At 46.9% G+C, this 72,089-nt stretch overlaps 1 protein-coding gene and 1 long non-coding RNA gene across 7 annotated transcripts; both read left to right on the top strand.

The window, feature by feature from the left end:
- The first annotated feature begins 12,846 nt into the window (after positions 1 to 12,846).
- Positions 12,847 to 68,401, top strand: ADD3 (adducin 3). Of its 6 annotated transcripts, XM_040435382.1 has the most exons (17): positions 12,847 to 12,920; positions 34,361 to 34,403; positions 49,210 to 49,433; positions 53,363 to 53,501; positions 53,819 to 53,863; positions 54,498 to 54,649; positions 55,049 to 55,129; positions 55,216 to 55,365; positions 55,646 to 55,789; positions 57,411 to 57,509; positions 57,902 to 58,084; positions 58,460 to 58,720; positions 59,005 to 59,124; positions 60,117 to 60,203; positions 60,426 to 60,525; positions 64,034 to 64,117; positions 66,533 to 68,401. In XM_040435382.1, exons 3-17 carry the CDS (start codon positions 49,239 to 49,241, stop codon positions 66,808 to 66,810), a joined length of 2,118 nt encoding a protein of 705 aa, XP_040291316.1. In that variant the 5' UTR covers positions 12,847 to 12,920; positions 34,361 to 34,403; positions 49,210 to 49,238; the 3' UTR covers positions 66,811 to 68,401. The 6 variants fall into 6 exon arrangements, with proteins under 6 accessions (XP_040291316.1, XP_040291319.1, XP_040291320.1 ...); XM_040435385.1 differs by lacking the exon at positions 53,819 to 53,863; XM_040435386.1 differs by lacking the exon at positions 64,034 to 64,117.
- Positions 68,402 to 69,051: 650 nt separating this feature from the next.
- On the top strand, positions 69,052 to 70,141 carry LOC121003945. Its single transcript, XR_005779627.1, has 2 exons — positions 69,052 to 69,313; positions 69,370 to 70,141. It is a non-coding gene; the product is annotated as an uncharacterized LOC121003945 (long non-coding RNA).
- Positions 70,142 to 72,089: the final 1,948 nt, after the last annotated feature.

Here is a 72,089-nt window from a genome sequence, read left to right as displayed (position 1 = left end):
TACAGAGGACAGTATACTGTATATATACTACAGAGGACAATATACTGTATATATACTACAGAGGATAGTAAACTGTATATATACTACACAGGACAGTATACTGTATATATATATATATATATATACTACAGAGGACAACATACTGTATATATACTACAGAGGACAGTATACTGTATATATACTACAGAGGACAGTATACTGTATATATACTACAGAGGACAATATACTGTATATATACTACAGAGGACAGTATACTGTATATATATACTACAGAGGAGAGTATACCGTATATACTACAGAGGACAGTAAACTGTATATATACTACAGAGGACAGTATACTGTATATATATACTACAGAGGACAGTATACTGTATATATACTACAGAGGACTGTATACTGTATATATACTACAGAGGACAACATACTGTATATATATACTACAGAGGACAATATACTGTATATATACTACAGAGGACAGTATACTGTATATATACTACAGAGGACAGTATACTGTATATATATATCTACTACAGAGGACAGAATACTGTGTATATATACACTACAGAGGACAATATACTGTATATATACATACTACAGAGGACAGTATACTGTATATATATATATACTACAGAGGACAGAATACTGTGTATATACACTACAGAGGACAGTATACTCTATATATACATACTACAGAGGACAGTATACTGTATATATACTACAGAGGACAGTATACTGTATATATACTACAGAGGACAATATACTGTATATATACTACAGAGGACAGTATACTGTGTATATATATACTACAGAGGACAGTATACTGTATATATACTACAGAGGACAATATACTGTATATATACTACAGAGGATAGTAAACTGTATATATACTACAGAGGACAGAATACTGTGTATATATACACTACAGAGGACAGTATACTGTATATATACTACAGAGGACAATATACTGTATATATACTACAGAGGATAGTAAACTGTATATATACTACAGAGGACAGTATACTGTATATATATACTACAGAGGACAACATACTGTATATATACTACAGAGGACAGTATACTGTATACATACTACAGAGGACAGTATACTGTATATATACTACAGAGGACAGTATACTGTATATATACTACAGAGGACAATATACTGTATATATACTACAGAGGACAATATACTGTATATATACTACAGAGGACAGTATGCTGTATATATACTACAGAGGACAGTATACTGTATATATATCTACTACAGAGGACAGAATACTGTGTGTATATATACACTACAGAGGACAGTATACTGTATATATACTACAGAGGACAATATACTGTATATATACTACAGAGGATAGTAAACTGTATATATACTACACAGGACAGTATACTGTATATATATATATATATATATATACTACAGAGGACAACATACTGTATATATACTACAGAGGACAGTATACTGTATATATACTACAGAGGACAGTATACTGTATATATACTACAGAGGACAATATACTGTATATATACTACAGAGGACAGTATACTGTATATATACTACAGAGGACAATATACTGTGTATATATATACACACTACAGAGGACAGTATACTGTATATACACTACAGAGGACAGTATACTGTATATATACTACAGAGGACAGTATACTGTATATATATACACTACAGAGGACAGTATACTGTATATATACTACAGAGGACAGTATACTGTATATATACTACAGAGGACAGTATACTGTATATATACTACAGAGGACAGTATGCTGTATATATACTACAGAGGACAGTATGCTGTATATATACTACAGAGAACAATATACTGTATATATACTACAAAGGACAGTATACTGTATATATATATACTACAGAGGACAATATACTATATATATACACTACAGAGGACAGTATACTGTATATACACTACAGAGGACAGTATACTGTATATATACTACAGAGGACAGTATACTGTATATATACTACAGAGGAGAGTATACTATACTGTATATATATATATATATATACTACAGAAGACAGTATACTGTATATATACTACAGAGGACAGTATGCTGTATATATACTACAGAGGACAGTATACTGTGTATATATACTACAGAGAACAGTATACTGTATATATACTACAGAGAACAATATACTGTATATATACTACAAAGGACAGTATACTGTATATATATATACTACAGAGGACAATATACTATATATATACACTACAGAGGACAGTATACTGTATATATACTACAGAGGACAGTATACTGTATATATATTACAGAGGACAGTATACTGTATATACACTACAGAGGACAGTATACTGTATATATACTACAGAGGACAGTATACTGTATATACACCACAGAGGACAGTATACTGTATATATACTACAGAGGACAGTATACTGTATATATACTACAGAGGACAGTATACTGTATATACACTACAGAGGACAGTATACTGTGTATATATACTACAGAGAACAATATACTGTATATATACTACAGAGGACAGTATACTGTATATATATTACAGAGGACAGTATACTGTATATATATTACAGAGGACAGTATACTGTATATACACTACAGAGGACAGTATACTGTATATATACTACAGAGGACAGTATACTGTATATACATTACAGAGGACAGTATACTGTATATACACTACAGAGGACAGTATACTGTATATACACTACAGAGGACAGTATACTGTATATATACTACAGAGGACAGTATACTGTATATATACTACAGAGGACAGTATACTGTATATATACTACAGAGGACAGTATACTGTATATATATTACAGAGGACAGTATACTGTATATACACTACAGAGGACAGTATACTGTATATATACTACAGAGGACAGTATACTGTATATACACTACAGAGGACAGTATACTGTATATATACTACAGAGGACAGTATACTGTATATATACTACAGAGGACAGTATACTGTATATATACTACAGAGGACAGTATACTGTATATACACTACAGAGGACAGTATACTGTGTATATATACTACAGAGAACAATATACTGTATATATACTACAGAGGACAGTATACTGTATATACACTACAGAGGACAGTATACTGTGTATATATACTACAGAGAACAATATACTGTATATATACTACAGAGGACAGTATACTGTATATATACTACAGAGGACAGTATACTGTATATACACTACAGAGGACAGTATACTGTATATATACTACAGAGGACAGTATACTGTATATATACTACAGAGGACAGTATACTGTATATATACTACAGAGGACAATATACTGTATATATACTACAGAGGACAGTATACTGTATATATATTACAGAGGACAGTATACTGTATATACACTACAGAGGACAGTATACTGTATATATACTACAGAGGACAGTATACTGTATATACACTACAGAGGACAGTATACTGTATATACACTACAGAGGACAGTATACTGTATATACACTACAGAGGACAGTATACTGTATATATACTACAGAGGACAGTATACTGTATATATACTACAGAGGACAGTATACTGTATATATACTACAGAGGACAATATACTGTATATATACTACAGAGGACAGTATACTGTATATATATTACAGAGGACAGTATACTGTATATATACTACAGAGGACAGTATACTGTATATATACTACAGAGGACAGTATACTGTATATATACTACAGAGGACAGTATACTGTATATACACTACAGAGGACAGTATACTGTATATACACTACAGAGGACAGTATACTGTATATATACTACAGAGGACAGTATACTGTATATACACTACAGAGGACAGTATACTGTATATATACTACAGAGGACAGTATACTGTATATATACTACAGAGGACAGTATACTGTATATATACTACAGAGGACAGTATACTGTATATACACTACAGAGGACAGTATACTGTGTATATATACTACAGAGAACAATATACTGTATATACACTACAGAGGACAGTATACTGTATATACACTACAGAGGACAGTATACTGTGTATATATACTACAGAGAACAATATACTGTATATATACTACAGAGGACAGTATACTGTATATATACTACAGAGGACAGTATACTGTATATACACTACAGAGGACAGTATACTGTATATATACTACAGAGGACAGTATACTGTATATATACTACAGAGGACAGTATACTGTGTATATATACTACAGAGGACAGTATACTGTATATACACTACAGAGGACAGTATACTGTATATATACTACAGAGGACAGTATACTGTGTATATATACTACAGAGAACAATATACTGTATATATACTACAGAGGACAGTATACTGTATATACACTACAGAGGACAGTATACTGTATATATACTACAGAGGACAGTATACTGTATATATACTACAGAGGACAGTATACTGTATATACACTACAGAGGACAGTATACTGTATATCTACTACAGAGAACAATATAATGTATATATACTGCAGAGGACAATATACTGTATATATACTACAGAGGACAGTATACTGTATATACACTACAGAGGACAGTATACTGTGTATATATACTACAGAGGACAGTATACTGTATATATACTACAGAGGATAGTATACTGTATATATACTACAGAGGACAGTATACTGTGTATATATATACTACAGAGGACAGTATACTGTATATATACTACAGAGGACAGTATGCTGTATATATACTACAGAGGACAGTATACTGTATATATACTACAGAGGACAGTATACTGTGTATATACTACAGAGGACAGTATACTGTATATATACTACAGAGGACAGTATACTGTGTATATACTACAGAGGACAGTATACTGTATATACACTACAGAGGACAGTATACTGTATATATACTACAGAGGACAGTATACGGCTACAGAGGGATCTGGATAGATTAGAGGATTGGGCAGAGAAGTGGCAGATGAGGTTTAACACTGACAAATGTAAGGTTATGCACATGGGAAGGAATAATGCAAGTCAACCGTACATACTAAATGGTAAAACACTGGGTAAGGGTACTTTCACACTAGCGTGTTTTTTTTTTTTTCGCCATAGAGTTCCGTCAAAAGGGCTCAATGCCAGAAAATAACTGATCAGGCATATCCCCATGCATTCTGAATGGAGAGTAATCCGTTCAGGATGCATCAGGATGTCTTCAGTTCAGTAAAAAACATAGTCCTACCACTTTACAAATCACTAGTCAGACCACACATGGAGGACTGTGTACAGTTCTGGGCTCCTGTGAACAAGGCAGACATAGCAGAGCTGGAGAGGGTCCAGAGGAGGGCAACTAAAGTAATAACTGGAATGGGGCAACTGCAGTACCCTGAAAGATTATCAAAATTAGGGTTATTCACTTTAGAAAAAAGACGACTGAGGGGAGATCTAATTACTATGTATAAATATATCAGGGGTCAGTACAGAGATCTCTCCCATCATCTATTTATCCCCAGGACTGTGACGAGGGGACATCCTCTGCGTTTGGAGGAAAGAAGGTTTGTACACAAACATAGAAGAGGATTCTTTACGGTAAGAGCAGTGAGACTATGGAGCTCTCTGCCTGAGGAGGTGGTGATGGTGAGTACAATAAAGGAATTCAAGAGGGGCCTGGATGTATTTCTGGAGTGTAATAATATTACAGGCTATAGCTACTAGAGAGGGGTCGCTGATCCAGGGAGTTAGTCTGATGCCTGATTGGAGTCGGGAAGGAATTTATTATTCCCCTAAAGTGAGGAAAATTGGCTTCTACCTCACAGGGTTTTTTTTTTTTGCCTTACTCTGGATCAACTTGTAGGATAACAGGCCGAACTGGATGGACAAATGTCTTTTTTCGGCCTTATGTACTATGTTACTAATGGGACCGAGACACTTAAGGTCCACCTGCAGTAAGGCCACTAAAGAAAACCTCTGGGACAGAAAATAAAGGGGTTACCAAGAGAAGAGGCACTTAAAGGGGAAGCATTATCATGGTATTCCCTTCTGGTTAGGGCATGTGGATATTATGGAGGGGGGGGGGGGGGTGCACACTCAATACCCCCTTCTATTTGCCACAGCTTTCTAGAGAAGCCATGCTTGCATCTCTTCCAGGGGCTTCTAGGGCAAATATGAAGGGGGAGGGGCACTTGGATCAGAGATTAAGGAGGGCACATTAGGTGGGCACACACAAGGATGGGAGGTCCTGTGATATGCATTCAGTTTTTGCAGACAGTAAAGAACAATACAGCAGAAATGGTGCATAAAAAATACTAGAAATGCTCCACATGACTCCCACTACTGAGTATGAGTTACATATGGGATCCTATAAAGCAGTTTATTATGGAGGAAAAGGCAGCGGGATGAAGGATCACACCCTGTTTGTGGGATGAAGGATCACACCCTGTTTGTGGGATGAAGGATCACACCCTGTTTGTGACTGATGATTAAAAAAAGAAAAATCGTTTTGCTACAATGTTGCATTTCCCATTTGATCTTTTCCCATTCGAGTTCACTTTCGTTAAGAACATTTTCCCTTTAAATACAATAATCTCCAAGACAGAAACGTCTTTATTCTTCTCTAATAATTCTGTTTCTGGGCGACAAGCGACGCGGCCACCGTTACAGTTCCCCAAAAAGGGCGTTATTTCCACCTAGTTACACAATGATACCTCCAGGACGGATAGGCAGATTTGCTATTTAGAAATCTTAGAAGTAGGGGTTCTTGTCCGCTGCTATGAAACTACAACTCCCAGCATGCTGCATTCACTTCTGTGGGAGTTTGTGCAAACCAGTGTGCATGCTGGGAGTTGTAGTTTCACACCAGCTGGAGGTTGCTGATGTCTGCGGAGTGTTATGATGGCCACATATTACAGGGATATTGTGTAACAATCCCATATGTTCTGTCATACCCGCCGCTGTGCATGGGGCCTGTTTCCCCTTAGTCTTTGTCAACATGATGTTGATGAATTGCTATTTATGCATTTTTCTTGGCATAATATTAAAATCTTTTTCGGATCTGGAGCGTTTTTGCGCCTCTCTGGCCCTGGACTTTATTATATAACACTTGGATTCCCAGCAAGTTGTGAACAGTCTGCGGTGTCTTCCAGCGGCCGCTGCGGGGCTGAGCTTGGCTCTGGTTACCGCACTAGTCATTGTGTTCAGCAGGGAAAACACGGGGCGTGTGATCTGCCATGTCGCAATCGCCATTAGCTGGTTACAACGGAAAGCGCAAGCCTCCGACCAGACAGGTGACATTAGCCAACGGATCGCTTACAGGAAGTGGATGTGTCAACACTGCGATAGACAGCGGCGCTGCTCTGCGACAGCGAATTATTTATCCGGGAAAGCCGGGTGACAACCAACATGATCACTACCCAGCTCTCCCAGCCCCTGCACGGCAAATCTGTCTAGTAATGTGCTGCAATAACCAGGGCCATTCAGGATTCTAGGGAAGATGCGTAACGGCACGTATGGCCGCGATTCCCTTATTTTGAGGCTCAGCAGCACATAAAGTCTTCAGCCCCTTTCACTTTCTTACATTTCCTTCTCTCGCTCCTTGTGCTATCAGTTCCCCCATCATTCAGGCCTTAATCCCCATAATAAGAAAGCGAGAACAGAAGGTGAGAAATCTTTACTAATTTATTGATAAGGAAAAACTAAAATCCTGCATAAGTCTTCAGCCCCTTTACTCTGGACATAAGTCTTCAGCCCCTTTACTCTGGACATAACTCTTCAGCCCCTTTACTCTTGACATAAGTCTTCAGCCCCTTTACTCTGGACATAAGTCTTCAGCCCCTTTACTCGGGACGTAAGTCTTCAGCCCCTTTTCTCAGGACATAAGTCTTCAGCTCCTTTACTCTGGACATAAGTCTTCAGCCCCTTTACTCTGGACATAAGTCTTCAGCCCCTTTACTCTGGACATAAGTATTCAGCCCCTTTACTCAGGACGTAAGTCTTCAGCCCCTTTTCTCGGGACGTAAGTCTTCAGCCCCTTTACTCGGGACGTAAGTCTTCAGCCCCTTTACTCTGAACGTAAGTCTTCAGCCCCTTTACTCTGGACTTAAGTCTTCAGCCCCTTTACTCAGGACATAAGTCTTCAGCCCCTTTACTCTGGACATAAGTCTTCAGCCCTTTTACTCAGGACATAAGTCTTCAGCCCCTTTACTCAGGACGTAAGTCTTCAGCCCCTTTACTCAGGACGTAAGTCTTCAGCCCCTTTACTCAGGACGTAAGTCTTCAGCCCCTTTACTCAGGACGTAAGTCTTCAGCCCCTTTACTCAGGACGTAAGTCTTCAGCCCCTTTACTCAGGACATAAGTCTTCAGCCCCTTTACTCTGGACGTAAGTCTTCAGCCCCTTTACTCTGGACGTAAGTCTTCAGCCCCTTTACTCAGGACGTAAGTCTTCAGCCCCTTTACTCAGGACGTAAGTCTTCAGCCCCTTTACTCAGGACATAAGTCTTCAGCCCCTTTACTCTGGACGTAAGTCTTCAGCCCCTTTACTCAGGACGTAAGTCTTCAGCTCCTTTACTCTGGACATAAGTCTTCAGCCCCTTTACTCTGGACATAAGTCTTCAGCCCCTTTACTCTGGACATAAGTCTTCAGCCCCTTTACTCTGGACATAAGTATTCAGCCCCTTTACTCAGGACATAAGTCTTCAGCCCCTTTACTCAGGACATTTCGGCCGTTCTTCTCTGCAGATCCTCCTCCAGCTCTGCCAGGTTGGAGAGGGACAGTCGGTGGACAGCCATGTGTTCCATTGGGTCTCCCTGTCCCTTCAGCATCCTCCTCCATGCTTCTGCTTCACTGTATGGATGGTATTGGGCAGGTGATGAGCGGCGTCTGGTTTCTTCCATGATAAGAATTGAGAAAAAGTTCAATTTTGGTTCCATCAGACCAGAGAATCTTGTTTCCCCACAGTCTGAGAGTCCTTTAGGGGCTTTTTTTTACAACCTCTAGCTGAGTTTCAGACTTGGCTCCCTAGGGCCCACCCGTATAAGTATACTGTATAAGTCTACTGTGTTATGTGCTACATGTGCAGGGGGTGGGAGACCAGGGGCCCACATTGCTCAGGGGCCCACCGGGGGATTCACCTGTACGCCTGTGGGCCAGTCCGAGCCTGTCTAGCCGGCTCTTAATGTGTCTATTACTGAGGAGAGGCTTCTGCCATAATTGGTGGAGGCTGCAGTGATGGCTGACCTTCTCCCATCTGTACACAGGATCTTTGGAGCTCAGCCAAAGTGACCATTGGGTTCTTGGTCACCTCTCTTACCACGGCCTTTTCTCCCTGATTACTTAATTTGGTGAGGCGGCAGCTCTAGGAAGAGTCCTGGTTGCTCTTCTTCCATGAAGGAATTATGGAGGTCACTGTGCTCTTGGGAACTTTCAGTGCAGCAGAAATGTTGTTGTCCCCTTCTCCAGAGCTTTGCCTCCACACAATCCTGTCTCTGAGCTCTACAGGCAGTTCTTTCCTCCTCGTGGCTTAGTTTTTGCTCTGATATGCATTGTCAGCTGTGAGATCTAATATTATAGACAGGGCTGAGTCTTTCCAAATCCTGTCCAATCCACTGAATTTACCACAGGAGACTCCAATCATCAGGGTGTAGAACATCTCAAAGATGACCTAGAGCTGTGATGGCTAACCACCGGCGCTCCAGCCGTGGGAAGACTGCAACTCCCAAGATGCACACTTGCATAGCTGTTGAAATGAATGGAGCATGCTGGGAGTCGTAGTTTCACCGCAGCTGGAGTGCCGGAGGTTAGCCATCACTGACCTAGAGAAATGGGAGGCCCCAGAACTAAACATCAGCTGTCATAGCAAAGGGTGCTCAGGAGAAAGTTTAGTTTTTCCTTTTTAATAAATTTACAAAAATTTACTATTCTGCAAGCTTTTTGAATCCTTGTGTCATGCCCCGCCCCCGCGGTGCCCTGCTCCAGGCATAATACCGCACATCAGTTTAGGAATTCTAGAGGGGCTTTCTGTTGGTTCTGGACGTGGTACATCAGGGAGTGGTGGGAGCGCTGCCTGTTATCTGTCATGCCACATTCCCTGCATATTTCCTCCTCCAGAAGCGGCAGTGAAGAGGTTAACTGCGGGCTGCTGCCTGAATGTCACCTGAGATATTAGCATTTTTCAATGTCTCTGTATAAACCAGGACAATTTTACCCTAGAATAGGTCAAACGCGGAACCGCCAAAGCTGCGACTTTATCAACGCGAGATATTTTTTGTTTTAGCAACAAACGGCGCGATAGCGTGGCTGTGTCACATTGTGGCGGTGGCATGTAAGACCCTGGAGGATGCATGAAAATGGTGCAATAGCCTGACTGTGTCACCATGTGGCGGTGTGATGGGAGACCCTGGGGGGTTTCACCATGACGAGCCCCCTATAATAACTGTAAGTATACACAATGCATGGCCAAAAATATGTGACCCCCTCAAGACCCCACTCCAGTGAAAACCTCTGCAACATTCCCAGACTTTGTGTTTCAATTCCTTTCCATTTCCAAGACCTCTGCTTGCTGCCAGTGAACAGAAAGTCTTATTTACAACCGTCAACCTGTACAAACCTAATACCTCTTACAGCTGAGGGATTGTTACAATGGTATCCAGCGTCTGTGAGGTATCAGCAGCACACATCTTTCTCCTGTTCTGGTAGCTCGTTACACTGTATCAGTGCAGGTAAAATGTATCCGTCTGGAGCTCTCAGAGGTTTGTCTTGACTGGATACAATTGTAACAACCCCGCAGCTGTGTATTAAGTACGCAGGGTCCTGCACCCCACCCTTAGGCCTCATGCACACGACCGTTTTTCTGGTCCGCCTCCCAGCCGCCGTTTTTTTGTGGCTCGGAGGCGGACCCATTCACTTCAATGCGGCCGCAAAAGATGCGTACGGAACTCCGTGTGCTGTCCGCATCCATTACTCCGTTCCGTGGCCCCGCAAAAAAAAAAAGCATGTCCTTATCTTGTCCGTTTTGCGGACAAGAATAAGCATGTCTACAATGGGCCGCCCATTCCGTTCTGCAAATTACGAAAGGCACACGGGCGGCTTCCGTTTTTTGCGGATCCGCGGTCCGCAAAAAACAGCACGGTCGTGTGCATGAGGCCTTAGACACCTGTTACTCGTACAGCCGGTCAGTAAGTGTCCAGGGAGGGGGGGTATTTACTGTGCGGGCTCCTAAGTGAGGTGCTGAGTGATCGGTGTAAATATTTGCGCCCCTCTTCGTCCTCCCTATTCACATATATGTTACATACGCGTCCTACATACATGTGAAGGAGTGCAGCTCAGTATGGAGAGGGCAGATGTACATTGCTGTATACCAGTGCGTGTCGCCCCCTACAGGACAGGCTTTGTAATGCAAAGATGTACAGAGCGATTGCCAATAAGCGACCGTCTCTTTGCTTCTACATACGGGTAACCATTACGCTGCGCTCACATGCTGCGGATTTTTGGGAGAATTTTCCGAAAATTAAAATGAGTTCCATGAGGCGGGGAGCCACGGATTTCTGCAGCCCCGTTCAGGTGAATGGAACGGATTTTCAGTTGTGGAAAACTCTGCAACACAATCCGCAGTGTGAATGCGCCCTTACGGCACTAAACCACGGGGGGGGGGGGGGGGGGGGGGGGTCGTATGGGCCCAGCCCTGGGGTACGTCGCCCCCACAGTCTCTGTAAACCTGTTCTTATATTTCTCCCAGTTTGGGGGGGTCCTAGGATACGTCCACACAGAACGGATCTTCTGGGGATTTTCTCCACATCAAATCCGCAATTCTTCAAGGAAAAATCTGCAGAGAAATACCTGCATCGAGCCATCCATTGACGCAGAAAATGGCGCAAAATATATATATAATTTGAGAATTTTATCTCTCAGTTGAATAGAGAAAGGTGCCGATGGTAAAAATGCGTGAAAAATCTGCGCCACAGATCAACCTCCGCACAGAACAAGTTTTCCGCAAATCCAGGTAGAAAATGCGTAGCGATTGCGTTACTTGTGGACGAGCCGCTAGAGCTTGACTGGGATTTGCCCCAGTTTCCCCCCATGAAACTCCACAGCGGGAACCGACGTGCTGCAGATTTTCCGAATTTGCACCAATTTACGAGCAGAATCCCTCAGCGTGTAGAATCTACGTAGCTGGAACCGTATGACGCTGCAGATTTACCGCATGCACGTAATATGCAACATGTGCATGAGGCCTAAAGACTGCATGACGGCAGAGAGCCCCGCAGCCATAAACCGCCAGGCAAAACCGCCGCTTCTAACATTTTATATTAAACACTGATTGACTCACCTCTACCAGGTGTAAACTCAGCCCTACCGTTCTAAACAGTCTACAGCCATCTCTCTGCTGTTTGTTACAATGTATCAGCGCAGGAAAAGAATAACAGGAAGATTTTTCAAAAGAAAAAGAGCAACCAATCAGCTTCCACCTTTCATTTTTTAGAGCGCCTTTGGAAAATGAAAGGATCGCTCTGATTGGTTGCTATGGGCAACTAAGCCGGTTTTCCTTTGCACCACTTTGGGTAAGTCTCCCCCTATAGGTGTTCGGGTCTGGCAAGAAGGGGGTTAATTGGCAGCCACTGCAGTTAGGATCCATGGAAGGGGTTCGAATCTTCTCTCTGGCAGCAGAAGGGTTAAGGGATCAGCACGGGCCACCCGCAGGTCACCGCGACCTCCGTCTCTTTATCTGCCGCCTAGGCGTCTGGATATTGTAGTCCGCTGACGCTGGCTCCTGATTGGACAGCGTTTGACCAATGGCTGGTGAGCCCTTCACGTCCCGACACTCCCCGCGGTGTGACGTCAAGGGGGGCGTGCCCGGTTCAGTTAGTGTGCAGAGTGCGGCTGTGGAGAGCGGAGCTCCGGATAATCCATGGTGAGCGCAGCCCGGGGGGTGGTGCGGGGTGCGGGGCAGCGGCTCACCTCCCAGCGCTCCCCACCGAGTCCGTCGTGTCCGAGCCGGCTGTGCCGGAGGGTGACCGGGGCGCTGGGATGTGAGGGCTCGGCGTGTGCTGCAGTCCCGCTGCTGGAGGTGTGTGGGTGCAGTGCGGTACTGGGAGCGGGATGCTGCGGGTGTCTGTGGAGCAGGGGGGGCGGCTGAGGGAAGAGGGGGGCTGTAGCGTATCCATGGTAATGTTGGGGTGTCCGGGGGTCACTGGGTCAATCTGTGTGAAGAGGGAGGGGATTGTCTGCAGCCCCCCCCCCCCAACATACATGACTGAGGTGGAGGGGGCAGAGGTCAGGGTCACTGTGAGGGGAGCAGAATGAGACTGGGGTCTCTGCAGAATGTGGGGGTTCCGAGGGGAGAATCTGCAGCCCCCCAACATACATGACTGAGGTGGAGGGGGCAGAGTACAACTGGGGTGACAGGGGGAGGTCAGGGTCACTGTGAGGGGAGCAGAATGAGACTGGGGTCTCTGCAGGAAGTGGGGGTTCAGAGGGGAGAATCTGCAGCCCCCCAACATACATGACTGAGGTGGAGGGGGCAGAGTACAACTGGGGTGACAGGGGGAGGTCAGGGTCACTGTGAGGGGAGCAGAATGAGACTGGGGTCTCTGCAGGAAGTGGGGGTTCAGAGGGGAGAATCTGCAGCCCCCCAACATACAGGACTGAGGTGGAGGGGGCAGAGTACAACTGGGGTGACAGGGGGAGGTCAGGGTCACTGTGAGGGGGGCAGAATGAGACTGGGGTCTCTGCAGGAAGTGGGGGTTCAGAGGGGAGAATCTGCAGCCCCCCAACATACAGGACTGAGGTGGAGGGGGCAGAGTACAACTGGGGTGACAGGGGGAGGTCAGGGTCACTGTGAGGGGGGCAGAATGAGACTGGGGTCTCTGCAGGAAGTGGGGGTTCATAGGGGAGAATCTGCAGCCCCCCAACATACAGGACTGAGGTGGAGGGGGCAGAGTACAACTGGGGTGACAGGGGGAGGTCAGGGTCACTGTGAGGGGGGCAGAATGAGGTGGGGGTTCAGAGGGGAGAATCTGCAGCCCCCCAACATACAGGACTGAGGTGGAGGGGGCAGAGTACAACTGGGGTGACAGGGGGAGGTCAGGGTCACTGTGAGGGGGGCAGAATGAGACTGGGGTCTCTGCAGGAAGTGGGGGTTCAGAGGGGAGAATCTGCAGCCCCCCAACATACAGGACTGAGGTGGAGGGGGCAGAGTACAACTGGGGTGACAGGGGGAGGTCAGGGTCACTGTGAGGGGGGCAGAATGAGGTGGGGGTTCAGAGGGGAGAATCTGCAGTCGTCCCCCATTCTGTATGCAGGCCCCGGGAATAAGACTTGGGGGCGATCTGAGTAACGAACAGAGGAGGGATTTGGGGTCTGCGGAGTGAAGCGTGGGTTAATAGGTGTAGGAGTTAAAATATTACTGTCTGTGGGTCACGACCTCTGAAGGTGGGATATGGACTTACAGAGGGATGGTTTGTAAGGCGGGGGGGTTCAGGGAGTGGGGCGATATCCGGATCTGGCTGCAGGCCACATGTAGAGGGGTGCTGATTCCAAGTCTTGGGCCAATGGGCACGGTGCCCTCTCTGCTGCTGGGCTTCAAAAGTCTCAGGCTCTGGCCTCAGCACCACCTGACTTCTATATGGTAGGGTGATGTGGCTGCGGCAGGGGTGCCCGTCTCCTGTGGCTGCGGCAGGGGTGCCCGTCTCCTGTGGCTGCGGCAGGGGTGCCCGTCTCCTGTGGCTGCGGCAGGGGTGCCCGTCTCCTGTGGCATGTGCATGTTTTATGGTCGGACTGATGGGTGCAGAGCTGGCAGGGACCCACAGATGTCAGGGTGCTGATGCACAGTGTCCATGCTCCTGGCTTCTGTGGATTGGCAGTACTAGTCCTTTCCAGTCACATGTTTTTCCAAGACTGTCATATGTAACGTGTCATTGGCGTGGCTTTACATAACATGACCCTGGGTATGTAGGCTGGCGCTGGGCATGCTGTGTGGAGGGCAGGCAGAGGCTGGTCACACTCTGGGCTCATGTGATGTTGTCGGCTCGTACAGGTGGTTTTGTGACGACTCTCGGTTCCTGCAGAGTAACCTGGAACGTGGGGACTCTCAGGAAGGGCGGAGGACTTCCCTGCTCGCACTATTACATCTGTGGCAGTTTGTTTACGTTCCCATCTGTCACTCTGCTAAATCTACACATGTAGCAGAGCCGGTTTTCTGCTCTAACTCACTAAGGTGTTTACTGCAGCAAAGCCACCCTTCATGAGTGACCATGTAACAAATAACCGACTCGGCTCTGCTACATCTGCACCTGTCAGGTTTCTGGATTCCTCTGGTCTGTGCTGCTCCGCTTTGTGTAACGTGAGTGAAGCCTAATCTGTGGGTATCTGTTACCTTCCCTCATATGGGGCAGGTTATCTCCCAGCCCATCAGTAAGGCGACCCTCTGCTGTGCCTCAGTGACCCACCCAGGGTGATGTCATCGTTTGGACCTGTCGTCTTCAACCTTGGATGGAAACGCTCTGGGAGGGTTGAGCCTGTGAGACGAGGGCGTGTTTTTAATTATTCCATAGCCGCTGAGTAAAACGCATCAATCCCAAACTTGTTTCCGAAGTCCAGACAGAAGTGCCCGAATTTTTTTAAAAATGTTGTTCCCATATTTATGCAGAATATGGTCCTAGTTCATGGAGGTCCCAACATTTGGGTTTGTTTTCTGGCGTACCATAGACAAAAAACTGTCCGCCAGCTCGCCGCGTGGGACTGACCATGAAGGCTGCATGACCCATTGGCCGAGGCTGGGCATGTTCCTGATCCTGGTGCCCACGCTGCTGCCCCTGGTGCCTAACCTTTCTGTTGAGGTCTATGAAGGCTCTCATTTTTGGGGCCTATGACTGGGATGCCCAACCTGCGGCCCTCCAGCTGTTGTAAAACTACAACTCCCAGCATGCCTGGACAACCTACAGCTATTAGGACATGCTGGGAGTTGTAGTTTTGCAACAGCTGGAGGGCCGCAGGTTGAGCATTCCTGCTCTATGGTAACACCACCCCCCCCCCCCAACTCCCCAGATTGGACCGACCTCGCAGAACTTTTGGCCGATGGCTTTAGTATTTGGGTAACATTTCTGAGAGAACAATACTTATGGAGGGGGTCAGAGACTGGCTGTGGTTGAGCAGGGTGGAGAAGAGTTCCTTGGGTGCCCATAAGGCTGGGTTCATAATAATTGGTGTAGACCCCCCGTGGTTGGGGTGCATGATATGACTACTCAGAAGATTGTGGGTTTGGTGATATCCAAAGCATACCGCCCACGAACCCTACTGTTTCGCTGAATGAGACTTGGGGTTTTGGGGGGCCCTTGATTTGGCTAACGGAAGCAATCCCCCCAGCTGCAGCTGTATTCGATATAAGGCGAGGCTCTCATCATCATGGACAGTGAGCTGACTGCTTATGATGTTACATTCTTTTTATATCACTTATGATTTTCTTACTATTACATGATTGTTACTTTATCATTAGTTGCTCAATGGTTGTTTTTTATTTTTGGGGGGGGTTTGAGAGGCGCAGGGATAAAACAAGTGCCTCCTCTTTCCCTCCTCCGTCCAGCTGCGGCGCCTCATGCTGGCTCTTTTGTGAAGTCAATGAGGTTGAACACTTTTTGATGTCCTGTGGTTCTCTGTTCTCGGGCCCCTCCAGGTGTCAGAAACTTTTCCTCCAAATGGTTTTAGTACTCAAAATGGGGGGAAAGTAAAGTTAACGTTTAGTATCTTGTATCCAAGTGACCTAAAGATTAAAAAATAAAGGAAAAAAATATTTAATTTGTGAATAATTTTTTGACATTCAGTCCTACTTTGTAACAAGTTGCTCCTTGTGACCTGAGCAGATCTTAACGCTCAGTCATCCAGGTTATAAAGTGTACAGATGTAGCAGAGCTGAGATACAGCTCCATAGCGGCAGGCTGTAGTGTTACATAGGACTGCAGAGCGGAGTACTTACTCAGCACTGCTACATCTCTATGTACAGTGATCCCTTAGTTGGAGGTTTAATAACTTAGTTACCATTTTATAATGAAGGGGGGGGGGGGGGGGGTCCTGTTAATTTTCTGTGGCTGGTCATGGTCGCTGGTGGGTGGTGAGCCTATTGATGGCCACAGCGGGTAACCTTTTGATGTCTACCATGGCTGATAACCCATAATAGTCCTCAGATAACGAGGCAAATAAATCCTGTGGAAGCTTCTATGTTTGTCACTGATAAGTTGATTAATGAATTGCCTTTTAGAATAACATATATAGATCTGTTTGTCATTTATTAAATGGATTGTTCATCTTCTGGGGTCTTTTGGCAGGACCCCCCTCCTCGTGAAGCACACTAAAGCCTATAATACTGCTCCTATGTACAAGAATATAACTGCTATAATACTGCCCCTATGTACAAGAATATAACTACTATAATACTGCTCCTATGTACAAGAATATAACTACTATAATACTGCTCCTATGTACAAGAATATAACTACTATAATACTGCTACTATGTACAAGAATATATCTACTATAATACTGCATCCTGTGTACAAGAATATAACTACTATAATACTGCCCCCTATGTGCAAGAATATAACTACTATAATACTGCTCTTATGTACAAGAATATAACTGCTATAATACTGCTCCTATGTACAAGAATATAACTACTATAATACTGCCTTCTATGTACAAGAATATAACTACTATAATACTGCTCCTATGTACAAGAATATAACTACTATAATACTGCTCCTATGTACAAGAATATACCTACTATAATACTGCTACTATGTACAAGAATATATCTACTATAATACTGCATCCTGTGTACAAGAATATAACTACTATAATACTGCCCCCTATGTGCAAGAATATAACTACTATAATACTGCTCTTATGTACAAGAATATAACTGCTATAATACTGCTCCTATGTACAAGAATATAACTACTATAATACTGCCTCCTATGTACAAGAATATAACTACTATAATACTGCTCCTATGTACAAGAATATAACTACTATAATACTGCTCCTATGTACAAGAATATAACTACTATAATACTGCTCCTATGTACAAGTATATAACTACTATAATACTGCCTCCTATGTACAAGAATATAACTACTATAATACTGTTCCTATGTACAAGAATATAACTACTATAATACTGCTGCTATGTACAAGAATATAACTACTATAATACTGCTCCTATGTACAAGAATATAACTACTATAATACTGCCTCCTATGTACAAGAATATAACTACTATAATACTGCCTCCTATGTACAAGAATATAACTACTATAATACTGCCCCTATGTACAAGAATATAACTACTATAATACTGCCCCTATGTACAAGAATATAACTACTATAATACTGCTCCTATGTACAAGAATATAACTACTATAATACTGCTCCTATGTACAAGAATATAACTACTATAATACTGCCTCCTATGTACTAGAATATAACTACTATAATACTGCTCCTATATACAAGAATATAACTACTATAATACTGCTCCTATGTACAAGAATATAACTACTATAATACTGCTCCTATGTACAAGAATATAACTACTATAATACTGCTCCTATGTACAAGAATATAACTACTATAATACTGCCTCCTATGTACAAGAATATAACTACTATAATACTGCTCCTATGTACAAGAATATAACTACTATAATACTGCCTCCTATGTACAAGAATATAACTACTATAATACTGCTCCTATGTACAAGAATATAACTACTATAATACTGCTCCTATGTACAAGAATATAACTACTATAATACTGCTCCTATGTACAAGAATATAACTACTATAATACTGCTCCTATGTACAAGAATATAACTACTATAATACTGCTCCTATGTACAAGAATATAACTGCTATAATACTGTACTTCATTGTATTGGGAGGTTTGTACTTTATATACAGAGATCCCCTTTCAGGTTGGATCTCGTCTCCCTTGTCCGGCAGTGAAGGGGTGTGCGGTTTCTTATAATTAGGGTGCAGAGTTCATCATCGCTGGATTAGAAAAATTCTTCTTCAATTTAATAAATTTCTAATTGGGTCTGATGAGTTCACTTTCCTCTGTTCAGTGGGCCTCAAAACTTGCAATTATCCTAATTGTTATAATAATGATTGGGGGGGGGGGGGTCACATTCCACTTGATATTGAGTGCCGCTCCCACCGGTCGGCATTGTGGCGGTGAGGGTGCGCCCCGCACCCCGATGGGAGCAGTATTCCACAACGTGCCTGTCATTAGTGCCTCCAGCGTCTCACAAGCCCCGACGCTCGCCCCTGGAGCCGGTTATTTATTTTATTTTTTTTCCATTTAGGGATGTCCATAAAAAAAAGTCACCTAGAATTTTTTCCACCTGCCCCTATGGGTCATGGAAACATTCAAGTCCGTCGACCAACATGCCTTGCGGCATTCCCCTCGTCATCTTCTTGGTTCTTGAATACAATGCTAGAAAATGGTGAAGACTGACACTTGCATGTAGTGTTGGGGAGGGCTTAGTAACATGACGCTTTCCTGCCATTCAGGAGGCCTGTAGTAAATCTCACTAAGGATGGTAAAATGAACATTTCTCATAGCTCTGGGCTGTAACATTTGTAGGTCTGAGATGGGCCCTAAGGATGTCGCCCTGCGTGCGGCCCCCTCCTGTCAGCGCTGGGTGCAGTGATGAGCCCCCCGTCACCGCCGGCATCTGTCACATGCTGTCATGTAAATGTCTGAAAGAACAAAAAATTCTGGTTATTTATATACTGCACACATGCCAGTCATTCCCATCCCGAAATAGCCTCGTCCCAGTGACCTCGCAGCGCCGCCCTATAGGTGACCTGAAACATGCTGGCACTTGTAGTTCCCCAACAGCTGTAGCCACTCATTCCACTATGTAGGAAATCTGCGACGAGTTCAGTAACTTTCTAATATACTTTCTTTCAAAAAAAATCTTTAAACTCTTCACAGCTGATTGGTCCACTACAATGTGTCGCTGCAGGCAGGAGCCTTCAGCCTGGAGGGCGGGAGAGATGAGATTTGTGCTTACTGTAGTGGATTATTGACACTGATACATTGTATCAAATTCATCTGTCACGTTTTGTTTTTCAATTGGTGAAAAATTTTAATAATGTTTGTTAGAAAGTTGAGATTGCAGTGAAGTGCCGCCCTGACAGTGGGCCGCCCTGACAGTGGGCCGCCCTGACAGTGGGCCGCCCTGACAGTGGGCCGCCCTGACAGTGGGCCGCCGCGGCCTGCTACATGGTTACAGGGGCTTTCTTCCCGTGCCCATGGATGGCCGACGTGATTGGTTTCATGGAGATGTTGCAGCGGAGGATGGTTTCAGCAGCATCAGCGTTCAGGAATGTGGGAGAGCTGGGTGACGAGCTTGGTCATGTAGGGGTTAAGTAGAGCTGTTAGAAGTTATCAGGAATACTTGTGCCGCTTATCTCCATCCCACCATTTGTGTGTGAGAAAATCCAGATCTGCTGGTGTGAGGGAGCGGCTGACGGCACCATAGAGCGGCGCAGTGTGTGCACATTCTTTATGCTTTAGGTGTTTTTCGTCCTTAGAGTTTGGATGTAAATATTTTTGGTGTTTTTTGTATTATTTTTCATGTTCCACACATTCCTGTTCTGCGCTGTACTTCATGTCAATGGCTGCTGCAAGAAGAGCTTGCAATCGAATGTCTCCACCCGCTCACCGACGTTTGTACATAGGAATGATCAGATATACCAGAGCCAAAGGCACCACATGAGTAATCTGTCCTTATCACATTTGATCATCTCCCTGTAATCATGGACGCCCGGATCGCCCTGATGTGTCTATGCGGCCGGGGGCACAGGAATAAGGAAACTACAGTAATCTGCTCCAGTTTATGGCCCTGTGATCCTGGGTATATGTGCCCCAGGATCCTCCCTGCATTCCCCCAGTGCCCCCTGGATAATCTTGGTGCCAGTTGTCACCTCTGTTTGTGTCTTTACATGATCCTGGTTCTCCCCTGTGATCATGATCTTGTCTCCAGGTTCCCCTGTGTTGTCCTGTATATGATTTGCTCCCTGGTTCCCTTTTCCACCCTGGTGTCCTATATATGATTTGACCCCTGGCTCCCCTTTGTACCCGGGTGTCCTGTATATGATTTGCCCCCTAGCTTCCCTCTACACCCGGGTGTCCTGTATAGGATTTGCCCCCTGGCTCCTCTCTACACCCGGGTGTCCTGTATATGATTTGCTCCCCGATTCCCCTCTACACCCGGGTGTCCTGTATATGATTTTGTACCTGGTTACTCTCTCCACCCGGGTGTCTTGTATATGATTTGCCCCCTGATTCCCCTCTACACCCTGGTGTCCTGTATAGGATTTGCCCCCAGATTCCCCTCTACGCCCAGGTGTCCTGTATAGGATTTGCCCCCAGATTCCCCTCTACGCCCTGGTGTCCTGTATAGGATTTGCCCCCAGATTCCCCTCTACGCCCAGGTGTCCTGTATAGGATTTGCCCCCAGATTCCCCTCTACGCCCTGGTGTCCTGTATAGGATTTGCCCCCTGGTTCCCCTCTACACCCAGGTGTCCTGTATATGATTTGAGCCCTGGCTCCTCTCTACACCCTGGTGTCCTGTATATGATTTGAGCCCTGGCTCCTCTCTACACCCTGGTGTCCTGTATATGATTTGAGCCCTGGCTCCTCTCTACACCCGGGTGTCCTGTATATGATTTGCCCCCTGATTCCCCTCTACACCCAGGTGTCCTGTATATGATTTGAGCCCTGGCTCCTCTCTACACCCTGGTGTCCTGTATATGATTTGAGCCCTGGCTCCTCTCTACACCCTGGTGTCCTGTATATGATTTGAGCCCTGATTCCCCTCTACACCCGGGTGTCCTGTATATGATTTGAGCCCTGGCTCCCCTCTACACCCGGGTGTCCTGTATATGATTTGAGCCCTGGCTCCTCTCTACACCCGGGTGTCCTGTATATGATTTGCCCCCTGATTCCCCTCTACACCCGGGTGTCCTGTATATGATTTGAGCCCTGGCTCCTCTCTACACCCGGGTGTCCTGTATATGATTTGCCCCCTGATTCCCCTCTACACCCGGGTGTCCTGTATATGATTTGAGCCCTGGCTCCTCTCTACACCCAGGTGTCCTGTATATGATTTGAGCCCTGGCTCCTCTCTACACCCGGGTGTCCTGTATAGGATTTGCCCCCTGATTCCCCTCCACACCCGGGTGTCCTGTATATGATTTGAGCCCTGATTCCCCTCTACACCCTGGTGTCCTGTATATGATTTGAGCCCTGGCTCCTCTCTACACCCGGGTGTCCTGTATATGATTTGAGCCCTGGCTCCTCTCTACACCCGGGTGTCCTGTATATGATTTGAGCCCTGGCTCCCCTCTACACCCTGGTGTCCTGTATATGATTTGAGCCCTGGCTCCTCTCTACACCCTGGTGTCCTGTATATGATTTGAGCCCTGGCTCCCCTTTGCTCTGTTGACGATTTTTGACAGTTTCCACTGGTGTCTGCTTTTCCTCTCGCGGTATCTGATGGAAACATGAATCGGTTGGAGCTGTTTGTGGCCGCTCTCTTGTGAAGGCCACGTGTGCGCCTTCTGATAAGCCCTGCCAGAGCCCAGTCACACCAGCAGCTCTGTACTGGAAGGAGCTGTGGGCAGGGACACCCCATTCTGGTTGTCATTTTCCTACTTGTAGTTTTTTAGTCCTCAATTATGTGGCAGATTTAATGTGACCGTAGTTGTAAAATTCCATAGAGCTAGCGTCATTGCTGAGGCACGAGGTATTGGATACCTCAGTGGTATCACTAATTGCTGCTTATTTATCATATTGCTCTTCAGCAGACATCTTCTGGGTGAGACGGTCTTTCACTTATTTATTTCCCCTACCACGTATTTCAGAACGGTGCCTCATGCCTCCATAATATCAGTGGCCGTAGTGAATTGTAAGTCTGCAAACGAAGCAGAACCTTGCCTATGGCCCAGGTTCCCTGTGGAGTGTGGCCCGCTTGGCTGTCTGGTGATGTTTACCCAGTTGGATTCGTTGTCTGATCGTCTTCCCCCCTTTTCTTTGATCGCAGTCGGCCGCGGGTCTGTTTTATGTTTTGTCCTTGGTAACCAGAGTGCGTGCGTTCAGAGGCCGATTGTTTCCCATCAGGGAAGATACATTGTTTGTAAATAGAAACCAAGCACTGGCCCGCTCGCTCCTCCCCCGTGTGAAAGCGGGGGCTCTGAAGCACGTGGGCTTTGAGGCCTGATGAGACCTTGTCTCGCTTCAGGCGTCCATTTTTATTTTATTTTTTTACTTCTGTATATTTACATTTGTGTTTTTACCATGTGAAGGTTTATGCTGTGCCCATGACAAAAACTTTAAGTGCAAGTAAAAGCTGCAAGTGTCTCTTGCTCTGGAGAACCCAAAATGTCCATAACTTACTGATTTCAGAGACAACTGTGTAATAATTCACAGCCTTGGCCCCCGACGGCTGGGCGGGGGTGGGAGCCTTGGCCCCCGACGGCTGGGCGGGGGTGGGAGCCTTGGCCCCCCGGCGGCTGGGCGGGGGTGGGAGCCTTGGCCCCCAGGCGGCTGGGCGGGGGTGGGAGCCTTGGCCCCCAGGCGGCTGGGCGGGGGTGGGAGCCTTGGCCCCCAGGCGGCTGGGCGGGGGTGGGAGCCTTGGCCCCCAGGCGGCTGGGCGGGGGTGGGAGCCTTGGCCCCCAGGCGGCTGGGCGGGGGTGGGAGCCTTGGCCCCCAGGCGGCTGGGCGGGGGTGGGAGCCTTGGCCCCCCGGCGGCTGGGCGGGGGGTGGGAGCCTTGGCCCCCAGGCGGCTGGGCGGGGGGTGGGAGCCTTGGCCCCCAGGCGGCTGGGCGGGGGTGGGAGCCTTGGCCACAGGCGGCTGGGCGGGGGTGGGAGCCTTGGCCCCCAGGCGGCTGGGCGGGGGTGGGAGCCTTGGCCCCCAGGCGGCTGGGCGGGGGAGGGAGCCTTGGCCCCCAGGCGGCTGGGCGGGGGAGGGGTGTCTTTGCTGTGATAATATTGAGAATAGATGACAATGTTGGGCGAAGAAGAGACGAAACGTTTTTTGTTTGTTTGAACAACTCATTGACAAATCTTGCATCCTCGTTACGGTCTTGCCGGTTTTCTCGCGGTGTATGGAGCCACGCACTCGGGTGCAGTGTACGTACGCTCCAGTTGTGGGTGCGGCCCCCTGTGATCAGCGTGTGGGGTGTATGGAAGATATTTATCTGATTTCCAGCTGTGTATTTTGTGCGCCAACTTGTTTGTCTTGGGATTGAGAGCGCCGGGCGTCACGGTGGAAGTCAACAGAGCTACGTGACAGGCTCTGAGTGATCGCACTCTCCCTGCTTTTAAACATAAGGACATTACATGGAGTTTAAGTTTATTTTAGGAAGGTAGCAGTTTTACAATCATTCTGCGCTTTGAGTTTTTTTTTACTTTTGTTGCCCTGTCATCACTTTGTTGACAAGCTGAACAGTTTGTAGAATTGACCGCCAGACCACGCTGCCCCGGGATGCCGTACACCGTAAGCAGCCGACCTTCTACCTATTTGGTTTATAGGCAGATCAATTCTGTCTTATTAGAATAATCCAGAACTTGGGCCGGGGTGCAATGCCTTAAATATCAAATCGGGTTTTGTTTCCCCCCAGTAGTCGAGCAGAGCTCCCCTTTACTAGTCACAGCGGTCACAGACCCCCACTTATCTACATAGCCAACAGACCCCCTGATCACAGCAGGTGCCACATTCTCTCCTCCCTCCTCAAAAGTACCAGTAAACCCATAGCCCCCTGGTAATCATATGAAGGTTCCCCCAGTAATCACATCATAATTCCTCCCAGTAGCACAGTTCCATTCCTCAGTCCCAACAGGGATTTTCGGCCTACTGTTCCCTGTTGAGGGTCCCCTTAACCCCCTGAATCACATTCTCACGTCTCACGCAGCGCCACCTGCAGGCAGGACATTTCACACAAGTAGATGTTGCTTCTTCCACAGCAAACAACTGTACAGTCTGAATAACATTGTGACAAACCCTCAGCTGTGAGCAGTGTTGGAAAATCCAGAACATCCCCCGAGGGGCCAGGATTTTGAAGTCCTGAGGACGGCCCGTTAGACGGTTATTTAATGACTACTCCCTTTTCCCTTATTAGAGCAGCTTAGGGGGATCCTCCAGGTAACCTGAAGAGCTTGCAATCATGATGTATTTAAGGAAGGGAAGCTGGAACCAGTCTGTCCTGTTCCTGGAGTAGTGGTGACAGTCACACGTCACATCTGCCTGCGGCCCAGAACTGGTTCCCCAACTTCAAAGGCCAGAGCTTGAGAATCTGCCAGGACAAATAATGGGGGGGGGGGAGATGCAGCTGTGACCCCACGCTCAGCTCCACCACCACTAAGGGTTAATTCTAGGTCACGTCGCTCTCTCCACCTGATGTGTTTTTGCATTTAACCATTTGGTTCCTGCGTCTATTTTTTCTGTGCGAGCTGTGATTTGTCCCCCCCCCCCCCCCCCCCCCTTTTACCTGTCCAGTTGCTGCATTCATTCAGGTTTCCCCTATGGTTTTTGAAGAGATGGGGGGGAAACCCCCTTGACGCGTTTTGCTCTTTCCCTGTATTCATATATGCACCATGTCCTCCCACAATCCCATGTACTGCAGCACTGTGCATCCTGAGACCCCTGGTCTGCGAATAAAATGCTAGATCTACAGTTAAAAACTGACACTGAGGGGAAACAAGGGGGCACTGCAGAGTTGATTTCCATGCCCCCGTGATGTTGGCTATGAGTGGACGTCTCGAACAACCATTCTTCCCTCTGCCGGATTCCATTGTTTTTGCCCAAAAAGTTCAGTAAGGGGGAAAAAAAAACTAAAAACTTACAAGCGTCCAAACAAGCCCTGAAGGCAATGGAGGAAGCTTCATGCTCATGGAGGGACGTAATCCACATCTCAGCTGATCCCGGGTGCGGCCTCTCCCTTACTGGAACGTTCCGCTGTTTTCAATGTTTCCCACTTCACATTCTGCGCACGGAGTTCGTGACCCCTCGGAGCTTTCATGGGACGTGCTCGCTGAAGGTCACGTGTAAAACGAAGGTCACCGGTCATGGATTCTTTCCGTAATTTCCATCCGCAAGCCGCACCCTTCTGGTGGTCATGTAGGATTATTTGGTCGTTTAGCTTTGGTTTTTGGTTTTTATGATGTGGAGATTTTTGTGGTAAATGTAGGGTTTTTACTTAATTTGTTTGTTTTAGAAAAAACCTTTTGGAGGTTTTTTTAAGCAGTTTTATCAATCAAAAATAGTTTGGTTTTGTTCTATGTGGCGATTTATTATGTGTGAAATGGGACGAGCATACAAGGATCTGGGGGGGGGGGGGAGAAAACGTTGCGGTACATTACACAGCGTTAGTGAGATTAGTTTACAGCTCCAGTCCTCAGGGCACAGTGTGAGTCCCTGATCCTTGTATACACCAGTCCTCAGGGCACGGTATGAGTCCCTCATCCTTGTATACACCAGTCCTCGGGGCACAGTGTGAGTCCCTGATCCTTGTATACACCAGTCCTCAGGGCACGGTATGAGTCCCTCATCCTTGTATACACCAGTCCTCAGGGCACAGTGTGAGTCCCTGATCCTTGTATACACCAGTCCTCAGGGCACGGTATGAGTCCCTCATCCTTGTATACACCAGTCCTCAGGGCACGGTGTGAGTCCCTCATCCTTGTATACACCAGTCCTCGGGGCACAGTGTGAGTCCCTGATCCTTGTATACACCAGTCCTTGGTGCACGGTATGAGTCCCTCGTCCTTGTATACACCAGTCCTTGGGGCACGGTATGAGTCCCTCGTCCTTGTATACACCAGTCCTCGGGGCACAGTGTGAGTCCCTCGTCCTTGTATACACCAGTCCTCGGGGCACAGTATGAGTCCCTCGTCCTTGTATACACCAGTCCTCGGGGCACAGTGTGAGTCCCTGATCCTTGGTGCACGGTATGAGTCCCTCGTCCTTGTATACACCAGTCCTCGGGGCACAGTGTGAGTCCCTCGTCCTTGTATACACCAGTCCTCGGGGCACAGTATGAGTCCCTCGTCCTTGTATACACCAGTCCTCGGGGCACAGTGTGAGTCCCTGATCCTTGGTGCACGGTATGAGTCCCTCGTCCTTGTATACACCAGTCCTCGGTGCGCGGTTTGAGTCCCTCGTCCTTGTATACACCAGTCCTCGGGGCACAGTGTGAGTCCCTCGTCCTTGTATACACCAGTCCTCGGGGCACAGTGTGAGTCCCTCGTCCTTGTATACACCAGTCCTCGGGGCACAGTATGAGTCCCTCGTCCTTGTATACACCAGTCCTCGGGGCACAGTATGAGTCCCTCGTCCTTGTATACACCAGTCCTCGGGGCACAGTATGAGTCCCTCGTCCTTGTATACACCAGTCCTCGGGGCACGGTATGAGTCCCTCATCCTTGTATACACCAGTCCTCGGGGCACGGTATGAGTCCCTCATCCTTGTATACACCAGTCCTCGGGGCACGGTATGAGTCCCTCATCCTTGTATACACCAGTCCTCGGGGCACGGTATGAGTCCCTCATCCTTGTATACACCAGTCCTCGGGGCACGGTATGAGTCCCTCATCCTTGTATACACCAGTCCTCGGGGCACAGTATGAGTCTCTTGTCCTTGTATACACCAGTCCTCGGGGCACGGTGCGAGTCCCTCGTCCTTGTATACACCAGTCCTCGGGGCACAGTGTGAGTCCCTCATCCTTGTATACACCAGTCCTCGGGGCACAGTATGAGTCCCTCGTCCTTGAATACACCAGTCCTCGGGGCACAGTATGAGTCCCTGATCCTTGTATACACCAGTCCTCGGGGCACAGTGTGAGTCCCTGATCCTTGGTGCACGGTATGAGTCCCTCGTCCTTGTATACACCAGTCCTCGGTGCGCGGTATGAGTCCCTCGTCCTTGTATACACCAGTCCTCGGGGCACAGTGTGAGTCCCTCGTCCTTGTATACACCAGTCCTCGGGGCACAGTGTGAGTCCCTCGTCCTTGTATACACCAGTCCTCGGGGCACAGTATGAGTCCCTCGTCCTTGAATACACCAGTCCTCGGGGCACAGTATGAGTCCCTCGTCCTTGAATACACCAGTCCTCGGGGCACAGTATGAGTCCCTCATCCTTGTATAAGCCAGTCCTCGGGGCACAGTATGAGTCCCTCGTCCTTATATATACCAGTTCTCAGGGTATGATATTAATGTCTACCACGTGCACCCAACAAATCTGAACGTGTCGGCTCTGCCGAATCCCGCTTTTTCCTCGCACACTCCTCAGCCGTCATTAGTCTGTAATTCGTCTTCGCAGAAAGCCGCCTGCAGGAAGCAAATCAGGAAGAGTGGAGGAAAGGAAACCAGGTGTCCAGAGGAGCGGATCTGGCCTCCCCAACAAAATGCCCATTCTGCCCGTGCCAGCTGGCTCTCATAGCGGCCTGCTCTCTATCATCTGTCTCCTTCTAACCAAACCGGCACTCGGAAACATTGGTGTCAAAGGTCGGAGCTTCTCACGCGGAGACTTTGTGAAAAACACAACGTTTCCTCTATGGCCTGATGCTGGGGACCCAGTAACACCGCACTCCTCTGTACATGATGCACTGGGGCTAAAAGACGGCTGATCCCAATATTCATGCCACCCATGTCCCAAGCAGATAATGCAAAAAGAGAGGCGACCGATGGGTAAAAGGAGGACACACCCAAAAACTGGTCACCTGGACTGAAACTAAACTACTTTATTACACTGAGAGATTGACTGAGTATGAGGCTGTTTCTGCAGGATCAGGCATGTTGGGTGTTAATATGCCCTATCTTTTTACCTGTGGGAGATCAACCACAGAGGAGTCTGGCGGAGGCACGGAGCGGTCTCGCCGCCATTTCCCATTGTAAGCACATGGATTCTATGCCATGTGTGCAGGAGGGGAGGTAAGGGAGGCATAGCTCCTGTCGGACCGACATCTTTTGAAAGGTCATGGGCACCTAAAGAGGACTTCCAGGATCAGAAAAACATAGCTGCTGTCCTCCTTAAAAAAAAAAAAAAAACGCGCCACATTGGTCCATGGGTTGTTCCAGAAATATTGGAGCTCAGCGTCATTGAAGAGACGGGTCTGCGCTGCAGTACCACACACAACCTGCGGGCAGGTGGGGAGCTGTTTTTAGCAGAATGCAGCCATGTTTTTGTAATTCTGTATAATCCTTTTAACTCCGTGTCTATAGAGTGCTGGGGTCAACCTGCTGATTACAGCAATGATGCCACGTGAAGGACACCTCCCCTCACCATAGGACATTTGTTATAATTATTGCTACAAATTAACAATAACTTTTACAAAGACAGTTGCACTCTAGGGTTTTACTAAGCCAGATTAGCCACATCTCCTACTGTGGAGGACATGTCTGAGCCCGTGCACCGCGCCAAGGTTTCTCCAGTGACTCAGAATTTTACATCAGTAAGACCGCAGAGTGCACCTGTCTTTGTAAAAGTTATTGATATTTTGTTTTCTTTCACATCCACACGTTTGCTATCCTGTGTAGGATGTCTATTGTGGTAATTGTGGTCCGCTGCGGACATCCTCCATTGTATGCATTTTTGCTGGGGATTGCCATTAGCAGCGGACCACAAGTGCAGGATCTGCCCCCCGGTATAGATGCACCACTGCATATGGGGTTGAGCACTTCCTGCACTTCATTACCACCCCAATTTGTAGTTTATATTTATAATTATTGCTCTCTGTAAAAAGTTACAGAAATATTTTTGCAGGATTCTCTTTAGGCTCTGCTTTCTGTCTGGTTGACCACAGTTTTTTATAGAAGTTCTATCTGCTGTAGAAGAGACTGTCCCTCCAAGCCGCACAGACTTGTTGTAGGTCTTTCTTACTTATGATGTGGAGGAGACCGAGCAGAGACTTGAGGTCCTTGAGTTCAGTGAGGGAGACTTAGGTCTTGTTCTCCTTGACTTCACTAACGAGACGATGGGTGAAGGGCGTTGACCCTCGTCAGGTTTTGCTTCCGTCGACTTTCATCCTCGCTGGGAGAACACGCCTCATTTACTTCACATGAGGCTCCAGACGAGCTCCCAGTTGGACCTTCTCTAGTATCCGGCCCCAGACCGCGCAGAGAGAGGACAGGAAACTATAACTCCTTCCATCCCCTGAACTGTTAGATTGTGGAGGATGATGGAAGCGGTCCTCCGCTCATTGTTGCATCGCTCAGCAGGTTACATTTCTGTCTTTCATGGCTCTTATGGTTGGATGTGCCGGAAACTCCGATTTTTAATCTTTCAGGATACAAACAATGGAAATCTCCTCAGCGTCCAAATGACCCATTACTGGCCATCCGCTTGGCTTCTGCCTCCTCCTTCCATCAGCTGATGATGGGGCACTGCTGGTGATCAGGGTCTCTACAGAGGCTCCATGACTGGCGCACTGTCAGTTGGATGGGGTTCCAAGCAGCCATGAGTGGTGCCCATCGTGCTCTTTTATTTCTTTGAGTATCTGGAGTTCCTTCACTGGTTCAGGACCTATGGAATGGAAGACCTGAGTTAATGAGTGCCATCCATGGTGCCCTTTTTATTAGATGTCCATAGCTTGCATCTGACTTTTGGGTTGAAATTAGGAAAAGCACATCATGGGTACTACCCATTTGCTAGTTTCAGTGGTCACTTAGGACCCCACTAAGAAACGTCCCATCCAGTCCTGCAGGACATTCATAGACGGCCATGGACACTTTGGGCACCACCAGTTCATTGAGGGTCCTGATTTCTTCCTCTTTTATACGATTGTATGGGACTCTTGGATTGAGTGGAGTCCTGAGCAACCATTGCTACTAATGAATGTATGGTGTCCTTGGTTTTCACTGAGGAACATGAGCGTTGCAGGATTGGATGGGTCTCTTTGATTTAGTGGTATGTTGAGCAACCATTGATACTAATGAATGGATGGTGTCCATGGTTTTCGTTCAGGGTCTTGAGATCCTGTGTTGCAGCATTTGATGGGCCTCTTTGATTTAGTGGGTTCTGAACCACCATTTATACTGAAACATGAGTGGTGTCCATGGTGTTGAGGGTCTTGAGCCCCTGTAACGTTGGACGATTGGATGGAACTCTTGGATTTACTGGGTTCTGAGCAACCATTGATACCATTGAGCCCCTATAACATTGGATGGAGTCCTTGGGTTTATATGGGTCCAGAGTTAATGGACTGTCCTGAGCTGGGGTGGCGGTCTGTGGCCCATCCTTTGTATTAGGTCATCTATGGTCTACAAAGAGGGAACCCCCATAAAGCATCCATTTAGTATCTGGGAATTACAAGTCCTGTACCATGGGCACTGTAGTAATAATTTTTATTATGGTCCAGTGACCATCCCAGAATCCCTCGTAACACATTCCAGGATTAAATCCCAGGCCGAATTCCTGGCATAGGTTGCCCATTTAGACCTGGCATAAATAGGGTGTGAATTCTTGTGGTCTTGCTCAGAGATAAGTAGTGTAATGTAACATTCCTCTCGGGAATCCTGTGCTCTATATTTAATGGCCCCAGACCCTCTTTATTGCCTCTACAACCCCCCCGCTTGTGGTCTGCGGTGGACGCGCTGATAAACCTGGAGCTTTTCTACAATCATTGGCTCGGTGGTCCTGGGTTGTGGGCTGGTCGCACCCTGTACCGCGGGAGGCCCTGAAGCAACCCTGTGCAGAGAAGATACCGCCGCCCTGGACCGTGGGCATGCATTTGGAGAAACTGGTGGTCCCAGCCATCAAACCACCATAATTTCATATCCTAAAGCCATATAAGGCGCCGCTCATACTTTAAGATCTCTGCTTGCTGTCATTCAATAGGCACCTTAAAAGACACAGCTCTGAAGCTGGAATCACATCTGGCAGTACTGTGCACATATTTCACTACCATTTTGCAATACTGTTTTTGGCCGCAATGTTTTTTTATCTGTTTCCATGCAAAAAGTGATGTTTCCTACTTAATTACAGCAAGCAGAGATCTTAAAAATCACCAGGAATTGATGCAGGAAATATATTTGGAAAAGAGTAACAATTGCACAACGTGTCTCCTCGCATCTTGTAACATTTTGCTCCTCGCTCTGTTGGATTCTCTCCACTTGCTGACGTTGAAGGCCAGTGCTGGTCAGTATCTTACTGGGATCTAATGGTTTCTCCATCTCTCCTTCTGGAAATCGATCATCTTCTGCCAGTGAGTTTTTATTGTCCCGGGGGCCCCCGTATCCAGTACTCAGCACTTCATACCTGTGTAATAATAACACTTGTGCGGTTCCTCCGGGACCGGCTTTTAGGAAGAGGAAACTCCATTTAAAGGAAAATCTTTCCATTTTCCAGCTTTCCCGGAGTCGGGATCGATTTCACAGCCTCGTCCACAGATATTTTTTTTTTATCTTGCTGGATTTTTCTGATTTTATTGTTTTTCCGTTTTGCACAATGATGGCCGTGAAGAGGGCTTTAAAGTCTGAAAGTGATTCTGCGCCAGGTACACTGGGTGACGACGCTAATGGCGTTCTTTGCAGTTGGCGTAGAGGTGGTCACTGAGCTTTTCTCCTCCAGTACCCTCCCGTTCTCTTACAGCTTTACTTTTGTGTCAGTCTTTACTGTACTTGTGGTATTCTATTTATGAATCAGGAGGCTGAGGATGAACACTGGAAAAAGAGGCGGTTTTCATCAGTCTATGGGAACCTTGTGCATTGGCGCTGCAGGATTCCTGACATTACTGTGAGGACTACAAACCCCAGCATTGCTTTTTGTGTACATTAAGGCTCTCTTTACAAGTTGTGGGGAGGTTTTTCTGCATTTTTATGTGTTTTCTGTACTTTTGAAATGCAGGTAGATAAGCAGAAAAAATGCACATTTTACCTTGTGCAGGTGTACTCCAGTTACTACCAGAGCTGTATTCAGTTCTGTAGCATTGAAATGATAGTTAATCAGCTAAGCTATATGGCCACATAACTGGCCGCGGGTGCAGTGTGTTTGCAAGGGCAGCTATCAGAGTTGTAAATGCAGCTCTGTCTGTGACTAGAGTATAAGAGTAGTTTACTGTACAGTAGAAGTAATCTTTATGTATATTTGTGACGTTAAGATGCATCTGGTGATTTAACCCTGTTGGTAAAGTTGGAGTTGTACTTTTATAGTGGTGGTCGGGGGAGCCCTGGGGTCGCCCTCTTTTTCTGTCCGGGTTCCCTGGCTCCCCCTCGTCTGCGGTTAATCTCCCCCACTAGCGGCCATGGCTGCAGCAGTGATCTCAGCTAATCTGTAAAGCCTCGTGTAAGTCCTTAATGAGGTGGAGAAATTACACCAGATCTGCCCACGCTGAGATTTTAAGATTAATGTTTAGTAATCCGGTAATAAATTTGTCAAAACTTGTTCAGCGATGATGTGCTAATTTCCGGCGCGATGGTGGACATCTACTTTACAGATGGAAAATGATGGAATGTGGAAAATGATGTAAATATTGAAAAACATAAAAATAAAATTGGAGGTGTAAATGGGACAGCGATACAATGTATCTGTGTACCCTGAAGAGGATTCTACCCCTCCCCCCCCCCCAAAAAAAAGAGATCACTATACTCACCCTGCCCTCTATTGATAATGAGATGACTGCTGACCCTGCCTTCTAATCACCATGAGAAGACTGACTCCTCCCTCAAATGATAATTAGATGACTGACCCCTCCCTCTACTGATAGGATGACTCTACTGACCACGTCTGCTGAGAGGATTCTATGAGATCACTACACTGACCCTTCGCTATATAGTTAATGAGATGACTCTGCTGACCCAGCCTTCTAATCACCATGAGATGGCTGGCTCCTCCCTCAAATGATAATGCAATGACTGCAGACCCTGCCTTCTAATGATGAGATGACTGATGACCCCTCCCTTTCATGATTATGAGATGACTCTGCTAACCCCGCCTTCTAATAATAAAATGACTCTGCTGACTCCTCCTCCCTCTGATGGAGACGACTCTGCTGACTCCTCCTCCCTCTGGAGACGACTCTGCTGACTCCTCCTCCCTCTGATGGAGACGACTCTGCTGACTCCCCCTCCCTCTAGAGATAATGAGCTGACTTTATCCCAATCTACACAGCAAAGCTGAAAAGTAATTTTTAGGAAATGTCCTCTATTCTTTGCTCCTTTGTGAAAACTCAGAATCTTTATGTAGACAATCCCTTAAAGATACAGTAACCTGATAATATATTGTGTGTCATTTTCAGGTTATACGGACATAATCACAAAGAATAAAAACATTAAAATATTTTTTCTCTTGTAGGTGAAGAAGAGCTGAATTTTCTTCCTCCTGGGAACGTATTTGGGTACGTGGCCGGATATTATATCTATGGGGTGCGCGGAGAGGGTCGCACTGGATGATGGATGATAACGCTGCGCAGTGACGGCTCGGTGTAATGTCTTCCACATGTACGGGGTACTTTCATGTCCCGGCTCCTGGTTATGGTTTCTTCTTTGTGAGCTGATAGGACGTCTGTGTTTTTGTTTTTTGTCCAATTTACTTTCTGTAACAATTATTTCTGGTTTTCAAGATCTCAGCTTGCTGTCATTCAGTGGAAACCCTCACTGCTTACTTCCAGTGGATTCAAATATGTCTTGATCACAGAGGGGCCCGGTTTGTTACAATCCAGTTGTGAGAGCTGTGTCTAATAACGAGCCATGCACCTCTGTGACAATCACATGAATGACAGCAAGCAGAGATCTTGAATACTATGAAAAGTTTACAGAATTTTTTTTTTTTTTTTATGAATCAGATTTTTATATTTGCTGAGATCCGGTTGAGCTGCATCTTCTCCAGATCTAGTCTTCAGGGGACCGCTGATCTTCAGTCGTCTCCAGTCTTGGGCTAGGGCTGCACGGAGACAGTTGTCGCACCACAATTTTCATCATGGTAGTCAATGGTGTGGCACTGCGACACGACAGTCACAAAATATCCATGCAGTCGCCGCATGTCGCGGCGCGACTCCATTGACTATCATTACAAATATGTCGCGCAGCACATGTTGCAGTGTAATTGTAGCCTATATGTCGCGCGACTTATTGCCTTGTACTCCAGTCACATCCAAAGCAAAGAATTCTGTTTTCTGCCCCCTGCTTGTTCATTGCTCTGGTGATTAGCATTCTGGGAAGTGTAATTTTTTTTTATCCAGGCTTTGTCCAGTCATCTCATGTGGGAAACACTAATTCCCCCCCCCCCCCCCCCCCCCCCCCCCCCCCCCCCCCCCCCCCCCTCGCTCCATTATACGACCTCCGCTATGCCATTAGGGAGGTGGTTAAAGCTTGCTGACTGTTTCCAATAACATTCATGCTACCTTTTGGACTGGAAGATGCGCTGGGTGAGTTTTATAGAAAAAAAATAAAAAATCCATTTATGTCATGCAAAATCCACCTCTCCGTTGTGATAGTGTTGAGTGCCCCTTTAAATGTCGCCTCCCTGGGGGCACCTCTTTGACTTCCCTGGAAGGTCGTTTGCTCGGCTTGTGGTTTCTGGGTGCGGCGTAGTGTTTTTAAACCTCACGTCGAGCTTCCTCTTTGCCTCGGCTCTGTAGAGTTCACCCCCTCAAGACGGGGTTAATTACAGGGCTCTGCATCTGAACTTGGTTCATTGGCATTTGAGGTGGTTCTGAAATAATTGAGGAGTTTTCTGGGGTGAAGACTGTTTGCGACGGGTTCACTGTGGCCCCCGGGATCTCGCCAGATGATAGCATTCTCTATATGCTCCCACAAATCCTTGCACTGGGGCTCATCCTGAGCCTTCTGGTCCATGAAACAGAGCGGGAGAGCTTACAGTCCAGTTAAAGGGAAACCGCTCTTTGAAGTTTTGCGCAAACTTTTGCATTCCAGTTCTTCCCCATTTCAAGATCTCTGCTTGCTTGACAGTGAATTGCAAGCATTCTTGTTTCTATCCGGAGGCTGCACACCTGCGCTGGCCTGATACTTTTCACAGCTGGGGGTTTGATACAGTTGCATCCACTCTAGACAATGCTCAGCCCGGATGTTGCATTTTGATACATTTGATATGTTTCCCTGCACTGATACATTGTAACAGGTCAGAAGAGTTTGCTCTGAGGTTATAAACAACCTATGGCACGGACCGCGGCGTGGACGGAGCGACAATGGCGCTGGGTTCTCTTAGGGGTTGGAGGGATCGATAGGGACTTTATCATTGTCAGAAAGTACAGGACTTTGATGCTCTCCTGGGTGTGAATACTTATAGAACTCACAGTATGCAGAACACAGTAATGGCAGAAACTCTCTGCACCCGGGTCTGTGAATTGGGGGGGGGGGTGGAGATCAGCGGCGTTCTCCATCACCGGCACCCGCCATCCTGCCTGTTATCTGGAGGGGCTGGAGGATCTGCTCTATACATTATCACAGCTATTGTTTCCTGCCTGAATAGGAAAGTTCAGCATTCCTGCTCTGGGTGGGGGAGGTGGGATTAACCCCTTGTGTTCGCGCTCGTTCACTATAGACCTCCGTCACGTACAGTAAAGCCGACCGTATATAACTGGTAATAAAATATTCCCGCCAGATCAGTCTGTCAGAAGCATTTCGAGGTGGGCTGGAGGGCGGTGGGTCGTCATCCGTGTCTGAATATAGATACCCTCGGAGACACGTGTCAAATATAACGCAATGTAACACGTGTCGGAAAACGCCAAAGGGGTCACAGTATTGGGCGCACAGATCGTACTTGGACCCTGGGGGCCCAGTGGCTCCGGTGCCGTGTGTGAGAGGACTTTACTGTAGATTGGCCCCGTCTTTCGAGCCCACCACTTTCAGCCCTGCAGCGCTGGGGACCTATAACCTGGCTCATGTATACAATGCCAAGACGGCAGTGAAGACTGACACGTCCACGGTATGGCTGTAGAGGAGAGAAAGTAAGCCGATGTATATGCCAGTCAGAATCTGCAGAGAGCCGGGTGGCTGCCGTATTTCGGTTGGCACCTTCTGAAAGCTGGTATCTGGTGGGGGGATTGTGATGAGTGCGGCCTTCCTGACTGATAAGCCTGTGATATTCCAGGATGTCCACCCCCCGCTCCCATCATCCTCGCTGTCCCTAGTCCTGCTCCAGATAAGCTTCCATATCCTGTTCTCAGCAGATTCCCGGGGGTGAGGTCCCGCCGGAGGAGGCTCCTTCAGGATGACGCTTGGGGCCCTCAGGCCAGTGCTGATACGCAGGAGCCCCTATCATCCCGTTATCATATACTTTGTTTCAGTTTCTCACGATTTTTAAGTTGCATGCTTGCTGTCAGTGAATGGACCCAGTCAGTAAGCTTAAAGGGATTGTTACAATGTAGAAGCTGCAGCAGCTCAAATCCCTCCTCTGCTGACACACTGTAACAAGCCCATGTTTCGTTCACAAACAGCAAGCAGAGATCTTGTGGACCCATCCCCCTGATATCCTCAGAGGGGGGGGGGGGAGATAGTAAAGCAGGGCCCCCCCCCCCTCCCTTTTCTACACCCCCAGCTACTAATTAGCCAGTAATTAGCACATTTAACTCCTTCCTTGGCTGGAGGGGAAGCCTGGGGCGGCAGGAAAATGGTTAATTAACTCCGGCTGTTATCATTTCTCCATCTATCGTATTAACTAGAAACATCTGGCACCCCGAAACTGTAAAGGGAGGCCCCCCTGGCACCCAGCCAGCCGCGGAGGGCGTAGAGCCGAGGACGGGGTGCGGCCACAATGGATTAACCCCCCCAACGCTTTCCCACGTATGACTCCTCCCTCGGACCCCCCCTCCCAGGATTTGCTCACTATAGGGAAGCCATTGGCACTTTTAGTGGGTTGGAGGTGTCGCCCCCTATACATGCTATGTTTTGAGGCAGGGGAAGATGGCCGCCGATCTCCTGCGCTGCCGACCTCATACGCCAATGGCGCCGCCCTATTGGAAACGGCTGCCTTTTAGTTGTAAGATACAGATGTAGCAATCTGTGTCATTGGCCTAAGTATTGAGCATAGTTTCACTCCCTCATCGTCTGTCTGTAATGTGTCGGTCTTCACTGCATTCCTGGCTTTCTGTTCATGAAACTGGATGCTCAGGATGAGCCTATAATATATCCCGCCGGGATAGCACAGTGCAACTGAAGTGGACGAAGCAGCCGCTTGAATAAATCATTATTGGCGGTTTTATCATCCTAGTCTTTTTCCGTTGGCCGCTCCTCGCTCTCTCCGCAGTGAATCCGTCCCTTGTATGCAGGACGCTAAATGTCAGGCCCTAAATACAGGCACAGACCCCCCCCCCCCCCCTCCCCAATAATAAAGCCCCTGTGAGGCTGCCGGGGCGCAGAACATGCCGTTCCTCGGCGCGCTGACCTCGGTGATTGCTCCGCAGACCGTTGTGATGTCATTCTGGAGATTTCATCCGATCTGCTGCAAACAACCCCCCGACATCAAGAAACCAGCAGCTGCATCTGCTCCGAGGAAAGCTGGGTGGCAATCAGTTACTTAGTAAGTAACATGGACTAGTACAGCTCTGCTATACCTCTGTAAACAATGGACTAGCACAGCTCTGCTATATCCCTGTAACCAATGGACTAGCACAGCTCTGCTATACCTCTGTAAACAATGGACTAGCACAGCTCTGCTATACCTCTGTAAACAATGGACTAGTACAGCTCTGCTATATCCCTGTAACCAATGGACTAGCACAGCTCTGCTATATCCCTGTAACCAATGGACTAGCACAGCTCTGCTATATCCCTGTAACCAATGGACTAGCACAGCTCTGCTATATCCCTGTAACCAATGGTCTAGTACAGCTCTGCTATATCCCTGTAACCAATAGACTAACACAGCTCTGCTATATCCCTGTAAACAATGGACTAGCACAGCTCTGCTATATCCCTGTAACCAATGGACTAGCACAGCTCTGCTATACCTCTGTAAACAATGGACTAGCACAGCTCTGCTATATCCCTGTAACCAATAGACTAACACAGCTCTGCTATATCCCTGTAACCAATAGACTAACACAGCTCTGCTATATCCCTGTAAACAATGGACTAGCACAGCTCTGCTATATCCCTGTAACCAATGGACTAGCACAGCTCTGCTATATCCCTGTAACCAATGGACTAGCACAGCTCTGCTATACCTCTGTAAACAATGGACTAGCACAGCTCTGCTATATCCCTGTAACCAATGGACTAGCACAGCTCTGCTATATCCCTGTAACCAATGGACTAGCACAGCTCTGCTATATCCCTGTAACCAATGGACTAGCACAGCTCTGCTATATCCCTGTAACCAATGGACTAATACAGCTCTGCTATATCCCTGTAACCAATGGACTAGTACAGCTCTGCTATATCCCTGTAACCAATGGACTAGTACAGCTCTGCTATATCCCTGTAACCAATGGACTAGCACAGCTCTGCTATACCTCTGTAACCCATGGACTAGTACAGCTCTGCTATATCCCTGTAACCAATGGACTAGTACAGCTCTGCTATATCCCTGTAACCAATGGACTAGCACAGCTCTGCTATATCCCTGTAACCAATGGACTAGCACAGCTCTGCTATATCCCTGTAACCAATGGACTAACACAGCTCTGCTATATCCCTGTAACCAATGGACTAGCACAGCTCTGCTATATCCCTGTAAACAATGGACTAGCACAGCTCTGCTATATCCCTGTAACCAATGGACTAGCACAGCTCTGCTATACCTCTGTAAACAATGGACTAGCACAGCTCTGCTATATCCCTGTAACCAATGGACTAGCACAGCTCTGCTATATCCCTGTAACCAATGGACTAGCACAGCTCTGCTATATCTCTGTAACCCATGGACTAATACAGCTCTGCTATATCCCTATAACCCATGGACTGGTATGGCTCTGCCGTATTCCTGTAACCCGCGGAGCGGCACGGCTCTGCCGATCTGCTGCTCAGGAGTCTGGGAAAGCTGAGTGATTACCCCTTATGGCGGCCATATTGGTTGTCATTGGCTCACCGTATCTAAAGTGTTCAGGAGTCTGGGGAGAGTTGGGTGACTACATCAGGGGAGGCCGCAGTGCGGACCACAATGGTTGTCACCCAGCTTTCCAACAGGTGACAACCTATCTAACAGCTGGTACTGTGCCCGTTGCCACCCAGCTTTCCACAGATCCTGACCTGCATCAGTAGTAGTCCTTTATCTCTCTCCTGCCTGTGGTGACGGTCTTTACTGCAGTTCTGGTATTCTATTCCTGAGGCTTCAGATGAACGTAGCAATAAATCCCTCTCGGATCTAGTGTAGTAGATCTCAGTGGTTTATATAATAGACCCTGCAGAGATATCCCCCCCCCCCCCCCCCCAATATATCGTGCGACTGTAATAAGGCGCTGCCTGTGACGCCCCGGTTGTTGGCCGGACGCCTGGTAAATCCCCCCCTCTTGGCGACTACAGAGGGGATGTCAGCGGTGGACATGAGATGTGGCTCTGGCGCTCCGCCACGCGTTCTCCTTTGCATCGAGTGTTTTGTGCATTCCTAGCGTGCTGCATTGAACAGCGGAGACACCCAGTTATGCGGGTGAGCCCCACGTACCCCCCGTTATCTGCCATTCCTATCTGATGATGGGGTGCAGCGTGGAGGGAACATTTAAAGGGCATTTCCAACTAGAATGAGGGGAAAAAAAAGTCTGGCGTTTTTGTGTCAGTTTAAACTGTAGTCCTAGAATTCTATTCATGAACCACTAATGACAGTATCACTGGTGTGGTTGGCATGTGGCGTTGACGAAGATGAGTGGTATTCATCTCTGCTCTAGCTCCTCGATCTGATGAGGGAGAGGCCCTGTCATCGCTGCACCCGGGAGCCTGACCCCGCCATTATGGGTCCTGAGGGAACGGCTCTGATGTCTGGGGGCACCGCATCCGATACAACTGCCTGGCATCCCCCGGGAGCCCTGGGAAAAAACCTTCCCTCTGTGCCTCGCAGCTCACAGCGCTGAGATTTCCTGGGGGTCATTTTCTGTGACCACCACACATTGTGCATCCGCCATTGCTTTGTCCACGTGTCGGTCCAAACTGGAGTTCTGGCATTCTATTCATGACCCAAGCTCAGGATGCGCAGTGCTGCTGCAGCACATGGGAAAGGCTTTTATGGAGGAAGCTGACGGTCGTTCTGCTTCCACTACCCTGGCCGCCATGTCGCGGGGGCGCATCGTCACGGTGCACGGCGCTCTTTTATCTCTCGCGCCGTGTGTTGTCTTTGTCTGGTCAGTTTCCTCTTTTTCATGCTCTTGTTTTTCGTCTGGGACGTGACCTGTGACCGCTATTCTGCGAGCCAAGTGTAGTTATCATAGGGACATACTGCCACTGACTTACCCCTTCCATCATCTCTGCAGGAGTAATACTCACACCAGTTGGGGGCGCCATTACTTATGCAGGGCTATATATATATATATTAGAAATAGTACCTCGCGCTGCCCGTGTATGAAGTGCTAGTGGTTTGTGTGTTCCAGGGGACGCCCAGGCGCCCGATCGCTAGTAACCCTATATACCCCAGCAGCTAACTGTCCCCCCATAACAGTGACCTTCACAGCCTCTCCCCCCTCCACGGTGACCTCTGCTGCGACCTTCCCCCCTCGACGGTGACCTCTGCTGCGACCTTCCCCCCTCGACGGTGACCTCTGCTGCGACCCTCCCCCCCCCCCCCCCCCCCCCCATCTCGACGGTGACCTCTGCCGCGACCCAAACCTGTTTTATGTCCTGACTTCTTCTAAGCAAGTATGGCTGCAGTGTAAAGTATGGGAGAGGCACAGAGCACCACAGTGGAGTCCGTCATTCAGTCCAGGCCACTTCAGACTCAATACACAAGCTTTCCAGGCTGGAGTCATGATCATAGCTGTGCTGTAATGGAGCATAGGTGCAGTGCACAGCATGGGGGACAGGAGGGGGGTTCCTGACTACCCTGTGCCCCTGTAGACTCTGCAGATGAGCCGGAGTCACCAACTACAGATGGGAATTTCTGCTTTTGCATTAGTTTCAAGTCAAAGGCAGGTGTGTGAATTGCCACATGGGGGCAGCAGTGGTCACGGGGGGGGGACATGATCCGGAGACCTTCTCACCCGCCTGAGCCCCACCTGTCTGATAATATGATGGCGTCCTCGTCGGTGACCTCACCATCTCCATGGAGCGATCATTTCCTCCCAGGAAGATGCTTCATCCCCGGGAAAGCCATGGCCACTTACAGAGCGACCGCCTGGCGTCCGCCACGGAGTCCTGTGCAGGCTGATGCATCAGTTTCCTGCTCGAGGGGGGGGGGGGGGCCCCACATAGTCCTGTGACCCCGCCCATTGCGCCGCTCCAGTCCCGGATAGAACTCGTGCAGTTTGCCGTTTTTGCGGCCTTGACATTAGCTGTACAGGCGCCGGCTCATACCGCAGCGACGTAAGGGAAGAGATTGTTGTCCCCACAAAATCTCCAGGGGCCCATGAGCTTGTAATTTTCAGGTGGAGCCCCTCGTATAGTGCACGGCGCGAGCTTCCTGACCGCTGGATTTTATACTTCAGCTTAAGTCTGTTTTCTTAGCACCGCGCTCATAACCGTAATTATTTCCTGGCCGCGTCGTTCCAAGTGAGCAGCCGTGTCCCGGATCCCGCTCGGCTGCCAAGATAAATCCCATAATGTGGATCCCTGCAGATAAGACCACGAGGACGTAGCCCCTTCATGATTTACAGATGCCGGATTATCCGATATTCTGGATTGCTGGATGTTAGCTTATCACTGTGCACATACATTACTTATCCTGTATTATACTCCAGAGCTGCACTCACTATTCTGCTGGTGCAGTCACTGTGTATATACATTACTTATCCTGTACTGATCCTGAGTTACAATCCTGTATTATACTCCAGAGCTGCACTCACTATTCTGCTGGTGCAGTCACTGTGTACATACATTACTTATCCTGTGCTGATCCTGAGTTACATCCTGTATTATACTCCAGAGCTGCACTCACTATTCTGCTGGTGGAGTCACTGTGTACATACATTACTTATCCTGTACTGATCCTGAGTTACATACTGTATTATACTCCAGAGCTGCACTCACTATTCTGCTGGTGCAGTCACTGTGCACATACATTACATTACTTATCCTGTACTGATCCTGAGTTACATCCTGTATTATACTCCAGAGCTGCACTCACTATTCTGCTGGTGCAGTCACTGTGTACATACATTACTTATCCTGTACTGATCCTGAGTTACATCCTGTATTATACTCCAGAGCTGCACTCACTATTCTGCTGGTGGAGTCACTGTGTACATACATTACTTATCCTGTACTGATCCTGAGTTACATCCTGTATTATACTCCAGAGCTGCACTCACTATTCTGCTGGTGCAGTCACTGTGTACATACATTACTTATCCTGTACTGATCCTGAGTTACATCCTGTATTCTACTCCAGAGCTGCACTCACTATTCTGCTGGTGCAGTCACTGTGTACATACATTACTTATCCTGTACTGATCCTGAGTTACATCCTGTATTATACTCCAGAGCTGCACTCACTATTCTGCTGGTGCAGTCCCTGTGTACATACATTAGTTATCCTGTACTGATCCTGAGTTACATCCTGTATTATACCCCAGAGCTGCACTTACTATTCTGCTGGTGCAGTCACCGTGTACATACATTACTTATCCTGTACTGATCCTGAGTTACATCCTGTATTATACTCCAGAGCTGCACTCACTATTCTGCTGGTGCAGTCACTGTATATAACATTACTTATCTGTACTGATCCTGAGTTACATCCTGTACTATACTCCAGAGCTGCACTCACTATTCTGCTTGTTAATGGAGACTTGTGGATAGCCACCCCCAACAATGTAATGCTGAGGGCAGTTGGTGTTTCCTACATGACTTTACACCTCACAGAATGTGAAGCCTGCCCTGTGCCGATGCTGGCGATGAGGCCATAAGCCCCAGAGATGGAGCGTCCCTTTAAGAGCCGCCTCGCTGTGCCCTGCCCCCGGTGATGAGTTCCTTACACAGATCTTTCCTGTTATAAGACACATTTGTGATTCTCCAGCTGCTTGTAATAACGGAAAAACATTGCGACCTTCCTTGCGGTCCCCGCGATGGACGCTGTCTGACTGCCAAGTGGATTAGCAATGTCCTTTCCGTAACCCTTCCTTGTTAAGGCGCCAGCGGACGAGTCTGCGACTATAGCGTGTGGGGGAGGGGCCTAAACACCGATCCACCGTCCGCTATCTTGAAGACAAATTCTCCCATGCCCTTGACGCCTCCTGAGTGTAAAGCTGGGTGACAACTCCGACGGCCTTCATGGAGAGTGAGCAGGAAATTAGGAGTTGATTGCAGCTTTGGATGTGACTAGAGTATAAGAATTTGGCAAGTATAGACACGTAAAGGCGCTGGGGCAGTGTGAATGTTGTGTCTTTCATAAAGCAGTACAGTCAGTAAGCCAGCAGGGGGTGACATTAGGAAATGACCTTGCTGGATTCTTAGTGCAGCTTTGGATGTGATTAGAGCAGAACATATGAAAACAGTGAATCTGCAATCAACCTAATGTCCATAGGAATGATGAAAGCAGCAGATCTTCTCTGGTTGTCACCCAGCTTTCCTAGAATACGGAACGGCAACAGCCGGATGTGGGGGGAGCGGCTCTGTGAGAGATGTGCCTGGGAAAAGCTGGGTGGGAGCGGTAATGTCGGCACGTAAGGTGTTTGCTGCAAAGTGATCCAGATATATGTGATGTTCAGACCCCACCATGACTGCAGTTTAGTAGACATGGCCCCTGCCTCTTCGAGGGCAGCCTCCGTGTCACGTAGAAGGGATGATGAGCGCGCGCCGCCTCCGTCTGACTTCTCTCCCAGGTTATATAATCTTATGAGGATGATGTCAGCCTCCCAAATCCCTGTAAGAACCTGCTGGCGTTAACCACAGCCGAGCCGCGTTCACATGTCGCCACCGCGCGTTTCCAGTCCTCCGGGTTCTTGGGTTTCTTTCCAAGTTTTTGCTACAAATGTAACAAGGAATGGCCCCGCCCCCTGCAAGGCCGTTCATCAGTCACTGGGCGAGAAGTGATGGGTGTCGTGTATCCCTTTAAACATCCTCTCGGCAGTATAATGACGCGCCACGGACCGACTGACGCGTTTCAGCACCTATCTCAGACCGTCCTGAAGCGCGGGTACCCTCCCGTCTAGTTTTCATCAGATAAGAGCGGTCGTAGGAGCCTCCGTGTTTGATGAGAAATAATGCAGCTTGGCAGATACGTGACATCGCCCGACGCGTTTTACGACTATTTTTACGCACAGACTATAGGCTGGACCAGGCATTGTTGTTCTCATAATGCAGCTTTTATAACTTTGCCTCCGGGTCTGATTGCACAGTAGTAAAAAAAAAAACAAACACTGACGCGTTTTTTTTTTTCTGGACACGTTTTACCATCTGCACCCTCAAATTTCTCCTGCGTCAAATCTATGACTCGTTGCACTGCTTTTTCTTCTGGACACCCTTTAAAATGGATTCCTGCGGACTGTCGTCCCCCCCCCTTGTTTGTGGCAATCATGAAGCCCCTTTTAAGGGTTAACTAGGCCGGGCACGGCTGGGTATGACTCCGCGGCTCCTCCGGTGACTGGCACGGACGCCCATTCCTTCTTTTTCTTGCTTTCCGTCCCCACAATGAGACTCCTGTGTCTGTAGAATCTCCCGATAGAAGCCGCGCAGCGAGCGCGTGTCGTCTGTCAGGAAGGTCTCGGCAGCGCGTCGCCCCGGCTACGTGACGTCTGCCTGTCCCAGATAACTACAGCGCCTTTTTTTTTTTTATATACTCTCCCTCTCTAATTAAAAGCAGAACAAGGTGACCCCAGTGTCCCGGCACAAAGCGTTCAGAGCGCCGCAATAATACTCTTAAAGGGACAGCGCACCTAAAATGCACCTTCTCGTCATTTGCATAAGCTGTTGCTCCCTGTTATCAGCCGACTCGAGAAGTAAATCCAGAAGGATATCTCTGCCCCATAATCTTCTACATACATGCCAAGGTTTCTGCTCTTCGCACTGGGGAGGACCTAAAACATCCTGAGCACCTTAAATAGTTCATGAATGAAATTCCAGAATTACAGTAGAGACTGACGCAGGCAGTGTTAGGAACGTCTGGAAGGTCTTCTATCCGTACACAAGACTGATACCATCGCTGCTGTGCTTTTATACGGTCTGGATACTTTGCAGTTTTAAATGTTCTCTTCTGCTCTAGTCACATCCAAAGCTGAGAGGTCATGCAGTTTCTATGTCTGATTGCTGGGAAATCTAAGCATCCCCCCCCCCCCCCCCCCCCCAACCTGTGGCTCTTAAGCAAGTAACAGGGTGGCAGAACATGCTGGGAGTTGTAGTTTTGACCAGCAGAAAGGCGCACCCGAGTTAAGAGGAAACCATCAGCATGTTGAATGCAGCTTTAGAGGTTACTGGAGCAGGATGTTTGATAAAGTGGTCTCCCACAGGTTTACCAGCAGTGGGCGCCAGTGAGAAATGCATAATTTTGGAGGCGGCTTTGGGTGTGTTGGGAGCAGACAGTATGAAAGCCTCTGCAGTGTGGTCAGAAATCGGCGGATCCTGATGCAGCGATGGTGAAATCCGCTGCTGCGGGGGTAACTTTTTGCAGCGAGCCGCCATTATGCGCCACCGCTGAGGTCACCGGAGCCGACAACCTGTAATCGGACTCCGATGGGGAAGTTGTCTGGCTGTTCCTGCGAGATGATAGAATAAATACATTGTAATTGTTTTGTATCATAACTCCAGTTGCCGGGGGCAACAATGACATCTTTCAATACAAAGCTTTATTCGTCGTGTGACGCCGCTGACCCCTGGACCACTGCCCAGGCAGAGGTCCTGATAACCGTACCGCCATGTGTGTCCCATGTGATGCCCACGAGCGCAGACTTGTTTACGTCCCTGTGATGACATCACGTACTACTGTGTATCCGCGGTCCGGCCTCCGTCAAGCAGATGTTACATAGTCGCAAAGGTTGAGTGTCAGATCCTCACAAAGATCCTGCTTGCTGTCAGTGAGTGGAAACAGACTTATTGTAGGAGCTGTCAACTTCTAGCAGGAATAATAGGGGAACGGCACAACATGGTCATAGAAATTATTAGGCTGCAGGTCCTGACCTACGTTTTATAGCTGAGGGTTCGTTACAGTCGTATCCAGTCCGACCGGTCGGTGTGCGAACAGTTAATATTGAGGAGCGGAAGGCCGCTGTCATGTGCAGATGGTGTCAGAACAATGAATAGGAAATGGACTAAAAAAATAAACACCCCCCGAGAGATGGGGGCGGGGGGGCTTCAGAGGAGGGGCCGCAGCGATTCCAGCAAAAAATGTAAAGTGTGGATGTTGGGAAGGTAGTGATCTGAATGATGATGATGGACGTCAGGAGAGATGAGGTCATGTGACCAGAGCCATGCAGATAACACGATGACTGATAAAGTGACCGCAGCCTGGCTGTTGTGATGTCATCATGCCTATGCGGTGACATCACTCGGCTCAATCACTCTATAGCGAAAGGTTCTGCTACTTTCTAATATTCTTTGTGCTTCGATTCCTCATTCTAAAGATCTCTCCCCGCTGTCAGTGAATACTAATACTTCTCACAGCTGAAGGTTTGCTACAGTGGTATCTACATGCAGCATAAATCTCCTGTCCTGACGGTTTGTTCCATATTACCTGCGCTGATACATTGTAACAACATTGTCTGGAGAAGACACTTGGGATATGGCTGTTTCGCTCACAGAGGATTGTCTAGTTAGGATATCATTGTGACAAATTCTCAGCTGTGAGAACGTTAGACTAGGATGGGCATTTAGCCTCTGGAGGTAAATCGAAACACTCTCATTCACTGACAGCCAGCAGAGATTTAGAAAATGGTGAGAAATTGAAGAGCAACATATATTAGCAAGTTTCCTCATGCTGCAATGTTGGAGCTGAGTTTCGCATTTGTGATGTCACTGTGTCGGCTTGATGACATCACTATTTCCAGCCATCTTCGTATAGACCTAATACTTCTCACAGCTGAGGGTTTGTTACAGGTGTATCCAGTCTAAACGGTCCTCTGTGAGCCAAACTGCCTGGATTCCAGACTGATACATTTCACCTGCACTGATACATTGTATCCGGTCCAGAGTCCATACTGTTCAACCCAAAGATTGTCTAGACTTGGTCCGATTGTAACAAACCCTCCGCTGTGAGAAGCGTTAGGTCTGTATGAATATGGCTGTGCCCTGGTGATGTCATCATGCCTGTATGGTGACATCACTTAAGAAACTCGACTGGTGAAAAGCTCTGCTACTTGCTAACATCAATTTCTTGCCATTTTTCACCGCTTGCTGTCAGTGAATGAGGGGATTACTATTTGCATCCAAGAGTCGAATACCTATCCTGATGTAATATTCTCACAGCTGAAGGTTTGTTACAATGGCATCCACTTCAGCGGCACACATCTCTCTCCTGATGGTTTGTTACAATGTATCAGTCTGCAATCAAGGCTGTTTACCCCACAGAGGATTGTCCTAGACTGGATACAATTGTGCCAAACTCTCAGCTGTGAAAAGTATCAGGTCTGTGAGTTTTTAGCATAACGTGGGACGCTCTCATTCTCTGACAGCAAGCAGAGATCTTGGAAACGAAGAACCGAAACCCAAAGTGTATTAAAAGCTGCAGAAGTAACCCTTTATCTGCCGTAAAGGGTTAGGTAGAACTGGGATGGGGGCGATGTGGTGTTTTGGAGGGGGTGTGTGTACTTTTGCACAGGGGCTTGTGTTGCTGGACGCCTCTGGTCAGATAATCCCTCGTCTTCGTCACGTGACCCTCTCAGGTTTCAAAACAAATCTGGGCGCAGTCTGGACGCGGGAGGGATAAGGCCATCTGTCCGCTGGCATCGGCGCTGTCCGCCCGGAGCAGACGCTTGTGTCGCCGCCATGTTCAGCTGGAGTGACCTTGTGCCGCCCGTGAAAAACCCAATTATCGCCCGGGGTGTGCGACGTTCTCATTTTATTTCCCGGAATCCTGACCTCACGGTGATTAATGGTGTTCACAGCGAAGGGTTCTGGGTGCTGCCCTGTTTGTCACTTACCCCCCCCCCTCATCCATCTGCCGTTCTTTTCCAGGTGAGACCCCGCGCCACTGTGACTGAGCCATGAGTTCCGGATCCAGCCAAGGGGTGATCACCGCCCCGCCCCCTCCCAGCATGCCTCACAAAGAGCGCTACTTCGACCGCGTCGATGAAAACGACCCCAACTACCTCCGGGAGAGGAACATGTCCCCAGATCTCCGCCAGGACTTCAACATGATGGAGAAGAAGAAGAGAGTGACTCATATACTCAAGAGCCCGGTGAGTGGGCGTGTAAACTTGTGCAAAGCCATCTGCTGAAGAAAAGAATTCTGAGTTTAGTGAGGCACTGATGCAGCAGAGCCGAGTGTGTATGAGGCAGCAGCAGGGGCGAGCGCGTAGTCTGTGTGATCTGTGGCTGCAGGGGAAGTCTGTCTGCACTCCTTTATCACCAGGTGCAAAGACAAAGCCAAATAACACGTTCAGCTCTGCTACATCTTCAGTGTGTGACAGCAGATTTAGCCAGTGGATCCTGCTTTTCCAGCCTGGGCCACATATAATCCTGTTTGCTGGAAGGTTAGAGTCCGCTCCCCAGGGTCCCCTTTCCGACGGACCCCATGCTTGGCCTCCGCTCGCCCGGCTGGGGCTGCAGGGCTTTGAAATTCTTCCCGAGCTCCTCTCGGTGCCCTCCGCTTCATTACACAATCACAAGAGTGTCCAGCTCTGTGGGGCGCAGCCGGGCGAAGGAAGGGGGGGCAGGATCGCGGCTGCTCTGGTTGTTAACCCTTTATCAGGCACCTAGAGTTCCAGGGACAATGTTTGGGGGGGGGGGGGGGGGGTAGAGGCACAGCCACTGGGAATGTTGCGGCTGCATTCTTTGTCAGCTCTGCTGTATCTGTCCCGATTTAATATTGAGGTTAGTGTAAAATCCTACAATTCCCCAGTGCCGCAGTTGGAGGAGCCTGTATTGCATCGGTCTTCGAGGCCCCTCAAATACAAATATCCATCTGTATCGCACAGCAGCGAAGAGCTGAACCCCCTCCACCTGTTAGCTTCTGTAAGGCATCAGGGTGCCCCCTGCTGGAGATCCGGACAAATGCATCCTATTCATCTGTGTCCTACTGATGAGAAACGTCATAAAGCTTGACTGCTGGAGGTCCACATCCCCACAACGAGCGGCGGTGAAGTGGCTGCAAATGACCTGACTCTTACCATAGCCAGTGGGATTTGTCTAGGGTTAGGAAACATGGCTACTTGGGTCGTAAGGGATGCAAAAGAGCTCTTAGCAAGCTCTGCCTCTAATGCCACCAGATGGAAGTCAATGTTCAGCTCTTTAAATAAGCCTTGAGACACGACTCGGATACTAAATAAGCCAGCACCTCATCTGCAGACAGCTGTTTCGGGGTGATTTCCCCTCATCAGTGCAGAGCAGAGAGCACTGGCTTAACTGGGTGAGAGGCCTGTCTGGTATTGAAGCTTTGGCTTAAGGTTTTACTGTCAGGATTGAAACCACCATTCTCCACCTTCTACTGCCATGTTTCTCCTAAATTCTCTATCGGAGCCTCTGGAGATCGGGCAGGTGGAAGTAAGCTCCAGAAAATAGGTGCAGCACAAGAGAAGATCTGAGTGAGGAGAGGGAAGACATTACATACAGGAGGCTGAGGTGACCAGAGTAGAGGTCGACCGTAACGAGGAGAAGGTTTCTGGGTTGGATTTAGACTGTCCTGGAGATAATCTTTGTGTTGATGGCGGGGAATATGCCAGGATTTATGGATGATGGGGGTATTCTTTCAGGATTTTCTCCATAGATTATTTGGTGCCAAAAGAGTTTTTTCAGAGGATCGGTGCAGCACAAGAGAAGACCTGGGTGAAAACAACTAATCTCAAAAGACCAGCAAAGGAATTTTAGGCAGAACCTTAAGATGATACAGGGGGTGAGAGACTGTAGTCAGATCTAGAGAAACATCTGTCTTGTCCTGGAGGCATTTTGTTTTATGTTCATGGCAGTGATTAGACCAGGAGTTATGGTTATTATTTACATACATATGTGTGTTAAAGGGGTTCTCCGGTGCCATAATTATTTTTTTTATCTACCCTGCATCCTGGCAGGATGTTTACATGCAGAACTTCTTATTCTGCCCCCTATACCCATTTCTCATGTTGGCGGTTTCCTTCCCCTGTCTTCGGCATCACTGCATCCTGGCAGGATGTTTACATGCAGAACTTCCTGTTGGGTTTTCCAACCAATCCCAGCATTCTTTTTCTCTGTAATGTTTCTCGGGGCTGGCTGCACCTAGAAGGGGAGAGGAGTAGGGGGTGAGACGACTAGAGTGAACAGTTGCAGGCGGACAATTCCAGGTAAACTTCACAAGGCATTCTGGGATTGTTTAGGAAACCCTGAAAGAAGCTGAGGAAAATGGGAAGTTCTACATGTCAACATCCTGCCAGGATGCGGTGGGGAAGAAAAGTTTTGACATAAAGAACAGGTATATTGGGCAGAAATATAGTGGTTACGGCACTCTGGGCGGATAAGATTTCCTTATGGGACCAGAGAACCTCTTTACGTGGATAACTTCTGGCGCCTGGGAATCTGTCAGGTGGAAGCATGTTCGTGAGCATTGAGAAGACCTGGCCAAGGGCAATGGATCCCGGAAGACCAAGAAATGTTATACAGATCATGGAGGAATCGGGAATTAAGCAGAAGACCTCTGCTAGAGGTGTCCTTGTTGGAGCTAGCCCATTTCCACTCAGTCCTTGAAGGAAGCCTTGCTTCACGTCTATACAAGGATTTATAAATCTTTCAGGTTTGATACATTGATAGAGGAGTCTTCGAACATTTTGCAAATTCCTGTTAGGTGTACTTGGAGAACCTCTTTATTAAAGTGATGGACTCCAAGGAATAAGTGCAGCATGTGAGAAGAACTGGCTGAGGGAATTTGGTCTAAGCATGGGCAGGTTCTGAAGATGACATAGATTGGATCATGTCCGCGCTTTGTCCTGGAAACATTCTGTTCCTCCTTGCCGGCAGTGGGATTTCTCGATGTGGATCTTCCCTCCATATTTTAGATATTTGATTTTAGTACCCGGGAGGTTTCCAGAATCCTGTTTAGATTCGAGTCCAGAACCTTTTAAAGACTCTCAAGAGGAAGAGTGTTCCAGAGAACTGGTGCAGCACAGGAGAAGACCTGAGTGAGGAAGAAGACCAGGAAGGACCTTGTATACAGACCCTGGAGACGATGGGGGTGGAGGTGCCCATGAGTAGTAGATATTGTCTACACGCGTCCACTATGGCTGATTTTCTCCAGGCGGCTTCGTGCTGGGAGCCATGGATGGAGGCCTTACACAGACGGATGCGCTGGTGTCGGGCACTACTCCAGACTCCTCTGTGGTTGTGTAGGAGGAAATGCTGACGAGGGTTATCCTCCCACTTGAGATGACCCATTCTGATAATTAGCAGATCCTACGCCCCAGGCTGTAAATTAATTAAAAACAAAAAAGCCAATTAACGTCTGCAGTCCTTGTGAACACTTGTTCTGAGGTCTCCCATATGCGTGAGCCTGCGGCGTTCACTGATACACTGAAACGATGCAGATGAGGGCCCCTGTGGGGTCTGCCCCTGGTCTAGTGTCCATGGATCTTTAGGTTGTCTTTTTACTGGTCAGATCCTTTTGGCCTTTTAGAGACCAGGGGTGACAGATGTCTTGTGGCCGCTTATCCCCCTCTTCTCATACCCTGTCAGCTGTCTGGGTGGGAGATTAGGATGATGGGGCATTACTAAATGAGCAGCGGCCATCATTTCATACCTTTTTAAGTCTACTTTAAAGGGTTATTCCGGATAGAACGCGTTATCCCCTGTGCACAGGATCAGTGATAACTATCAGATCTGTGGGGGTCCTACCTCTGGGACCTCAGTACTCCATGAAGCCCCCTGAAACGGACATTGCAGCCGGTTGGAAATGCGTGCCACTGCTCCCTTCATTTCTAGGAGCAGCACAGTACCCACCAGTCTGATAGTTATCCCCTATCCTGTTATAACTGGAATACCCCTTTAATCCAGAGCTGCATCCTGTTCACAGTGCTGACGTTCAGCGTATTGGCAGAAAGCAGAATTGTGATTGCAGCTCTTAAGGACAATTAGACGCAACGTTACTGTGTGTACATTTTCGGGTGCCCTCTGTAATTGGCCTCTGCTTTCTTTTTTTTTTTTTCAGGCTTTTCGCGAGGACCTGGAAAGTCTCATTCAGGATCAGATGCAGAAAGGAAACACCCCGACCGGGCTGCTGGCTCTGCAGCAAATTGCCGACTACGTGATGGCCAGCTCATTCGCCGGCTTCTCCTCGTCTCCGCTCAGTAAGTGTTTGGTAACGGTGGGGATTTGGGGTCTTTTTCTAGGAACCTGCGTCCCCCATGTACCGGCCCGCCACCTCAGCGCCACGGCATCTTCCAGGGGGACACCTCTTCCCCCCTCGATTACTATGGGAGTATTCACACATAAGATGGACAAGTCGGACTCTGTAGACAGCGTAGTTCCCTCTATGTCTGGCTGAAGGGGGGCAGTTACTTATGCTCAGGAGGGGATCTGTCTGTGGGATTAACCCATCGAGGTTCAGATACAGGGTCAGGCGACTGCTCCCATTCTACTGTCTAACTCCATGTTTTATTTAAAGATCACAGACCCGTCAATGTGACGAGCACGCAGCATCCGGAAGGGGGTGAATACTTTTTTTCATGTCGCTCTGTGTCCGCTTCTGTTACAGCTACGCAACCCGCTAAATTAAAACGAAGCAGATTTAAAGGACAGAAACGTAGGATAGGCCGGGGGCGTGAATACTTTCTGAAATGGCAGAGGGCACCAAGACGCCCGACCTCGCGTGCAGGGTTTATCACGCTGAATCTGCGCCCCGTGTATACTTATGCAACTTCCCCAGTTCATGCGCAACTAATCGATCTGTTTTTGGCTCCCGTCCTGGGGCGGCACGCCCATCCATAAACGTGTCCTGAGGGCGACCGATAGGCAGGTACAAAGGTTTGGCAGCTGTAAACAAGCTGAAGGGCTCGGCAGCTCCTTGGGAACCGCGAGGAGAGCGCGACCCGTTCTGGATATAATTACTGGTGGTCTTGCCCCCTGAAGCTCCTGATTATTATGTGCTGTAACCTCCTCTTGGAAGGACACAAGTAGGCACCCCGGAGCGCCCCCAACTGGTCACGTGATTATGGGGAAGGGTACGAGGCTTGGCTTTTATCGCGTTTGCTTCAGATCAGATCTTGCGTCTTCATGCAGCAGCTTCTGTCTGTCCTGAGGGAAGGGGGGGGTTGTTCAGCCTAACCTCTCTGGTCATTTTCCAGGTCTGGGGATGGTGACTCCCGTTAACGACATTCACCCCGCCATAGAGGGCTTGCTGGTGAAGGGCGAGAAGCTGGCCCGCTCCAAGCTGGCTTCCATGTACCGGCTTGCCGACCTCTTCGGGTGGGCGCACCTGTCCAACGCCTACATCACGGTAAGCCATGATATTTGTGCCCCCCATAGTGTGGATACAGGCCATGCAGGCTTCCAGAAAATCTGCTACTTTTTTTAATAGGTAAATTTAATCTGTAATGAGAAGATCAGAACCCCCCCCTCACCCACCTGAGCTAGTCCTGCTCCAGTGCACATGATCTAGTCCTGCTCCAGTGCACATGATCAGGAGAGGCTTTCAGCTTCCGTATTTAAGCTGAAATCTTTCCATTCACTGACAGCAAACAAGGAACTTGTAAGAATTGAATCACAAACCTTTTTATAAAGTTGCAATTTGATGTTGAAAGTCAGTGCAGTGACATGTAACGGCCAGCAGGTGGCGCCGGTGTATATTATAATCCACCATTATTAATCTGTATAATTTTTATATATTTTTTTGCAGGCGAGGGTCAGCAAAGAGCAAGACCACATCCTGATCATTCCCAGAGGCCTCTCCTTCTCCGAAGCATCTGCCGCTAACCTGGTAAGACCCACTTCTTGTTTTCTTCTCGCCCCATTTAATTATTATTTTTTTTTGTTTCTTACAATATTTTCTTTACCTTTTTGCAGGTGAAGCTGAACATCGTTGGCGACGTGGTGGATCAGGGCGCAACCAACCTGCGCATCGACCCCTCCGGGTTTAGCCCTCACGCGGCCATCTACTCCACCCGTCCTGACGTGCGATGTGTGATCCATATACATACTCCCGCCACTGCTGCTGTGAGTGACGCCTGGCCAGCCATTTGCATTCACTGGCACTAGGACCCAGCGGGAATAACAAAGGGGGGGGGGGGGATACAGGGGTGGACACGGTTGATTGTGCAGTGGCAGCCATTGTCTTGCAATGTCCAATCATTGCTGCCAGTGCCAGTTGTCAATTTATTCATACGTTTCCATGAGGAATAATAGAGTGCAAGTGTCTAGTAAGACAGACATGTCAGGAGAGGGGACCTTTACTGTCACCTGCTGCCTCTTAGCCTCCTCTTCCCCTCCTGTGCAGGTCTCATCCATGAAGTGTGGCATCCTACCCATCTCCCAGGAAGCTCTGCTGCTCGGCGAAGTGGCGTACTACAATTACCAGGGGTCTCTGGACGAGCAGCAGGAGAGGATCCAACTGCAGAAGGTTCTGGGGCCCAGCGCTAAGGTAACACAATTCACTGACTATACGTAATGGGGCATTCAAGCATGTTATATGCCAACATCTATTTGCTGTCAATTAATGGGAACCTAAAACTTCTCACAGCTGAGGGTTTGTCACAATCGCATCCAGTCCAGACAATCTTCCATGAGATAAACAGACTGATACATTTCACCTGCACTGATACATTGTAGCAGACTATCGTTACAAGAGAGCGATATGTGCTGCAGATACAATTGGCTCACAGAAGATTGTCTTGACTGGATACATTGTAACAAAGGCTCAGCTGTGAGAAGTATTAGGTCCTGACAAGTTTAAAAACTAGATGTAAGTAATGTTTCCATTCACTGGTTAACCCTTTCCCAACCTCCGCTCTATATGTACGGTGGAAGTCCAGTCTTTAGGCACTGGCTTGCAAGCGCAGCGGGCGCCATAGCCGCCAGGTTTTTGCGGTTTTAAACGGAAGACACCCTGGGCTAATGTCTGCGATCAGCGATGATACCAATTGCAGACATTTAATCCTTCAGATGCCGTAGTCCATTGTGACCACTGCATCTGAAAGCAGAAAACCCGAGATCGCTGCACTTCTGGGGCTTGAACGGCTCAGTGGAGCCATTGGGTCGCACTGGAAGGCCTGGTCTCTCTGAAGAAAGCGGGGCTTCGAGAGCTGCAAGTTCTGTCGAGCTCTGCAGGCGGCAGGGCTCCACAAGTACATGGCAAATCAATGCCATGTGTGGTAGAAGCAATCTTATGGTTGCTTATTATAGTCATATAAGCAGACTTAAAAACAGGAAAAAATATATATACCGTATGTATATAAAAATCCTAATCACTCCTTTCCTCATCATTAAAAATAAATAATAAAAAATAAACATCATGGGGATCGCCGCATCCCAAAGCGCCCATACAATTAAAATATAACGGTAGAAAATCAGAATGGCCGATTTGCAATTTTTTTTTGTCACTTCACATAAAAATGGAATTAAAAGTGATCAAAAAAAGTCACACCCACCCAAAAATGTGTAAATAAAAACTACACATCGTCCTGCAAAATATGAGCCCCCACACAGCTCTATAAAAAAAAGTTATAGGAGAATATGGTATGAAAAGAAAAAAACTTTTTCCAAAGTTTATTTTTTTTATTTTTTTTCTCCAACACAAGAAAAACTATACATGTGGTATCGTTGTACTGACCCGGTCACATGTCAGTGTTACTGCATAGGGAAGGTCTTAAAAACAAAACCCATGAAACTGGTGGAATTGTGGTGTTTTTTAGTTTTTTAATTCTGGCCCATTTGGAATTTTTTTCCCAGCATCCCACTACATTGTATGCAATTTTAAATGGTTCCATTAGAAAGAAGTACATGTCCCGCCAAAAAAAAAAAAGCCCTCATACGGCTATGTGAAAGAAAAAATATGGCTCCAGGAAGGCAGGGAATAAAATTGCAGGGTGCTGAAGGGGTTAAAAGCTTGACCACAAAGGTCAATTGACGCACCGTAAACTGAAGTTGCAGAAGGTTTCATTAGATAAGGATGGTGCTTGATTTCCATAAATGCGGAAGCCTCTGTGGTGCCCGGCCTCCGCCAGTAGGTGGCGCTGCTCATTGTGTCTGGTCTCCTTGTGCAGGTGCTGGTGCTCCGGAATCATGGGGTGATGGCTCTGGGAGAAACCATGGAAGAAGCCTTCCACTACATCTTCAACGCGCAGCTAGCCTGTGAGGTTCAGGTAACGACAGATTTATCCACTCCCAGATCTACATAGGACCTTCACTTTAATTCTTAATCTAGGATCACCTCCAGAGCTGCGCTCCGAATTCAGCTGGTGTCCTGTAGGCTGCAGGGCCGCACCTCTCCGCTGTCCTGTCTGCACACGCCATGTTCTGCAGACATTTGGCCCATCAGTAGAGATCTTGTGGGGGCCACACTGTTATGGTGGGGGCCGCACGGGGGAGATCTGAGCTTATGAATTCCCGGAGGACCCCTTTAAGGCTTCACACAGTTCTGTACCTGCGGTTATTTCAGTTGTTTTTGTGTTGATGTAGCTCAGAAGATCTTATATTCTTAAGGGGGGGGGCCTTGGGTGATATACGGGGTACTCAATATTGTCCTTTTTCGCAGGTCCACGCCTTGGCCGGGTCCGGAGGCATAAACAACCTTCTGCTGTTAGACTTGGAGAAGTACAAGCCCGTCACACACTCCTTGGCCGCAGGTGGCGGGGGAGGGGTGAACATGGAAGGGCAGTACAAGTGGAAAGTCGGGGAACTGGAATTCGAATCGCTCATGAGGATGCTGGACAATCTGGTAAATAGAGCGAATGTCGGACGTATTGAATATGAATGACGGGCCCTAAGAAGCTAGCGCAAACAGCAAGGGGCCCCGACTAATTGAAGTAATTTCCATCCCTTTACATCCCTTTCCATTACTTTACAGCACATCACCATCTAGTGGTTGCTGCTGGTACTGCAGCGCTTCGGTTACATTTTGCACATTTCTGATGGTTTCTTTGATTATTTGTCTTTTTTATTTTTGTCTCCTTCACGTTTCTAGATTTAACTTTTTACAAAAGATGCAAAAAATTGTATTTTAAAGTAAAGCACCTCCTAGTGGCTATCGAGTGGTACTGCACCCTTGGCATTCGTGGCTCAAATAACGATCTTTGTCCTGTTTTCCCCGCAGGGGTACAGGACTGGGTACGCTTACCGGCAGCCGCTGACACGAGACAAGCCGCGACACAAGAGCGAAGTTGAGATCCCCGCCACGGTCACAGCCTTCTCCTTCGAAGATGATCAGGGGATGCCACGTTCTCCGCTGAATTACCTGGTTCAGAAGCAGCAGAGGGAGAAGACGCGCTGGCTGAACTCCCCAAACACGTACTTAAGAGTCCACGTCCCCGAGGAGTCCGTGAGTGGAGAGATGAGCCCAAGAACGAAGATCATGGTGAGACGGGGGGCCCCCCGCATAGAGCGAAGAGCCAATCTGTTCACATGCCACGTGATTGGCTATTACAAGTGTCACTCCACTATCCACAAACCCTGATCTCCTCCCTCTGCCTGTGTCAGTCTTCACTGGGGTACTAGCATTGTATTCCTCTACCAATAAGATAAAGATTAACCCAAGATAACTTGAGGCCTGTTTTTGGTATTGAAGGATCTCTTAGTTGAGCTTTCCTTTGTCCGTGTTGCCCCCTCTTTGACCACCCCCCGTCCCTCTTTACTTTCCAGTGGATGAAAGCCGACGAGCTCAGCAAGTCTTCAGGCGGATATCCCATCAAGATTGAAGATCCTAACCAGTTTGTCCCATTAAATACCAACCCGACAGATGTTCTAGAGAAGAGAAACAAGGTGACTGCAGGGCATGCTAGGAGTTGTAGTTCTTCCACAGCTTGGGGTATACTGACTCTCCTAAATATTATTATTTACAGCTACAGTTGCATTTTATGGACTGAACCATTAACCATAGTTATGGGGGGTTACTCGTGAACTCTAACTTTAATACAATAGTAGGGGGCAGGGCTTTTCTGCATAGGGTTATTCATACTTGGCATTCAGATAGAATGGACCTGGTGCCATCTCATGGTGGCTTAAAGGGGTTCTCCGGGAATTAAGAAAATGAAAATACTTAAATATTACTTTAGTATAAATATTTTCCCAAATACATTTCATTAACTATAATGGTTCATTTTGTCTGGGGAGCAATCATTAGGAGAAATAAAATGGCCGCCGTCCTATTAGCACACATAAAACCTGTCCTAATCGCACACGAGGACAAGTTACTTTACAACACGGAGGTAAAGAGCCGCCTCGTCCTCCTCCTCTCTACTTGTCAGGGTCTATGATCCTGAATACGGCTGATGAGATCTTCAGCTGAATCTCTGTGGGAATGGAGTCCATGAGGAGACATGAAGTACAGAGAGGACAGGTAATGTGCTGCTGCTCATTATCTATACCCTCTCTATCCTCTCTGTACTTCGTCTCCTCATGGACTCCATTCCTACAGAGATTAAGCTGAAGATCTCATCAGCCGAATTCAGGATCATAGTCCCTGACAAGTAAGAGAGGAAGATGGCGCAGCTCTTTAACTTGTCCTCCTGTGTAATTAGGACAGGTTTTATGTGGACTAATAGGACGGCGGCCATTTTATTTCTCCTAATGATTGCTCCCCGGACAAAACTAGCCATTATAACTAATGAAAGGTATTTGGTAATAAATTTATAATGAAGTAATATTTAAGTATTTTCATTTTCTTAATTCCTGGAGAACCCCTTTAAGGATCGATTAGCAGTATTTTTGTCTAACCTTTTTTAATTATTATTATTATTTTTTTAACCTTATAGATCCGGGAGCAGAATCGGTACGATCTGAAGACGGCCGGACCGCAGTCACAAGTCTTGGCAGGAATCGTGGTGGAAAAGCCGCCTCCTGTAAGTATCTAGATCCCGTTTTACCCTCTAAGGTCAACTTCAGAAGCTGGAATGGCGCCCTCCTCCCACTTCAACGCCCTTCTCCTACTTTGGCAAAATCTGAGACGAGTCGTCATTGGGCGTTTATTCGTTGTTTGTAGACTTTTTTCGCCTGTGACTGTCTCCGTGGCAGGAGATGCTTAGAGAATTCACCCGCTGTGACGTGCTCTGTTCTCCCTGCAGATGACGCACTTTGAAGAGGACGAGAACGCGCCCCCTGCTCCTCCAAATCCGTTTAGCCAGTTACTAGAGGAGGAGAAAGGAGGAGAGAACGGCACTCAAGGTGAGGGGGTCCCAGAAAGTTCTGCAGCCGCTCTACTGCCCCCTGACACTATTATTTCCATAACCGCTGCTGTATGTTGTGCATGAATTAACCCTCGCACCTCATGTAACTCGCACCCTGGTCATACATCATATATGGGCATCACATATGGACTTTGGAGGTGACAGGAGTGTAATGCAATACAAAGGCCGAAGGGGTCGCTGTGCCCCATTATTGCTACTGATCATTAGTATAAGGCTGATTGTATTCTCCTGTCCTACAGTCATCCTCTCCCCTGAAATGTCTGATAACAGGGGGCAATAAACTGTATTCTCCTGTCCTACAGTCATCCTGTCCCCTGAAATGGCTGATAACAGGGGGCAATAGATTGTATTCTCCTGTCCTACAGTCATCCTCTCCCCTGAAATGGCTGATAACAGGGAGCAATAGACTGTATTCTCCTGTCCTACAGTCATCCTCTCCCCTGAAATGGCTGATAACAGGGGGCAATAGACTGTATTCTCCTGTCCTACAGTCATCCTCTCCCCTGAAATGGCTGATAACAGGGAGCAATAGACTGTATTCTCCTGTCCTACAGTCATCCTCTCCTCTGAAATGGCTGATAACAGGGGGCAATAGACTGTATTCTCCTGTCCTACAGTCATCCTCTCCCCTGAAATGGCTGATAACAGGGGGCAATAGACTGTATTCTCCTGTCCTACAGTCATCCTCTCCCCTGAAATGGCTGATAACAGGGGGCAATAGATTGTATTCTCCTGTCCTACAGTCATCCTCTCCCCTGAAATGGCTGATAACAGGGGTCAATAGACTGTATTCTCCTGTCCTACAGTCATCCTCTCCCCTGAAATGGCTGATAACAGGGAGCAATAGACTGTATTCTCCTGTCCTACAGTCATCCTCTCCCCTGAAATGACTGATAACAGGGAGCAATAGACTGTATTCTCCTGTCCTACAGTCATCCTCTCCCCTGAAATGGCTGATAACAGGGGCAATAGACTGTATTCTTCTGTCCTACAGTCATCCTCTCCCCTGAAATGGCTGATAACAGGGGCAATAGACTGTATTCTTCTGTCCTACAGTCATCCTCTCCCCTGAAATGGCTGATAACAGGGGCAATAGACTGTATTCTCCTGTCCTACAGTCATCCTCTCCCCTGAAATGGCTGATAACAGGGGGCAATAGATTGTATTCTCCTGTCCTACAGTCATCCTCTCCTCTGAAATGGCTGATAACAGGGAACAATAGACTGTATTCTCCTGTCCTACAGTCATCCTCTCCCCTGAAATGGCTGATAACAGGGAGCAATAGACTGTATTCTCCTGTCCTACAGTCATCCTCTCCCCTGAAATGGCTGATAACAGGGAGCAATAGACTGTATTCTCCTATCCTACAGTCATCCTCTCCCCTGAAATGGCTGATAACAGGGAGCAATAGACTGTATTCTCCTATCCTACAGTCATCCTCTCCCCTGAAATGGCTGATAACAGGGGGCAATAGACTGTATTCTCCTGTCCTACAGTCATCCTCTCCCCTGAAATAGGTGATAACAGAGGGCAATAGATTGTATTCTCCTGTCCTACAGTCATCCTCTCCCCTGAAATGGCTGATAACAGGGGGCAATAGACTGTATTCTCCTGTCCTACAGTCATCCTCTCCCCTGAAATGGCTGATAACAGGGAGTAATAGACTGTATTCTCCTGTCCTACAGTCATCCTCTCCCCCTGAAATGGCTGATAACAGGAGGCAATAGACTGTATTCTCCTGTCCTACAGTCATCCTCTCCCCTGAAATGGCTGATAACAGGGGGCAATAGACTGTATTCTCCTGTCCTACAGTCATCCTCTCCCCTGAAATGGCTGATAACAGGAGCAATAGACTGTATTCTCCTGTCCTACAGTCATCCTCTCCCCTGAAATGGCTGATAACAGGGAGCAATAGACTGTATTCTCCTGTCCTACAGTCATCCTCTCCCCTGAAATGGCTGATAACAGGTGGCAATAGACTGTATTCTCCTGTCCTACAGTCATCCTCCCCCCTGAGATGGCTGATAACAGGAGCAATAGACTGTATTCTCCTGTCCTACAGTCATCCTCTCCCCTGAAATGGCTGATAACAGGAGCAATAGACTGTATTCTCCTGTCCTACAGTCATCCTCTCCCCTGAAATGGCTGATAACAGGGAGCAATAGACTGTATTCTCCTGTCCTACAGTCATCCTCTCCCCTGAAATGGCTGATAACAGGGGGCAATAGATTGTATTCTCCTGTCCTACAGTCATCCTCTCCCCTGAAATGGCTGATAACAGGGGGCAATAGACTGTATTCTCCTGTCCTACAGTCATCCTCTCCCCTGAAATGGCTGATTACAGGGAGCAATAGACTGTATTCTCCTGTCCTACAGTCGTCCTCTCCCCTGAGATGGCTGATAACAGGGGGCAATAGATTGTATTCTCCTGTTCTACAGTCATCCTCTCCCCTGAAATGGCTGATAACAGGGGGCAATAGACTGTATTCTCCTGTCCTACAGTCATCCTCCCCCCTGAGATGGCTGATAACAGGGGGCAATAGATTGTATTCTCCTGTTCTACAGTCATCCTCTCCCCTGAAATGGCTGATAACAGGGGGCAATAGACTGTATTCTCCTGTCCTACAGTCATCCTCTCCCCTGAAATGGCTGATAACAGGGGGCAATAGACTGTATTCTCCTGTCCTACAGTCATCCTCTCCCCTGAAATGGCTGATAACAGGGGGCAATAGACTGTATTCTCCTGTCCTACAGTCATCCTCCCCCCTGAGATGGCTGATAACAGGGGGCAATAGATTGTATTCTCCTGTTCTACAGTCATCCTCTCCCCTGAAATGGCTGATAACAGGGGGCAATAGACTGTATTCTCCTGTCCTACAGTCATCCTCTCCCCTGAAATGGCTGATAACAGGGAGCAATAGACTGTATTCTCCTGTCCTACAGTCATCCTCTCCCCTGAAATGGCTGATAACAGGGGGCAATAGACTGTATTCTCCTGTCCTACAGTCATCCTCTCCCCTGAAATGGCTGATAACAGGGGGCAATAGACTGTATTCTCCTGTCCTACAGTCATCCTCTCCCCTGAAATGGCTGATAACAGGAGGCAATAGACTGTATTCTCCTGTCCTACAGTCATCCTCTCCCCTGAAATGGCTGATACCAGGGAGCAATAGACTGTATTCTCCTGTCCTACAGTCATCCTCTCCCCTGAAATGGCTGATAACAGGGGGCAATAGACTGTATTCTCCTGTCCTACAGTCATCCTCTCCCCTGAAATGGCTGATAACAGGGAGCAATAGACTGTATTCTCCTGTCCTACAGTCATCCTCTCCTCGGTGTGAACAGGGGGCAATACGTGGCATTTAGCAGCGGGCGGAGGGTCACCAGCCCCCCACAGGATGTCATTGCTCCCAGGCTGCATGGTTTCCGTCTCTAACATCGACCTCTCTTTTGCATGTCCTCTAACCTCAATGTTAACCCCACAGATGCCGAGCATGAGCTAATCTCAGAAGACGACTCTTCTGCCCCCGTAACTCAGTCCCCACCCCAGACGCCAGTAAGCTCTGCAGGTACTTACCTCGTGCACCGCGCTCTCCGATAATTTGTATAATGAGCTCTGAAAATCCAAACCAGTGCAATTTCATCCTGCCTTAAAGGGGAACTCCACAGCGGTATCAATAAAGTAAATTGAAGACCGCCAAAGGTGCTCTGAGCTTTAACCTCCATCTCCAGAAGCTGCATCATCCACTGTCCTCCTGCACCGACGCGGCAGCAGCTTCTCTAGCCGCCATCTAAACGTGCGGCATGTGTTAGTAACTCTGCTCGTGTCCTGGCTGTTCTCAATAAACTTTATTGATAATGTTCTGGATAACACCTGTCCATCCACCTGACTGGTCTAATCTAGTAAATACTTGTATCGCCATGAAATAACTATAATGGAGCAACTTTTCTGCCTTGTTTCTCTCTTATTCCTCCGGAAAATATATAAATAAATTGGCGGCTGGTGTCTCCATTTGGAGGGGTGACCTATCGCTCCCTGCCAGCGCCAGATTATAGGGACTCGCCCCTTTGACATGAGCAATGGTAATATCAAGTTGTCAAAGAATTCATAAATTTCCAGGAGGAATAACAGGAACAGCACAACCTATCGCTCCCTGCCAGCGCCAGATTATAGGGACTCGCCCCTTTGACATGAGCAATGGTAATATCAAGTTGTCAAAGAATTCATAAATTTCCAGGAGGAATAACAGGAACAGCACAACACTCGGAATAGATGCTCCAGAATTGTAATTTTGTGGGTAACGGACATGTCAGGCGAGGTCCCCTTTAAACAATTAAGCTAACACCCTGCATTGTAAAATGAACATATTACACATTTATGGAGTGTGGAGCCGGACTAAAAGCTGGCAGCCTTGGCGGGCTGTTGTGGCTTTTTTAAAGGGGTTGTCCAGGATTAGGAAAAACATGACCGCTTTAGGGCTCTTTCACACTTGCGTTGTTCTGTTCCGGCATAGAGTTCCGTCGTCGGGGCTTTATGCCGGAAAAATCCTGATCAGGATTATCCCAATGCATTCTGAATGGAGAGAAATCCGTTCAGGATGCATCAGGATGTCTTCAGTTCCGGACAGGAACGTTTTTTGGCCGGAGAAAATACCGCAGCATGCTGCGCTTTTTGCTCCGGCCAAAAATCCTGAACACTTGCCGCAAGGCCGGATCCGGAATTCATGTCCATTGAAAGGCATTAATCCGTATCCGGCCTTAAGCTAAACGTTGTTTCGGCGCATTACCGGATCCGACGTTTAGCTTTTTCTGAATGGTTACCATGGCTGCCGGGACGCTAAAGTCCTGGCAGCCATGGTAAGTGTAGTGGGGAGCGGTATACTTACCGTCCGTGCGGCTCCCGGGGCGCTTCAGAGTGACTTCAGGGCGCCCCACGCGCATGGATGACGTGATCACATGGATCACGTCATCCATGCGCATGGGGCGCCCTGACGTCATTCTGGAGCGCCCGGGGAGCTGCACGGACGGTGAGTATACCGCTCCTCCGCTACCCACTACTACTATGGCAACCAGGACTTTAATAGCGTCCTGGGTGCCATAGTAACACTGAACGCATTTTGAAGACGGATCCGTCTTCAAATGCTTTCAGTTCACTTGCGGTGTTACGGATCCGGCGGGCACTTCTGGCAAATGGAGAACACGACGGATCCGGACAACGCAAGTGTGAATGAGCCCTTATTCCAGAAACAGCTCCACACCTGTCCATGACTTGGATGGAGTATTACAGTACAATTCTTCTGCCTAGGGGGAGCTCACTGGATACCCATGTGTGTAAATTCTGCCTGCAACCATGACTAGGGGGAGCTCACTGCAGACAGCTTATTTTGAACTCAATTCAAAATAAACCTAAGTTAGCTCCCCCTAGTGGTGGCAGCTGGCAGAATATATATGCATCTGTAGGCAATGGGCTCCTCCTAGTGGTGGTTGCAGGCAGAATATATGTACATGTGTATCCTGTGAGCGCCTCCTAGTGGTGGCTGCAGGCAGAATATGTATGCATCTGTAGGCAGTGAGGTCCCCCTTGTGGTGGTTGCAGGAGAAATATGTATGCATCTGTAGGCAGTGAGGTCTCCCTAGTGATGATTGCAGGAGAAATATGTATACATGTGTATCCTGTCAGCTCCTCCTAGTGGTGGCTGCAGGCAGAATATGTATGCATCTGTCGGCAGTGAGGTCCCCCTAGTGGTGGTTGCAGGAGAAATATGTATACATCTGTAGGCAGTGAGGTCCCCCTAGTGGTGGTTGCAGGAGAAATATGTATGCATCTCTATCCAGTGAACTTCCCCTAGTGGTGGCTATAGGCAGAATATACATCTTTATGCTGTGAGCTCCCTCTTGTGTAATTGCTCAATATTAGTGTAGCTGTCCTGTATTTGGAGGTTTTTTTTGTCCCCCCCACTCACATTACATTTTCACCCTCTCAGACCCTCTTGAGGACTCTGTGTTCCAGAAGGACTCTCCCATTGTGTTAAACGGCAAAGATGGCAGCAAGCACGATGAAGAGGAGGATCTGACCATCCGTGTCAGTCAGCTGAACATGGGGGAACACTTAGAAATCACGCTGCGGAGCACCGAGAAGTTCATCGAGGGGGAGCTGACTCCCGAAGGGTCTCCTTCCAAGTCCCCCAATAAGAAGAAGAAGAAATTCCGCACCCCGTCCTTCTTGAAGAAGAATAAAAAGAAGGAGAAGCTGGAGGCATAACCCCCGGTTCATGGGAATGGGGGGGGATCCCCTTTTTGGGGGGTTTAGTACGTGAAACCTGTTTTCATGCTGCAGGGGGGGGCGCTGTTCAGATCTGAGACATTGGGGTCTCCAGGATGCAGCCATTCTCCTGCTTTTCTCTGTTTGCTGTACAAAGCCCTCGCCTCCAGCAGCCGCCATGAGCTTTTTACTCCACCCATCTGCCCGGAACGCCAGAGGAAGCTCCGCCCCTCCTTAAGCGGGACGATCACAAAACCAGCTCATGATTTTTGTGCATTTTAATTTTTTTATGCTACAAAAGACATAAAACAATTTTTTTTTTACAGATCTTCTATTATGCACACAGTAAAGATGGCGGCATGCGCCAATTATATGCACCTGGAGAATTTTAACCATTTAATTTGAGGAGGTTTTTCTTATGAATTTTTTTTTTTTAGCAGCTGGAAAAAATTTAAACTGGAATATAAAATCTCTGTGGGATTTTATTGTAGGGGCACAGGCCGGACCCCGGGGAAAATGGTTTTGGGGGGGAGGGGTCTGCGCTAAATCCCACCGATTTACCTCCTCTCTGAGGACGGATAATGCTTCGCCATGTAATACCGCAGGGTACAACCACACTGGTTTAGCTGGAATCTCCTGCGTATCCTCTATGATGCATTTCTGTAGATTTGGCTGCAGACTGGAAATTTTAGGCTTGAATATCGGGCGGGGGGGGGGAGACGTGGAATTAAACATTTTTATATTTTAAAAAAATGAAATTGAATTTTTTTTCCTTGCCAAATACATGTATTTAACTATTTGCTGCCAAAGGGCTTCTTTAAAACTAAAACTATATTGCACAAGCAGGAGGAAGCGTCCTTACTGATGTTACAAAGCAGTGGCGTTAAAAAAAAAATATATTTTTTTTTGTGTATTTTTTGGAAACCATCCAAATTTCATGTAAAAAAAATGACCACACGGGCCTTATTTTTGAAAAAAAAAGACATCCCATTTTAATTTTTGTATGAAATATACAACTTGAACCAAACACAAGAATAATATTTAAATGTATAATGTCTAATATTTAAATATATTCTCGTGAATAAATATAAAAAAAGATATTTTTATAATAATTTGCACATGCTGTCACATTTCTAGGGAATACCGCAGAATTTGAATTGGTTTTAGAAATTAGTTTAATTTTTTTTTTTTTTTTTTTTTACCGTAGGTATTTTTTTCCACAGAATAAAAAATATATAAAAAAATAATAATTAACATTTTTAAAAAATTTCTGCAAAGGTGGCGACTTGGATAGACAGCGTTTCAGTAGGTTCTTGACACTGAGATGGTCGGGTAATGAATGAGACATTTAGCTAGGATGCTGTAGAGGATAGGAGGCCGTGCAAGTGAGGAGGAGGTGGTGTTTTTTTATTTATTTTTTATTTTTAAGGGTCATTAGTTTGAATGTTGAAGAGTCGCAAAAGGCTGGTTTAAAGTGGGTGAGACTTGAACCACCCACACCCCTCATGGACATGGATCACTACAGAACCAGGTAGGTCTGGGGTATTAAACTGTAGGACGCTGGCCAAATGTAAAGGGGAAAAAAACAAAACGGGTGCAGAATTTACCAGTAGACCCAGCTTTCCTGGCCGATGCCACCCGATGGTTTATGGGTCCTGCAATAACATTACCGGACACGACAAATTTTATAGTTTCCTTCAGAAACCTAATCCTACGTTTTTTGGCTCTGTATCCATAGGCAGCTTCCCCCTCTGATAGGTGACCATTATTTTTGTTACAATTTAAATTTTTTTATTTTTTTTGAGAGCCTGTTACTTCTTGAGGTTATGCAAATTGCATGTCAAATAAATAAAAAATACCGCATAAAAATGTATACATGAATGTCGCCCTCTGGTATAGACCCCCCCCCCCTCCTCTTTAAATACCACAATTAACCATAAATTAATTTTTTAAAAATCACTTTTTTAATGAATTTAAAAAAGATATATTTGAATCCCAGACTACTGATAGTAGAACGCTTTACATATTTTTTTTAATTTTATTTTTTTTACATATAAACATAGTCATTATAAGGCCTCATGCACACGACCGTAAGTATCTTTCAGTCCGCAAAAAATACGGATGACGTCCGTGTGCATTCTGTATTTAGCGGAACGGGACAGCTGGCCCCTAATAGAACATTCCTATCCTTGTCCGTAATGCAGACATGTTCTATTTTTTTGCGGAACGGAAATACGGACATATACGGAAACTTTATGCACACGGAGTAACTTCATTTTTTTTTTTTTTTTTTGCGGAGCCATTGAAATGAATGGTTCCGTATACGGTCCGCAAAAAATACGGAAGGGACACGGAATGAAGATATGTTAGTGTGCGCGAGCCCTAAACCTAATGATATCATCTGCCTTTTTTAAAGAAAAAAATTCACTTTCATTACCATGGTGCTGCTTTTATGGGAGAATTTTAATCTTCATTTTACTCAACAGTTTATTAGAATGTTTAGGTTTGAAAAAAAATAAATTTTTTTTTTTTTTTTTTTCGTAAGTGATTTTAGTTTAGGTTTTTGGATTTTTTTTCTTCAAATATTCATATTTTTTTCTTCACTTTTTTTCAAACTTTTTTTTAATTTGTTTTTCACGTTTTTTTTCTTTTTCTTTTTTCGAATCTTCCTAATGTATAGATCACCCAAGACAGGTGTGCTTTAATGCGCAGCCGCACTGAGATGTATGAATTGTTTGTTTCAAGCGACAAATATTGCTAAAAAGTTAATTGTTCTCTTTCACTGTGTTTTCTCTCTACTCTGGATATATACTGGACAAAACTGAACGTGTGAAAAAAATCCATCTTTTTCCTAGTTGCAAAATCGATGTGACTCCTGTGTTTTCTGTCGGATGCCTTTTACATCGATTTATCTTGTGTGTGTTTTTTTTTTTTTTTTTAAGTTTTTTCATTTTTTTGTTTTACAACAGTAGGAACGAGAGTCTGTGAACGATGCTCCACATAACGTTTTCTAAATGATAAAATGTATACAGAAATGTCTATATAAAATATATCTATATGTATGCAAAGTGCAGAAATATTTTTTAAAAAATGCAGTCTCCTGCTATATGCACCTTTTACCCCTCCCCCTGCAAATGCCGCTATATACCTGCTTCAGCGTAAACAATGAGCCATTTTGAGAACCTGTCCTGTGGAAATATACCGTATATATACGCTACCCTGGAAATTGCTGATAGTTGTATTGCTAATTCATGTCCGATCACAAATAAACAGTATTTTAAGTAGATACATTTTTGTAATTTCACCTTTTTAATAAAGAGGAGTTAATCTTTAAATTTTCTGTGTTTTTTTTGTTTTTTTTTCCCGGTATTTTTAATATGACCCCAGAATGATGATGCAAGCAGACGTGACGTGAAATATATATATATATAGCGCCAACATATTCGTAGCACTGTACAATCGGAGGTTACATATATATAGAAATTACAAACTAACAGTTCAATAGGACTGAGGCCCCTGCTGGTACGAGTAGATGGGGGAGGGGGGCACAAGGGGTAAAAGGGCTTGTTCTTTACAGCCATCTGTGTGTGCGGGGGATACAGATACTGTAGGAAGAAGGGATAGAGTTCTGAGAAATAATGTAGAGCAGCGATCCTCTACCTGCGGTACTCCAGCTGTTCTAAAACCACAACCCCTAGCATGCCCTAATAGCTCTAGGATGGCCAGGCATGCTGGGAGTTGTAGTTGTGCTGCAGGTGGGGCATACCTGATGTAGAGGAACACTGAACAGAGAAGAGTTTATTAATGTGATAGACCTGCCTAAAAAGATGCACTTAAAGGCTATGAACATGTTCAGAGACATTTTACTCATTTTTGGCTAAAAATCATATTTTCAATTGACCGTTATTAAAAATATTGAGCCATTCTGTCACAAAGGGTTAACTGTTTTTTTTTTCCTAACTGTGTGACCTAGATCAGGGATGGGCAAACTGCGGCTCTCCAGCTGTTGTAAAACGACAACTCCCAGTATACCTACAGCTATCAGCCTACAGCAGGGCATGATGGGATTTGTAGTTTTACAACATCTGGAGAGCCGCAGTTTGCCCATCACTGACCTAGATGACGAAAGTGAAAGTACCAATCTCTGAACTACTAAGAGGTCACAAACACTTATTTCTGCTACATTCTTATCAGTAAGATAAGAACTGAGTTATAATGAGTGTTTGTAATGTCAGAGATAAGGAGCCCATCGGCTCCCCAACTGACTGGAAAAGAGAAAAAATCCAGAAGCTGTTACTAGAGCATCTCAGCTCTGTACAGAAAAAAGGACTCCATATGTTAAAGACCATTTGAAAAAAGGAGTACAATGAAATAATAAAATAAAAATTAAAAAGTTGTACATAGCCTTTAAGGGGGCGTTCACACAGTGGTTTATGCAAAATTTTTTTTGTGTATATATATATATATATATATATATATATATATATATATATATATATTATATATATATATATATAAAAAATTTTTTATTTTTTACAAACAAAAAACAAACAATAGGAGGGGACAATAATTTGTGAAAGTACACGACATCTCATTGTCTACATATATATATTAAAACTCTAAAACGTACAGACCATAAGACGACCAGAGAACAAAAGAGGAAAACGCATAAAGATACAATACACAGAACTAAAACACAATAATCTCGGGTACATAAACAAAAAATACTGGACGATTCCAACTATATATATATATATATATATAAAAAATTTTTTATCTAGTCCGCACTTACTACATAAGTGACTGACGACCTTATCAATCCCACCCCATCCAGGTCTTTTCCCATAGAATCCGTTGCTTTCCCTCTTTTTATATTTAATACGTTAAAATTCCTTTAGGCTGGGTTCAGACCTGAGCATATTTGATATGCGCGTTTTTATGCGCGTTTTTTGCAATAGTAAACGCGCGTTTGACGTGCGTTTGTGTGATTGACTGCAGTGTCCTATGGCCACAAACGCGCGTCAAAACGCCCCAAAGAAGCTCAAAAACTTGTTTGAGCGTAGGGCGTTTTTCAGCGCGTTCAAACGCGCTGTAAAACGCTCAAGTGAGAACCAGGGCCATAGGGAAGCATTGGTTTTCATGTGTTGAGCGTTTTACAGCGCGTTTGAACGCGCTGTAAAACGCTCAAGTGTGAACCCAGCCTTATTCTGCACATATATCTTTTCCATTCTTCCAGGCCGGGGGCCTTCTCTCGACCCCAGTTCCTGAGGATCAGAACC

Source organism: Bufo bufo, chromosome 6, assembly GCF_905171765.1.
Source record: "Bufo bufo chromosome 6, aBufBuf1.1, whole genome shotgun sequence".
Taxonomy (NCBI): Eukaryota; Metazoa; Chordata; class Amphibia; order Anura; family Bufonidae; genus Bufo; species Bufo bufo.
The sequence above is the reverse complement of the archived record's forward strand: the minus strand, read 5'-3'. Positions and strand labels throughout refer to the sequence as shown.

Bases quoted from the DNA above. Each gene is read 5' to 3' on its own strand.
- ADD3 (XM_040435382.1), top strand. From the start codon at position 49,239: ATGAGTTCCGGATCCAGCCAAGGGGTGATCACCGCCCCGCCCCCTCCC. The intron at 49,434-53,362 runs GTGAGTGGGCGT...TTTTTTTTTCAG, and splicing joins CTCATATACTCAAGAGCCCG to GCTTTTCGCGAGGACCTGGA. The intron at 55,790-57,410 runs GTAACACAATTC...CTCCTTGTGCAG, and splicing joins TTCTGGGGCCCAGCGCTAAG to GTGCTGGTGCTCCGGAATCA.